Genomic DNA, 72,089 nt, shown 5'->3' with positions numbered 1-72,089 from the left:
GTCAGCATCTGCCTTTAAGGTAGACTTTACCTATTTCATAGTTTCCATGATTCAACTAGCCCTTTTAGCATAAATAGCACAAATTATGATAGTGATTAACCATTCCCATGGCCAATCCTTGTTAAGCATATCCACACCTCTCAATAACCATATCCATACCAAATGATTATAACATTATACTCAAACATATATAAGCCATTTTCGCATGGCTATCCAAAATTATACAAGTCCAAAGGGTCCATGACCCCCAACAAAAAGGGTAGTCCTATACATGCCATTTCGAAGTTCAACCAAAATTGTACCAAAAGGGGGGGGCTTTGATAGTGTGGGTGACTTCGACTTCAAAATCCCGAGTCCGATAGCTGGAGAACCAAAATCTATAAAACAGAGAATCAAGGAGACGGAGTAAGCAATTTATGCTTAGTAAGTTTTGAGCAAGGGATTCCAGCACAACAAAAGTATAGCATTCATGTAGCTAAACGGATAATTTCATATGCACAATTTTTCAATATCATACTTACTTCACATTACCAACCCTTTTATTCATACACAAAGATCAACTTAGCCAAAGGCCGGTAGCTCATTTATCAACTGAGCGAATACTTATTTGTAAGGGCTCAACTAATTCAAAGCACATACGAAACATACCTCAATGTTGGGATGTTTCAAGCGTATTAACTGAAATTTTTACAGCAAGATCATTCATTCCCAAATCACGTACCTTCGGAATTTAACCGGATATAGCTACTCGTTCAAATGCCTTCGGGACATAGCCCGGTTATAGTAACTCGCACAAATGCCTTCGGGACTTAACCCGGATTTAGTAACTCGCACAAATGCCTTCGGGCTTAGCCCGGAATTAGTATCTCTCACAAATGCCTTCGGATCTTAGTCTGGATATGGTCACTTAGCACAAAGCCTTCGGGACTTAGCCCGGACATCATTCAAATAACCATGCACATTTAACAATAAATCATGGCACATTCGTATTTCATTTTCGTTAGCAAAACTCAAACACAAGACACTTATCATTCTTGCAATTTCGGCTCAATAGCCACACACAAAGAGCATGATTTTGATTTGCTTAAAACATGATCTAATCAAATCATAATTTAAGCTCTTTTACTCAATAACTTACCTCGGATGTTGTCGAACGATTCCGATAGCTATTCGACCACTTTTTCCTTCCCTTTATCGGATTTAGTTCCCCTTTGCTCTTGAGCTTAATTAAACAAATAAATTGATTTAATCATTTGAGCATCGAAAAGAGGAACACAAGGCACTTAGCCCATATTTATACATTAGACATTAAAGTCACATATGTACGGAATCATGAATCAAACTCAACATTTTAGCTAATTTTCCCCCTTGGCCGAATTTTCTAAGCCAAGACAAAAGCATCAATATGCTTGCCTCTAACCGAATACATGCAACACCAATCTCCTTCCTATGGCCGAATATGCATGTCTATGTTGGGGCCGATTGCAACACTTAATACATTCTACAAGTATGGTCACTTGTATTGACTAAACACCATTTTGTTTCAAGTTCAAAACTTGGCTAATACACACATATATACACTAGTAAAGCATCCTCTCCCTTTCCATCAATTTAACACATGCATTACTCATTAATATACAAAAATTATATTCGGCCTTAGCACACAACTTGCTAGCCGATTCTTCTCCATCTAGGAACCAATGCACATATGTGCTTACTCAAAAATGCTAAAAAGAAGATTCAAGAATCATCAATCCACCATCACATGCATCATTAACAAGCTTCATATTTAGCATGCAATGGTATTAACACAAAATCCACCTAGGCCGAATATCATCCCCATGACATAGCAAAGATTTGAACCATGGGCTAATTAGAACTCAAGCTAGCAACTAAAAAACATGCATGAATCTCATGGCACAACCTCAAACATACCTTGATCTAGATACAAGTATGGCCAAACCTCCTCCTAATCCTCTTCCAAACCAAACATGAAGCAAGAACTCCTTCCTCCTTCCTTAGAATTTTCGGCCAAAAGAAGATGAAAAAAGATGAACAAAATTTTTCTTTTCTTTTCTTTTACTCACGGCAATGGGGGGGCATGGATGAGACCATTCTTTTTTTTTTTCATCACTCCTCCTTTCATTATTTAATTACCATGCTCATTATTTTATTGTTTCCATCCATGATGCACCAACACAACATGTCTATGACATGTCTTGCCCATCACACTTGGTCTACCATACTTGTCATGGCCGGGCACTACTAATAGAGGGGGGAAATTGACATGCAAGTCCCCCCTTTTTCAACATGCACTAATAGGTCCTTATGCTTTGACCTATCACATTTCAAAATTTTCTCACATAAGTCCTATTTACTAAAACTCACATGCAATCGACTAAATCGAAGCTTGAAATTTTCACACATTCATAATTACATATTCTAGACAATAAATATCACATTCGAACATTTCGGTGACTCGGTTTAGCGGTCCCGAAACCACTTCCCGACTAGTGTCAATTTTGGGCTGTCACAACTCTCCCCCACTTAAGAAATTTTCGTCCCCGAAAATCTTACCGGTAAAGAGGTTTGGGTATCGTTCTTTCATCGAGCTCTCGGTTTCCCAAGTAGCTTCCTCGATCCCGTGTTTGAGCCATAACACCTTAACTAACGGAACCCTTTTGTTTCGCAACTCTTTCACTTCACGAGCTAGGATACGAATCGGTTCTTCTTCATAACTCAAGTCAGATTGAATTTCAACTTCTGAGGGATTAATCACATGTGACGGATCGGATCTATAACGTCGAAGCATCGAAACATGAAAGACATCGTGAATCTTTTCAAGTTCAGGGGGCAAAATCAATCTATACGCAACTGGACCAACTCGTTCGGAGATTTCGTACGGCCCAATGAATCTCGGGCTCAACTTGCCCTTACGGCCAAATCTGAGTACCTTTTTCCAAGGCGAAACTTTAATAAACACTTTATCTCCCACCTGATATTCAATGTCTTTTCGTTTCAAATCCGCATACGATTTTTGACGATCTGTGGCTGCCTTCAGACTTTCACGGATTACCTTTACTTTCTGTTCGGCATCTTTAATCAAATCAACTCCGAAAATTTTACTTTCATCGAGCTCGGTCCAAAACAATGGTGTACGGCATTTACGACCGTACAAAGCCTCGTAAGGTGCCATCTTAATACTTGATTGAAAACTATTGTTGTAAGCGAATTCAATCAAAGGTAAATACCGTTCCCATGAACTACTGAACTCGAGGATGCAACATCTCAACATATCCTCAAGTATCTGAATTATCCGCTCAGATTGACCATCGGTTTGGGGGTGAAAAGCAGTGCTAAAATGCAGCTTGGTACCCAAAGCTTCTTGCAATTTCCTCCAAAATCGTGAGGTGAATCTCGGATCTCTATCCGACACGATAGAAATAGGTACCCCGTGTAATCTCACAATCTGAGAAACGTACAATTCAGCTAGTTTATCCAATGAAAAATCCGTACGCACGGGGATAAAGTGAGCCGACTTAGTCAGTCTATCGACAACAACGCAAATCGCATCTTTCTTACTTGCTGACAATGGCAGTCCGGACACAAAGTCCATTGTGACTCGATCCCATTTCCACTCGGGTATCATGATCGGCTGAAGTAATCCTGAAGGCACTTGATGTTCTGCTTTCACTTGTTGACATATTAAACATCTCGAAACAAAGTTGGAGATGTCTCGTTTCATACCATGCCACCAAAACCGACGTTTCAAATCGTTGTACATTTTCATACTCCCCGGGTGAATTGACATTCGGCTACAATGGGCTTCGTTCAGAATCATCGAAATGAGTTCCGAATTCCTTGGAACACACAAACGACTTCTGAACCTCAAATAATCATCATCATCAATTTGAAACTCCGATTCCTTGTTCGGAACACACTCAGCCCGTTTTGCAACCAATTCATCATCAACTTTCTGGGCTTCACGAATTTGATGAATCAATAATGGTTTGACTTTTAATTCAGCTACTAACACATTGTCGGGTAGAACAGACAAGTGCACATTCATCGCTCGTAAAGCAAACAATGATTTCTGGCTTAAGGCGTCCGCAACCACATTAGCCTTTCCCGGGTGGTAATCAATGACAAGCTCGTAATCTTTCAACAACTCAAGCCAACGTCTTTGTCGCAAATTTAAGTCTCTTTGAGTCATCAAATATTTGAGACTTTTGTGATCCGAAAATACATGGCACTTTTCACCAAATAAGTAATGTCGCCATATTTTTAAAGCAAATACGATGGCAGCTAGTTCAAGATCATGGGTCGGATAATTTTTCTCATGTGGCTTTAATTGTCTCGACGCATAGGCCACCACTCGACCTTCTTGCATCAATACGCAACCCAACCCAAGTAGGGATGCGTCACTATAAATGACAAACTCTTTGCCTGATTTGGGTTGCACTAAAATTGGAGCTTCAGTCAAATAAGTTTTCAGTTGATCAAAACTTTTCTGACATTTCTCCGTCCATTCGAACTTAACATCCTTTTGAAGTAGCTTCGTCATTGGTGTGGCTATCATCGAGAAACCTTTGACAAATCGTCGGTAATAACCGGCGAGTCCCAAAAAGCTCCGAACCTCAGTAATATTTCTCGGAGGTTTCCAGTTAAGTATGGCTGAAATTTTGTTCGGGTCAACTCGAATACCCGATGCGGATACCACATGACCCAAGAAGCTAACATCTCTTAACCAGAACTCACACTTACTGAACTTAGCATATAACTACTTATCCCGTAAAATTTGCAACACTAGTCTCAGGTGCTCAGCATGTTCGGTCTCATCTCTTGAATAGACCAAGATGTCATCAATGAACACAACTACGAACCGATCCAAATATGGTCTGAAGATCCGATTCATCAAATCCATAAATACCGCAGGGGCATTAGTGAGCCCAAACGGCATCACTAAGAATTTATAGTGACCATATCTCGTTCTGAAGGCAGTTTTGGGTATGTCCGAATCTCGAATTCGTAACTGATAATAGCTCGATCTCAAATCTATTTTTGAGAACACTGAGGCTCCTTTTAGTTGATCAAACAAATCATCAATACGCGGTAACGGATATTTATTCTTTATCGTCACTTTATTCAGTTGACGATAGTCAATGCACAACCTCATGGTTCCGTCCTTCTTTTTCACGAACAATACTGGTGCACCCCAAGGTGAGAAACTTGGTCGAGTAAAACCTCTATCCATCAATTCTTGCAACTGAGCTTTCAACTTTTTTAACTCGGTTGGTGCCATACGATACGGAGCTATCGAAATCGGCGTGGTCCCAGGTACAAGCTCAATCCATACTCTATCTCCCGAACAGGTGGTAAACCCGGTAATTCTTCAGGAAAAACATCCGGGTATTCACAAACCACCGGCACAGATTCGGGTTTATTTTCTAATTCTTTGTCATCAAGTACATACGCAAGGTATGCTTCGCACCCTTTTCTTACATATTTCTGGGCCAACATTGAGGATATTACAGCTGACAACCCCTTTAAGTCCGTAAACTCAACTCGGATCATCTCGTTATTTGCGCACCTCAAATCAATAGTCTTGCTTTTGCAATTCACAACCGCATCATGCACGGTCAACCAATCCAAACCAAGAATAACATCAAATTCATCAAACGGCAAAAGCATCAAGTCCGCCGGAAAACAGGAACCTCGAATTACTAGGGGACATTTCTTACACACTTTGTCGACAAGCACGTAACGACCCAAGGGATTTGACACCCGAATTACGAACTCAGTAGACTCAATAGGTAAAGTCTTACTGGATGCTAAGGTTTCACATATGTAAGAATGAGTAGAACTGGGGTCAATCAAAGCAATTACATTAGTATCAAAGAGAGTAAAAGTACCAGTAATAACATCAGGCGAAGAAGCATCCTCGCGGGCACGTATAGCATAAGCTCTAGTAGGCGCACGAGCCTCGGATCTGGTCGTAGCATCTCGAGATCCTCTCTGACCACCACTAGCATTGCCCGTATTTCCAGATGGTCTACCTCGAGCAGTGGTAGCACCCGGTTTCCCACTCTGATTTACATTCTGTTCAGACAACCTCGGGCAATCTTTAATAAAGTGGTCAACTGATCCGCACTTGTAACAGGAGCGGTCAGGGAATCTACAACTCCCCGAATGCCATTTACCGCAATATCAACATTTCGTTCTGTCTCGACGTTCATTCCCAACACTGGCGACCGAAGTGCTTCGTGTACCCATAGGGGGTCGATCACGATCTCGTCTAAAAAGGCCCGAAGTGCCTCTAGACCGGCCCACATCATCTCGAAATTTCTTCGATGCTGTTGAAGAGACTTTCCCGAGGATCTTTTACGAAACTCTCCAGTTCCCACATCAACTTTTTGTTTTTCTTTTCTAAGCTCTTTGGCTTTACAAGCTCGCTCGACAAGTACTACGAACTCTCGTATTTCAAGAATGCCCATCCTCGAAGCGTTTACACATGATAGCCTCGGACGAAACACATTCCCGAGCATACCTACTAAGTCTAACAAATTTTCGCTCGTAATCAGTAACTGACATAGAACCTTGCTGAAGCTCAAGAAATTCCTTCTGTTTTTGATCAACAAATCTCTGACTGATATACTTTTTCCGAAACTCAGTTTGGAAAAACTCCCAAGTTACTTGCTCTCAGGGCACAACAGAAGTCAGAGTACTCCACCAATAGTAGGCAGAATCGCGTAGCAAGGAGATAGTACACTTTAGGCATTCATCGGGTGTACAAGATAGCTCATCGAGTACCCGGATAGTGTTGTCCAACCAAAATTCAGCTTGCTCGGCATCGTCGCTATCCGTAGATTTAAATTCAATAGCCCCATGTTTTCGGATTCTGTCAACTGGGGGCTTATTTGACCTTATTTGGTCAGTTTCCAAAGGTATTGTAGGTGCGGGGGTGGTGTTAGTCGGGAATGGAGGTTGTGGAACAGCCGTATTAGTTCGAATGTATTGGTTGAACCAATCATTCATCACGCTATAGAAAGCTTGTCTAGCTTCATCATTCGGGTTACTAGCATTAGGTTGAGAGTCCGCCGGCGCTGTCCCTTGTGCGGGAGCAGGCGCTACACTCTCAAGATCATCAGCTACCGCTCGGTCGGGATCGGGATCCATTACTATAAATAAACACATTTACAATTGTCAGAAATCACCACACTATCAAATAATCACATAAAATGGCATGTATAGCTAGACCCAACGCATTACGGTAGTCCTAGAATCGACTAAACCGTAGCTCTGATACCAATCAAATTGTAACACCCCGAACCCGAGACCGTCACTGGAGTCGAACACGAGGTGTTAACAGACTTTAAACCACTCATATTCCCATCTACATATTTTTTTCTAGAATTTTTGGTTAGGCCAATTAGTACAGTTTATTAGTCAAAGTCTCCCATGTTACAGGGATCGACTACACTGACCTTTGCGCATTACGACTTGGATATCTCCCTGTACAGGGATTCAATACTGATTTTGTTTGTTTCTATAGAAACTAGACTCAAGGAGGAATCTATACATATATGTTATGACTCCTAATTATCTCCGGTTAATTTATAATGAATTTCCAAAGTCGAAACAGGGAATCCAGAAACCGTTCTGGCCCTGTCTTACGAGAACCTGAATATCTCTTAACATACTATCCATATGATCGTTTCGTTACTTTCCTATGAAAATAGATTCATCAAGGTTCGTTTACATAATTTATTCACTATTTAATTCCCTTCCTACTATTTTTAGTGATTTTCCAAATCTACATCACTGCTGCTGTCAGCATCTGCCTTTAAGGTAAACTTTACCTATTTCATAGTTTCCATGATTCAACTAGCCCTTTTAGCATAAATAGCACAAATTATGATAGTGATTAACCATTCCCATGGCCAATCCTTGTTAAGCATATCCACACCTCTCAATAACCATATCCATACCAAATGATTATAACATTATACTCAAACATATATAAGCCATTTTCGCATGGCTATCCAAAATTATACAAGTCCAAAGGGTCCATGACCCCCAACAAAAAGGGTAGTCCTATACATGCCATTTCGAAGTTCAACCAAAATTGTACCAAAAGGGGGGGTTTTGATAGTGTGGGCGACTTCGACTTCAAAATCTCGAGTCCGATAGCTGGAGAACCAAAATCTATAAAACAGAGAATCAAGGAGACGGAGTAAGCAATTTATGCTTAGTAAGTTTTGAGCAAGGGATTCCAGCACAACAAAAGTATAGCATTCATGTAGCTAAACGGATAATTTCATATGCACAATTTTTCAATATCATACTTACTTCACATTACCAACCCTTTTATTCATACACAAAGATCAACTTAGCCAAAGGCCGGTAGCTCATTTATCAACTGAGCGAATACTTATTTGTAAGGGCTCAACTAATTCAAAGCACATACGAAACATACCTCAATGTTGGGATGTTTCAAGCGTATTAACTGAAATTTTTACAGCAAGATCATTCATTCCCAAATCACGTACCTTCGGAATTTAACCGGATATAGCTACTCGTTCAAATGCCTTCGGGACATAGCCCGGTTATAGTAACTCGCACAAATGCCTTCGGGACTTAACCCGGATTTAGTAACTCGCACAAATGCCTTCGGGCTTAGCCCGGAATTAGTATCTCGCACAAATGCCTTCGGATCTTAGTCCAGATATGGTCACTTAGCACAAAGCCTTCGAGACTTAGCCCGGACATCATTCAAATAACAATGCACATTTAACAATAAATCATGGCACATTCGTATTTCGTTTTCGTTAGCAAAACTCAAACACAAGACACTTATCATTCTTGCAATTTCGGCTCAATAGCCACACACAAAGAGCATGATTTTGATTTGCTTAAAACATGATCTAATCAAATCATAATTTAAGCTCTTTTACTCAATAACTTACCTCGGATGTTGTCGAACGATTCCGATAGCTATTCGACCACTTTTTCCTTCCCTTTATCGGATTTAGTTCCCCTTTGCTCTTGAGCTTAATTAAACAAATAAATTGATTTAATCATTTGAGCATCGAAAAGAGGAACACAAGGCACTTAGCCCATATTTATACATTAGACATTAAAGTCACATATGTACGGAATCATGAATCAAACTCAACATTTTAGCTAATTTTCCCCCTTGGCCGAATTTTCTAAGCCAAGACAAAAGCATCAATATGCTTGCCTCTAACCGAATACATGCAACACCAATCTCCTTCCTATGGCCGAATATGCATGTCTATGTTGGGGCCGATTGCAACACTTAATACATTCTACAAGTATGGTCACTTGTATTGACTAAACACCATTTTGTTTCAAGTTCAAAACTTGGCTAATACACACATATATACACTAGTAAAGCATCCTCTCCCGTTCCATCAATTTAACACATGCATTACTCATTAATATACAAAAATTATATTCGGCCTTAGCACACAACTTGCTAGCCGATTCTTCTCCATCTAGCAACCAATGCACATATGTGCTCACTCAAAAATGCTAAAAAGAAGATTCAAGAATCATCAATCCACCATCACATGTATCATTAACAAGCTTCATATTTAGCATGCAATGGCATTAACACAAAATCCACCTAGGCCGAATATCATCCCCATGACATAGCAAAGATTTGAACCATGGGCTAATTAGAACTCAAGCTAGCAACTAAAAAACATGCATGAATCTCATGGCACAACCTCAAACATACCTTGATTTAGATACAAGTATGGCCAAACCTCCTCCTAATCCTCTTCCGAACCAAACATGAAGCAAGAACTCCTTCCTCCTTCCTTAGAATTTTCGGCCAAAAGATGATGAAAAAGGATGAACAAAATTTTTCTTTTCTTTTCTTTTACTCACGGCAATGGGGGGCATGGATGAGACCATTCTTTTTTTTTCATCACTCCTCCCTTTTATTATTTAATTACCATGCTCATTATTTTATTGTTTCCACCCATGATGCACCAACACAACATGTCTATGACATGTCTTGCCCATCACACTTAGTCTACCATACTTGTCATGGCCAGCCACTACTAATAGAGGGGGGAAATTGACATGCAAGTCCCCCCTTTTTCAACATGCACTAATAGGTCCTTATGCTTTGACCTATCACATTTCAAAATTTTCTCATATAAGTCCTATTTACTAAAACTCACATGCAATCGACTAAATCGAAGCTTCAAATTTTCACACATTCATAATTACATATTCTAGACAATAAATATCACATTCGAACATTTCGGTGACTCGGTTTAGCGGTCCCGAAACCACTTCCCGACTAGGGTCAATTTTGGGCTGTCACATGTGCAATCAGTTGGAAAGCCACTTTGCAAACTACAGTCACTTTGTCTACCACTGAAGCTAAGTATATGGCGATTACTGAGGCTTGTAAAGAAGTTATTTGGTTGAAGGGTCTCTTTAGTGAACTCAATGTAATCCTTCAAATCAATACAGTATTTTGTGATAGTTAGAGTGCAATCTTCCTTACAAAAGATCAAATGTTTCATGAGAGAACAAAATAGATTGATGTTCGATATCATTTTGTTCGTGATATTATTACTTGTGGTGATATTGTTGTGAGAAAAATTAGTACTCATGAAAATCCTGCAGATATAATGACTAAGTCACTTCCTATAACAAAGTTTGAGCATTGCTTAGACTTGGTTGATGTTCATTGTTGAAGTTAAACCCATAAAGGGTTTTATGGAAGATGTGGAGAACTTGTTCGTTGAGAGTTCGCAATGAAGAACTTGTTCATTGAGAATTCGTGTCAAGGTGGAGATTGTTAGAATTAAATGACTCAAATCCTTATTTAAATAAAATACAGTGGTAAAATAAAATAAAAGTAAAATCCATATAGAACTACACTTCTTTTATTTTACTTTAGAATAGGGTTTTTTAAACCTTATTGAACTCCATTTATTTTATATTGATTAGAATAAGGTGTTTCAATCTTACTAGAATATGGCTTTACAAGCCTATAAATATACATAGTCTATTCCTGTTGTATTTCATTCGAATTCGACATAGTGAAATTTCTTCTCCTCTGCCCGTGGTTTTTTTCCCGAAAGGGTTTCCACGTAAAATCTGTATGTTCTTTATTTTATTTTCACATATATAATCAATCGAAAATATTAACACCGTGATCACTTGTCCTTTGTTGCTCACTTTTAAAATTGACAAGAATTAAATTGCTCTGATATTTTTAGAGGGACCAATTTGCTCAATTTCAAAACTGAGAAGGACTGGAGTGGCCTTTTTTCCAAATTTTTTAATGAAAAGTTAATTTAGGCAGAACAAAAGAAATTTCTTTTTAGACTGTGAGTACAGAGTAACCATGGTAATTGGTTGTCCCACTTCGCGTAGCTATATAGTACGATCATTTTACCTTTATATATAATTATTAAAAGAATAAAATGTGTTTGAATTCCAATAAAGTTTCATGTTTAGACATAGAAAGGTTTTATATTTAAATATATATTTTTGAAGAATAGTGTTGAAGTATTTGCTTACCTTTAGAAAGATTGAAAATATTAAAAATAACTAGCACAAATCAAATTGAAGTATAGCAAAGCAGAACAGAATGAAAGTATCACACGTCCATCAAATAGTAGTTTTTTTTTTCAAAATTACACATCTATAATGGAACAGGGTAAGTGGTGGGATAGAGTGTGCCAATTATCAAAAGGTAATGAATTTGATAACATTCGTTTCCACCTCGCTTTATTTGCAAGTAGGGAAAATTAGAGAGTTCCAAGTAGTGATTTATATTAATATAAAGTATTAAACTTCATTTCGTGATCCATCATTCATGGCAGCCAAGCCAGCCTATTTTATTCAATGGTTGGTTATTTGACCAATTTCGTGGACCTGCCCCGTATGATAACATTGTTATGTATATATCAAAAGATCAATGAGAGAAAATTTATTTTCTTGGTTCTATATGTTGACGGTATTTTTCTTGTTGCAAAGGATTTTAATATATTGCGTGGGATGAATGTTTTTCTCTCTAATAACTATGAAATGAAATATATGAAAAAGGCATCCTATGTGATATAAATTGAAATATTTTGTGATAGATCATAAAAATTGTTAGTACCGTCTCATAAAAACTATATTGAAAGAGTTCTAAAGAGATTTAATATGCATAATTGTTCGGTAGAAATTGTTCATATACAAAAAGGGACAAATTTAGTCTTATGTAGTGTTCAAAGAATGATGTGGAATAAAAAGGAATAGAATCATTTTTTATGCTTCTGTTGTGGGTAGTTCAATGTATGTCCAAACTTGCACAAGCATTGATATTAGCTTTGCAGTTGGGATGCTTGGTAGATATCAAAATAATTTTGGAATTGATCATGGGAAGGGTGCAAAGAAAGTTTTATAGTACCTACAAGAAACAAATAATTACATGCTCATGTATAGGAGATTTAATGGTGATTGAATATTTGAATTCAAATTTAACTAGATGTCTTGACAATAAAAAACCCCACTTTTGGCTATTTATTTTCACTTGTTGAATGAGTCATATCATGGAAAAGTGTTAAACAGTTTGCCATTGCATCATCTACAATGGAAGCAAAATTTATGACATGTTTTGAAGCCACTATTCATGCATTATTATTGCAAAATTTTATTTCAAGACTTGGGGTAGCAAACATCATTACCAAGCCACTATAAATTTAATGTGATAATTATGTTGTAGTATTTTACTCCAAGAATGATAGATTCCAAAGTGCAAAATATATGGAATTAAAATATTTTGTTGTTACAAAAGAAGTTCAAAAACAAAAAGGATCTATAGAGAATATTAGAATCAATCTCAGAATTGCAGATTCATTAATTAAAAACATATTGTAACACCCCTCACTCGATCTGATCATCAAACTCGAGCTATAGGGTGCTACAATAGTTAACAGAGTAACTCACACACAATTCAGGCTTTAAAATTCAATTAAAAACACATTTCATAATCCATACATAACATGATTTACAAACTAATCTGAGTCTCAATTGAGCTTAGAAAGCTTTCAAGTAGACTCAAATGCAAATGAGGACCAAATTGAAAACTTTTTAAAAGTATGACAATTTTTTGAATTAGGGGTTACACGGCCATGTGTCTAGGCTGTGTAACAAGCTGTAACTGTGTAAAACTAGAGTCACACAACTGTGTGTCAAAACCGTGTAACTCCTATGGCTGTGTGGGTCAAATTGTAAATATTCATCAAAAGTCACACGGCTATTTGACCGGGCCGTGTAACAAACTGAGACCGTGTGAAAAACTAAATGACCAAATCTATAGTACATAAACGGGGGTGTGGCCAGCCTGTATGACAATCGAAAATCGTGTGGTACAAATACTTATTATTTTCCAGTGAGCACACAGCCGTGACACTAGCCCGTGTGTGAAACATGGTCATGTGTCAGTACGTGTGGTGCAAAAATAGGTTATTTGATGCTTGTTACAAGTCTAATTCTTAAAAGTGACCTATAATGCATTTTTTTCCATTAAAAATTTGTTCAGAACATGCCATTTCCATACCAATACCTATCATTTAATCACCCAATGAATTCATAAAACCAATATGCCATATTTGGCACCTAAACACAACAATATTATGTGAACTACTTCAACCATTCCAACTATTGAATATCTTTCATGCCATACATTCAATCCATAGTACAAGTAAAATATATGCAATACCTATTGAACATGTTTTTCCATATTTGTATACCCCAAATACCAAAATATTGAACATAAACATTTTATCACATCCAAAAGTTGCCGCAAGTTTTCAACATCGATTATACCACATACATACTTAATTATAGCCACTTGACACTCCTATGTACATGCCATATATAACCAAGTTCAAAACAATAAAAAGTCTACTGAATCGGGAAAAGGATAGTGTGAGCTTCTCGCTGATCCAATCGACACATTTCGAATATCCAAAATCTACAGAGAAAGTAGTAATGACGGGTAAGTATTACGAATACTTAGTAAACTCATACAATATAAACAATTAACTTAATCATTTAACATATACAAATCATTATACAAAACAATTTCACCATCATGGCATAACACAACAACATCAACAAGGTGAGATTTGATATATAATCACACTCATAATTCTCAAATAAGAATATTCCAAGTTCAAACCAATATACTTCACATACTAAATTTCAGTTCATCATTTACCATTATCAATGTCATAGTTTCTCATTTAATATCTTTTATATTTGTAACACCATTTACCCATATTCAATGCCAAAATAGGACTCGAGGCATTACCAAACTTTTATCACAAATAAACATACAAATCGAGTCATAAATTTTGCATCCAAATTAAAATCATTTGCATTTAATCATAAAGTCCCTAATACGAGCCTACGAGGCCCCAAACATGTTTAGAAGTGGTGTGGGACAAAACCGACAACTCGAGAAATTTTTACAAAACTTAGAAATTCTTGCTATGAACAGGGGTCACACACCCGTGTGGTTTGGGACACGCTCGTGTAGGCAGGCCAAGTGGTCATACACGCTCGTGTCTCTAACCCATGTAACTCTCTATTTTGCAATGCATGAACAAATTGAAGTTACACGGCCAAGTCACACGCCCGTGTGCTAGGCCGTGTAATTAATTAAATTTTCATAAAATAGGTGCACACTTCTCACGCCCGGGACACACGCCCGTGCCTAAGGCTGTATCCCTCACACGGCTGAGACACACGTCCGAGTCTCTGCCCTGTGCTCAATTCTGAGCATTCTGTTCCTCAAAATTAAGGTGTAGGGGACACACGGCCAAAACACATGCCCATGGGATAGGCCGTGTGTCACATATGGCCTAGACACAAGCCCGTGTGTCTACCCGTGTAGACAAAATAAAGGCTATTTACCAAGCCATTTGCCACCCTCATTTACACCTACACTTTTACAATTTCAATGGCACAAACCATAGCATACTTAGACAACAAAACATTCACATATCATAGCTAAAACATGTTAATGCAATACCATCATCTACAATGTTCATGACATTTCATTATGCCAAATCAAACATACCAATTTCACATTTAAGGCATCCACACACATACTTTCATCATGTATAATATTCTACTTAAATTTTCTAAAATACCAATGAATTATACTTAACCATTCATCAACAACCTATTAAGCCATACTCAACCATTTGCCAAGCATTAGTATACCACATCACCAACAAGGCATTGGCACATGCATAAATATAGATATAATATATAAGTTTACAACCAATTCCAACTAAAATGAGCCAAGTTACATGGCCAAATACCACATCAAACCTTTGACAATTACAAGCCAATACATTTGACCAAATTTACAATGACACATATAACAAAATGACCAAGTCCCTATACATGCCATATACTCAAAATGCTAAATTTCATCACTACCCAAATTGATAGTTTTGATAGTGTGAGGTGAATCTTCGACTATCCCCAATCCAAGCTAACTTGGCAGCACTATAAAACATGGAAAATAAACGGAGTAAGCTATATAGCTTAATAAGTCCGTATGCAAGAAATAAGCACGCTATACCATACAATCAACGTTCAAGAGATAAAATATAAGATGATATAATTTACCATAAGTTTCACTATTATAATTTATTCCTTCACAAACTTACCTTGAATTTATCATTTCTCGAGATTCAAATAAACATAAGCTTTATGTACATACATGTACCATCTCGAAATGAACTTACATGTATTCTCATCTTTGGCATACCCATGAACCATTTGGAATAATAATGTCGGATACTCGAGAATTTTGCACACTAAGTGCCACATATGTAGCCAATGCTACCTAAGTCTCATATATCATAATTGCTCGCTCTCAAGCTATTGACGGGACTGCTCACACAAGCTGTTAGTCCAGACGTAGCTATACGGTGCTGCTCACACAAGCTGTCAAGTAATCGCAACATATGCCGGTATACTCAGCCACCGGTAGGACGTATAGGACTAGCACCTGAATCACATAATCACATAACACATGGTAACCCTAGTGACATGTCACTTGTATCCTAATCTATTCCTAAGGTTCAAACGGGATTTCTTACTTGTCGAATCATCGTCGAACTCGTTCATAGAATTAAACTTGTCGACATAGTAAATCATGCAGTTCATGCAATATTAAAGCATTTAAATACAATTATATTAAAACTTATTTAACATACGAACTTACCTCGGTTACAAAAACGACTATTAGTTTAATTTAGTCCACAACCTTGTTCTTTCTTCGATCTAAACTCGAACTTTATTTTTATTGATCTATATTATCAAATTTAACTTATTTAATCATCACATTATTCAATTCAACCTAAAAACACACTATGGAAAAATTAAATTTTTACCCCTAAACATTTGACATTTTATATTTTAATCACTAGGCTTGCAAAATGATTTTCATTCAATTTTTTCATTACCCAAGCCTAGCCGAACCTTTTTCATACTCATGACAGCCCACATTTTCCATTTATTCACATTTTACCACACATTTTACAACCTTTTACAAATAGGTCCCGTTTTGACATTTTCATCAAAAGTCACTTTATAAATGTTGTTTAACTAACAATAAACATGCATTTTCTACCATTAAATATCAAAATACAAGTTTATTCAACATGGGTAAAAATTTTAGACTTAGATTTTCTTTCAAATTAGTCCTTAGAATAGCTAGATCAAGTTACAACATTCACAAAAACGTAAAAATCATTAAAAACGAGACAAAGATAGACTTACAATCGAGCTTGGAAGCTTGGCCAAACCCTAGGTATGGTTTCCTCTTCAAATTTGACTAAGGGGGGACTAAATTGAGAAGATGGACACTTTTATTTAGTTATTTTTGTCTTTATTTACTAGATTACCAAAATGCCATTCACTTAAACTTTGAAATTTTTCCCTAACCATGTCCATTTTTGTCCATACTGAAGTATAATGGTCTAATTACCATTTAAAGACCTTTAATTTAGAATTTCATAACAATTTACTACCTTTAGCCTATAGAACTCAAAATTTGCACCTATTGCAATTTAGTCTTTCTAGTCAAATTGAGTACTCAATCGATAAAATTTCTTAACGAAATTTTCACACAATTATTCTATCATACTGTAGACCTTAATGAAATAGTAAAACAAATATTTCGACTTTGGATTTGTGGTCCTGAAACCACTATTCTGATTTGAACCAAAAAAGGGTTGTTACAATATTACTCGATGAAACATTGTAAAAGAACTCAATACATAGGTTGAGATCATATTTGATGCTTGACCACCTCTCGGTGTACTAATGTCAGAAGTGAGAATACTGCAACTAAAGATAAGAACTAAGGTGGTGTCCGCAAGTAAACGGGTGAGGTTGTAATATAGAAGTTACGACGGACACAGAAGTATTCCGAGGATCGTACCCAAAGGAGGATTGATTACATTAATACTAACTTCTATGCTAATAGGTTTAAATAGTACTTAATCTAAATTATATTATGATTATTCATAAAATAAGTAAAAACAAAAATAATGCAAAGAATATAAAATATCGGGAGAAACATATTATAGATTTCTCATATTCTAAAAGCAAAAGACTAACTTACTTCAGTGTTCATAGTTAATTCCTATTTCGGGTTCTACTCAAGCAGCTAGTCATTAACCAAGTAGGGCCTCTTAGCCTTCTAATAACCTAATGAGTCGGCAAGCACTACTTATCTCTCGATGTCACAGGTCAAATCGGGTCAGGCTAAAGGGTGCCCAGTTAACTTCTCCTCTCAGATTCCTTTCTACTTAGATAACTTCCTAGGGTTGACAAGCCTAGGGTTTAAGTCATCTTTTCCCAAAACAACTGATCTACTAAGAAGCCCTAATTAATTGTAAACTAATCCCACATCCGCTTGTTAATTTCCCTAAGGGTTTAGTTATTCATAGATCTATCAAACATCATCATAGATTTGAATTGAAACATGTAAATATTGAAAAACAATTAAGGAGAAATAGAAAGATTTTGAAGATTGTATTGAAAACTTGAAGTGTAATCCTTAACAAAGTCTAAGTGATCCATAGTTTGAATCAACCGAATGAATGGAATAAGAACAAGAATAAATTGAAAGTAAAAACTTATAAAATAAAAACCTAAAAACTAAAAGTATGAAAAAATAATAGAGGGGGAAAAATCCTTTAAACAGTTCTGAGTAATTAGATTTATACGTCAAATCAAGTAATAAAGTGATGATTGAGTATCGTCTTTACAGGGATCAGAATTGACTAAAATAATTGGTTATGCTATTACTATAAAACTAACTAATTAAACTAAACGAAAGGAATAGGTGATTAATTGATAAATAAATGTAATGAATGATTAAGAAAATCAATTATGACTAAAAATATGCTAGGGCAATTAAAATGTTGTTGCAATTCTCAAATAATAAGTGGGAAAGAGTTTGTACTATTGAATGATAAAGGTTGGCATTACTTGGGTTTATTTCTATAACATAATAATGCGATGGAAAAATCTTGACCATTTTACTGCTCAGGGAATCACTACTGCAGCCTAATTTTTTTGAAAGCCAAGCTTTAAGCTATCATTCTGAGTTTTTGTATGTCTACAGAACTCAAGAATGATATCCAGATTTTTCTCCCTTTCCCTGTACAAATTGCAACTTCTATGTCTAGAGTGCTACAAATATTCTTTCAAATACTTGCTTGTATCAACCAATTATAATAAAATCTAATTAATCTTTTCAGAATTAAATCAGATCTAATAACATGCTACATAGTCATCTATGTCTAGAGCTTGCATGCATGCATTAAAAATAATCACAAATCGAATGAAACAATATTCTGCTCAAAATCAAACCATGGTCATTACAGATAATAAAAATTCACCCAAAATAATTCCAACCCAAAGAGAATTAACTCATGGGTTGAACATTTGAATCCACAATAAAACCATTCAACAACATTGTTTAAATCCATAATATTAAGGCTATTATTGTTAATTTTTCATAAGTCTACCTGTTAAGATTTTTAAACTAGAAATTTATAGTTTTATTTTCATTTAGCAGGTCAACTAATTAAACATGTTAAGATGTTACCGATAATATGTGAGCTAAGTTAAGTATGATTAAAGAAGACATATTTGGTTGTTTTAGTCATGTTAATCGTACAATTTAATTATAAATTGTTCATAGTTTTTTTAGATATGACGTGACATTTTGTAGTCAGACCCATTGATCAGGTCGGGTATAAGGTGTTACATTAAAGCTTTCGACCAAATATTGGTTAGTACAATTTAGTTATGTTCTTGTAATTTTATAGATTTGAGGTCATGAGAGCATGATTTAGCTAGCCCATGTATCAATTTGTAAAATTGTTGATTTCTTGAAGTTTTTTTTGTGTTAAATTGATACATTTTAAGCTTAGATATGAAAAGGATTAAATTGTAAAGCTTAATTGATAATTCCGTACATTAGGGACCAAAGTGAATAAAATGTAAAATTGATTTTATAAATAAGAAATAGGAAGTCCCTAATGGATATTAGTGAAATTTGATTTCTATTTGGAGCTTTAAATTGAAATTTAAGTTAGTCTCGGTTTTAGGAATTAAATTGAATAAATTGCAAAGTTTGTGTAAATTGAAGATTGATTGGGAATTGATTGATTATTGATATTTTTATATGTTTTATGTTAATCTGTAGCTAACGTCGACCTGGATTCGTTGAGAAGGAAAGGAAAATCCAAAATCGTCGAAAAATAGCTTAGAATTTTTTGTTTGTATTTGTATGATTCAAGACCAATTTAATTGTTGCATTTTCATGTCACTTTAAACAGTTATTTAAGGTGATTTATTTAGGCTTACTTGAACTAATTTGATGTGTTTGAGATTAATTTCCGAGACAGAGACCAAATTGAATAAAGTAAAAAACTTAGAATTTACTTGATATTTGATAATTGACATGAAATTGTGTTGAAATATGTTATATAAGTTATTGAATTGTGATATTTTGATTGATTTGTGATTATTGAATTATAAATTGAACTATATATAATTAATCGAAAATGGAATACCTTATTAGTTGTTCGAACTGAGTAGGATATAGTTGGTATGCTATAGGGTTAGAGTACTGAGTAAAAACATCGTTGTCAGGCAATTCGAGGTGATAGATATTATGTTTTGAGTCATCATTTTCAGGTAACCCGAGGTGACAGATTGATTGAGTTGACAAAACCATTATTGTCAGGCAATTCGAGATGATATTATATATCGTTATAGTACCATCATTGTCAAGCAACCCGAAGTGATGGATCCATATATCCATACCGAGTCCATATTTGGTTAATAGAGTTAAAAATTCAAGAATTGGTTAAATGGTAACGAATGAAATGTATTGGAAATGTGAAATACGATATTATGCGAATTAAGTTGAAAATGAGCCCCAAGGGTTATTTGAATAATACTAATGCTTATGGACTCGGAAAATGTGGAAAGGATACATGAAATTGAGCATATATGAATGTGTAGTGTATGCTAAATTATTTAATACATATTTTTCAAATGAATATGAATAGGCTATATGGTAAACTAAGCTAATATGAATACACACTTGAATAGGTAAATAAAATTGGTGTAAGAATGATTACTTGGAATTGAAGTGTTTGATATAAATGGCATGAGAATGAATACGAATTGAGCATGATTTAGATTTGTGCATTGTATAACCTTTTTTTATGTTATCTTGATTCATAAATTTACCATTAAGCATTTTTCTCATCGTATAGTTTGTTTTTTGTGTACAAGTTAGGTTCAATTCGAGATTTCGAGCATCGACTTTAGCATCTAATCAACGATCTTGGACTCAACAATGTTTGTTCATTTTCTATTTTGTTTTTAACTTGGCATGTACCTAATAGGTTGAGTCATGTTGAATTTCATGTCTTAAACATGTTATATATATTTAGCTTGTTTGACATGTTAATATATCTATGCAACTTAGAATTGCCATAGTTTAATTAAGGTATGAAAGATGAGATGATGCCTTGAATGCAATGTATAATTGAACTAATCAAATGACTTGACATATGCTTAAATATGGTAGTATAAATATTATGAAAGAATGAGTATGTATATACATATACGTGAACATGTTTAAGGTGAAAGACATTAGGTAAAACTGATAATCTTAGTTTATAGGTTTGAAAGTATAAGTTTTGAATGAATTTCATTGATTATTAGGTTTACGATTAATAATATATTTGAGTGCATAAATTAATGTTAGTATGTTGCCTATATTATTGTTGATGAATGGAATATGTCTAGAATTGAATTGGTAACATTTCAGGTTAGTAATTCATTAGAATTGCAAAAATAATATGTGACGTCGCGACGAGTAATGACCTACAATGTCATGGCGAGACGAGGAACCTCGTCGTCCCAACGAGACCAAAACAATATGTCACGTCACGACGAGGAACTTCCTCGTGTCGCGATGAGGAACTCCCTCATGTCGCGATATCAATCCTATAATTTGAATTTTTAACAGTTCAGTCCTAAATCGATCTCGGGTTAACTTTAAAGCTTTCGTAAGCTCGTATAAGACTCAAGAATGATTATTTATTATATTGCCTACTTATAATTTGTAATCCATAATTTCATCATAGTAGCTTTGGCAACAAATGTGGCACCTTATAACTCGAACCCGATGACCGAGTTGGGTATAGGGTGTTACATGAATAGTCCACCCACCGATTCTTGAAGCAATTAGTGCAATCGATTCGATCACCAGACTAAAAATTATTAAATAAATAATTAAAATTTCATTAAAATTTTAAAAAATAAAAATATTTAACTAGTTCAACTGTTGATTTTTGTCTCAATTTTCAATTTTTACAAATTTCAAGCAACTTTTGAGTCAATCGATTCAACCCTTTTGTTCAGGCTGTTATATCAATAAGTTTTTGGCCCGTTTGATCCGGTCATGTTCCAGTAACATTGGTTACATCATCAAATTTTGACAGATTCCAATTGCAGGCACCAAAACGGATTTAGTTGTTAAGTTCAACAATCAAAGTAGAAAAAAAAAAGTAGAGTACTAAAATGGACCTAGCTACCAAATTCAAGGAATATGTAAAACTACTTCCTTTTATATCTCTTTGTATAAGTATACTTGAAGTTGTTAATATAAAATATGATAATTGAATTTTTTACAAATCCAAAAAGGTGTAAACTAAAACACCAGTGTAAATAGATCATCGCCTAAGGGTGTTCAATTGGTTAACCTACTCGAACTACCATTAACTGAATTAAACAACCCTTTTAAACCTTTAACCCTTAACCGAACTGAACTTTTTTCAAAAAGAATCAACCAAACCGAACTTTTTCGGTTAATTCGGTCGGTTAACTGAATTAATCGAAATTTATATATTTTTTTTATTTTTGATTAAAACAAGTATAAAACATATCAAAAATTAACCAACTTAACCGACCGATTAATTTATATTTTCAAAAAATTAACCAGACCGACTGAATACTTATATATTATAATATTATTTATTAAATTCGGTTAATTCGATTATCTGACAAATTTCGAACCGAATTAATTGTTAACTAAACTTTCAAAAAATTATTAATTGATCCCGACCAAATTAATTTAATTAATTGACGGATTAATCAAATTCGATCAATTAACTAAATTAATTCAATTTTAACTTAAATTTGCACACTTGTATCCTTGTATCCTCACCTAGTGATATTCGATGATGATATAATTTCTTACTATTTTTATAATAATGCAGATTTTTTTTGTTATATTTTAATGGGGAGCTGTAGCAAAGAACTACCCTTTTTTTTCTTCTCTGTGACAAAGGAAAGCTTCCAGGAGACTTTCAATTCATGGAAAACTGACCATTTTTATTACAAATACAACAAACGACAAGGAAACAAGACATAGAAGGAAGCGAACCAGAAACAATGGCCACTCAATCCTTTCTTTCCAGGTAACCCACCTTTTCCTTTCATTCAATGTTCCAGAAATTTCATAGAAATCCCACTTTACATAGAAAGTGAACCCTTTCTTTCTTTTCTTACATGCAAAATTTTCCTTCCTCGGCTGTTTCTAGTTGGCGTTTTCAATGAATTTCATTAGGCTGGCAATCACCATTGTTGATAAACTTATAATTGCAAAGACTTGTGTGGTTTGCCCTCTGTTTGTTTCTCCTTGTTTTTCTTTATTTCTAAAATTCCCATTTCTTGGCCATTAAAACTTGACTTAATGCCAACTAAATGGCATATACATTTTTTGTGAGGCTATGTTTTTTTTTTCCTTCTATTTTTTCTGGAACCCACAATTTTTTATTTTCTTATATTATCGTAAAAGCAAAAGGAAAAATGGAATTTTTGTTTCTGACTACTCTTGCTGAATTATTTCCCACCACTATTTTTGGATTGGTTGAATTTGCAGTACTTTATGTAGGAAATGTTATGAGGAAAAAAGAAAAAAAAAAGTAGACTGGTTCACGTTTGTTTGTAGATTTCTGGTTGTCTGCTGTTAGATGATGTGTTTTGCCTCAAGGTAAGGTGTCCAAGAATATTCTGTTGGAGGCGCCGCCAAGAAATTTATATCAGGAACCGGAATAAAATAGGATCAAATTGTAAAATTTTGGGATAAGTAAGAAAATTACTAAGATCCTAGTGAGTTTAGAGGAGCCAAGTTGCTTCAAAGGTATCCGGTTTATCTTATATAATACAGAGAATTCGTAGTAACTTAACTTCAATAGTAATTGAGATATTGTTTGGAAGGAAAATGATAAATGTCTTACAATTTTACATTAAGCATTCTCACATATAGGTTGCTGGTCAAGCTGTTTTGTAAAATAGCCACGCGGAAACACCAGTTCAATAATTACTACTACTAATAATAGAAAATCTGACAAACACAGGGAAACTCCATTCATTTTCATTCTTAGTAACTGGGAATGATAATTGGGAAACCGCATTATGAAGTTTGCTTCTGCCTTTTAGAGCTCCAACACCAGATCTGCGAACACAAACCATTTTACGAATTAGGAATCTATTTTGATAACTCGAAATAGTCCCACACTGGTATATATGTGCAACAGTTGCAAACAATCGACTTAAGCATATGCCTTTTTGGTATTCAATTCCACCATGTGCAAAAAATGTCATGACTCATCGACTGACACTATGCTCACTGTAGGGTCATTATGCTAGAAGGATAAAAAGACATTAGAACTATAAGTCGCCACTAGGTTTTATTGCATGGCTATAGGCATCCATATTAGGATCTCTATAATGGAAAGTAATTATCAGAAAAAAAAAAACCAAATATTCTTAGAAAGAAATCAAGAAACAAACAACAAAATTAGACAAGTATGAGATTTCAACAATGAATTATAGGCAGTCCATGAACAGGGTTTCTTATGGATACTGAAAATGTTAAATGCTTGTATACTTACAGTCGGCATCTGTTTTGATCCAGCACTCCCTGTTCCCATTCGAATCATTGCAGCTAAGTGTGAATTGAGATGGATTTGCTTGGCTATTGTAACGTCGCATGTCCTTTGAAAGGGCTCTTTGAGGAAATATCACTATGTCTTCCTCCTCAAGGATCGGAACTCCATTCTCTTGACCTCCATTATAACCAATGCTTTTCTTGTTCTCATTCTTTTGGGGCTTGCCATGCTTATATGTGGCTGCTGAGCTTTCAGGATGAACTTTTCTGTGGAACTTGTGTAAAATCTACATGCCACAGTTCTGGGAATTAGGGAACTTGACCTTGTCTATAATATTAATCTTAAGCACATTGATTAAAACTCAAACCAACGGTCATTTTTTAATTATTTGTAAATCATGAAATAAAGAAGATATAGAGAAAAAAGCAACAGAAGAAAGAAAAAAGAATAGGAGCTATCATGAATGCATACTTGATATGCAGACCATTCAAATTGGTCCTTATCTTGGTTGAGTTCTTTTTTTTTTCTTTTTTCTTTTTGGTTTCAGCATACCTTGTGCAGTTTTGTTTCTGCTGAGGCAGAATCGATATTTCCGCTAGTAGCTGCAGCAGAGCTCTTGGATGCATTGAGCATTTTTTTCTTCAAGATTTTTTTCATAATGTGCACTGCAGATTTATCTCCTTCCTTCTCCATTCGCTTCTCCTCCTTGTCATATTTACTCCCAAAACTCTCCTCTGTTAGTTTAGTCCTCTGAAACAGCTCTCCAAGTGAGGTCCTGTGTTCCTTTTTCGCTACTGTAGTTGTTTCTGACAATTCAATTGCTGAGCCAAAAAGATAACCTTGGAGTGGACAAACTGTATTGCCATTCCCATTGGAATCTAAACCTTCGATTGACTTTCTACTAAGTGTAATTGTGCTGCCATGGCTGCTTCTTCCAGTGCTTACGTGACTGCTTCTTCCAGTGCTGACATGACTGTTTCTTCCAGATGAGTCGTTGCAGCCTTCTTCTTTTGCTTCAGCTCCTAGAACCCTCTCCAACTCATAATTAATGAGCTTCAGCTCATTCTCTGTCACATCTGTTTCTTTTTCAGTTATGTTTTCTACAGAAATAGTAAATGTTGGTGTTGATGGGTCGGGAATGTTTGGGTCCGAACCAAGGGTACCAATTGCAAGAAAGCCATGGAATAGCTCAGATATTGCTGATGATGATTCTTCTTCATAGTCTTCTTCTTCTACCTGTGCTGATTCTATACCAGCAAAAGACTTCCGAAGATGACTCTGGGGTTGCCTGAAAGGCGTGGTGCCATAGTATGGCTTTGAGTAGAATTGTTGGTCGTCCAATGATGGCTGCCCTGTAAGACAATTACAAGAATATGTTAAAATAGAAAATTTTGGATGATGGTGAGGTTAGATGGAAAATAAGTGATGGTGAGGTTAGATAGAAAATAAGTTCTAGCTTAACATTTCAGCAATGACAACATTGAGTTAGAAGGGAAAAAAAGCTTTATATTTATTCCATTTCTACGTATTTATCATTATAGAGTTTGCTTTAGTTCATCTTAAGTCCTATCCAGTATCAAAGTGAGCAACATGAAGACTATGATGTTCAGATTTCTTTAGGATTCATGTTTTAAAGGCTCTTGTGGACATGTAAAATCAGTCATTAAAGAATGCCCCTTGAGTTACATCTCTCATATAAATGTCTTCGTAAAAAAGTTACATTGCAAGATGACACTTACCAATGGCAAAATCCTTGAGCGGTTCACTGCTATTCTGGCGGAACTTACGGTGCATCCAACCTAGTAACTGCATCCAAGAGAAAAAAAATCAACCCATAGAATTGAACATCACTTTGACCTGCCATAAGTGAAAAGTGTAGACCTTCATCTCTGCTCTCTTCAGGATACCAAATTCGGTCACTTGTTGTAGATGGTGAGTGGAGTTTGATCTACTTAACAATTTGATGTTGAACTGTTTATGAATGTGAGATAAATTAGGTCGTTGGTGCCTCCTATCGTCTGAGATAAAGATGGCTGGAGAGAAACACAGAGATCATTACAAGATTTGGGTTGGCTATTATTTGTCAAGATCACATCAGGTAGCCTAATGGAGAGGTGGGTCCTTTAGTCCTAGAGCTCGAAATTCTTTATGAGCAGGGGCGAAGCCAGAAAAATATTTTTTTTTGAGGGGGGGGTCAGAATTAAATTGTATAGTTTTACAATAGTAAAAATGCAATTTCACTGTTTAATAGCCTATATCTTTATAATTTTTAAAGGATTAAATCAAATTTTTATTATTTAGGAGGGCAAAGTGCAAATTTACCATCACTAATTTAAAATTTTATAAATTATAAAGGGGCCTAAATGGAAAATTTTAGGGGGGGGCGAGACCCCTGCCAGCCCCCCTGGCTTCTCCACTGTTTATGAGCCATCCGCTATTGTTTATGTGCATGGTGGGTATTAGGAGTTTTGACTTTTTTCCTTTCTTTATTTTGATTGTCACTTTTTTTTATAGTTATTTTTGCATGATTTGTCACAGATTGCTACACTTGAAAATCTTTCTTATGGTGGCACATATGAATCACTCACATGTCCATTAAATCTGTATGCTAAGATGCAATTAATCACCACATTCAACTATTTCAGATCATTGTTTTGAAGTGTGCCATGTTATATGTTACCGCCCTTTCCAACATGTAAATCTGCATTCAACTTTTTGCTTAGGATGTTGATGATTGACTATTATTATTACACTAAATGATTTACTTTGTATTTGGTGAAATAAACTGGTTTTACTAGTGGGGGCTTTGGAGACTATTTTGTCAGATTTCAGTTGGTTCAAAGGATATGACAATAGAAGATCTTTTCTCATTATGGACACAAAAGTTAAGTCTGCCGATGCTCCTTGGTTGGTCTGCTTTTGTGTGGGGTATTCCAACTGAATAGCCATTGTGTGATGGATGAGAATAAATGATAATTTACTCAAATAAACATCTTAATACTCAAAACATAACAATAATGTTGAAGTTGAATTTAAAGAATTTTAATTTTTCAACCAATGTTCTATTTAATTTTGCCAGTTTGGAACATGGAAAGCATTGAGTTAGCTTATAACCACAGTTGTGACTAAAATCTAACTCTTCACATACACGTTTCTTCCCATGTTATGTTTCGTAAATCTAGTTGCATTTAGTATGTTGTCAATTTGCCACTGTATTTGAATAAACCCTCAATCAGATTTTACATCTTTACAGTGACTGCTAAGAAATTGTCTGCTGTCTACTTGACTGCTGCCAATTAATGAACATTAGCAAAAGTTCATGGCTTGTGATCTCAGTACTTCGTAGTATTGCTTCCATGGAATCTTGAAGTTATTTGCATTCTTAGCCAGTCTCAGACATTATTCATTGACATTAGCATTTCTCTATAATATGTATTTTCTGCATTTGTTACTGTTGTCCATGAAAATGTCTTGCTAGCAACTTGGTGAATATGACTGAGCTGAAAAAGCGGCACAAAGGTAATAAAGCCATATTTCATGAATGGCTACAAATATGATAGACTATGTTGCTTGGACTCGATTTTTCTTGAAGTAAAACTGCCTGAGACTTATGTTTGACACATGGATATAGGGATATGGGCTCCACAGATTCTCCAAATATATGGAAAAGCTTAGAAAAATCTAATTATACCTGTTTTAGATACATACCCATATTCGACACTCACACTTGAGTCTGAGTAACATAGATCATAATAGATGTTGCTGGTGGATCTTTGCTAAAGCTTTAATTAACAACTGTGAAAACAATATATTTGAATTCCTTTCTAGTATAAGTTCCAAATCTAAAGTCTCTAATTTAGCAAAGCTCGTCTATGGATAGATATTCTTGTTTTTGTTGTACAAAAGGGAGTATGTGATGAAGCATTTAAATTTCTGCTAGATCTATTGCAAACTTGGGATAGTAAATAAATTGATTGCTATGTAGTAGCAATGGATGTAACCGTTATCATGATGGAAAAAATATCTAATTAACTTTTCAAGAAATGTAGAAATTGTGAGTTTAATGAAGCTCCTCTTTATTATGCTATTATAGCAACTATTTAATCACTGAGATGTTAAGTTGAAGATATTAACTAGTCGAATGTGGCTGATAAGAACAATAGAGGGCAGTCAATGTTGAATACTTTTACATGCTCTGATTATTCATTTTTCTTGAAGTACCTGCATCCGAGATGTCCTATACATTTTAGGACATTGGTATGTAGATGACCCTCTCAATAAAAGTACATTTCAAAAAGTTGAACATATACATGTTGAACACATTCCCATATTTGAGACTCGCACCTGAGTTTGAGTAACATAAGAATTACAAAATGACTTGGTTCTAGTTGGTGATGGAAATTCCTGCATGGTTATCTACATATCCATCTTTGTAAGACTATAAAGTTACTGTGTGTGTTACTGCAGCTTTAGTGATTCTAGGTTTTAAACCAAATTTGAAAGTTTTCAGCCACTAGTTCAGTAGGTTAACTAATTCATAATTTTCCTTCTTTTTAGTTTTCCTTTTCGTCCTTCTTACTGAGAGTCTTATGTCGTGTGTGATATGGTCATGCATAAGAACAATTACATACAGACAAAATAAAATGCTTGGGAAATGAAAAATGGGTCTGACAGAAACAAAATGGCATGTTAGGCATCCGTGTTGAAAAATGATAATATACTACAAGTGTAGGGTCAGGTGAAATTTCATGCTTTCCTGTTTCACTTATCCAACATGAAGCTAGAATACGAACTGTTGTGATAATTTACGGTCTCAAACATGGTAAAACTGACAGCTTGGAAGACACTAAAAGGTTCATTTATTCCTTGTTGACTTATTATATTTTATCATTGAGACCGAGTGCATATACCCTACTGCAATGTGAATTCATGGTGGATATATTGTTATGGTCATATTTTTACTGAACCTTACCAAAGGTGGGTCTGTAGGTTCTCTCTTTGCTAAACAAAGGATTCTTGCAACCAAAACAGAGGAGAATCAGTCAAATAGATAGTGTCAAGCAGGCGGCGCAGTGGTGAATCAGTATAAATCAATGCTGTTGGATCTGTGGTCAGTGATGTTGATTCTGCGCAATGATTGGCCCTCAACTAATTGAACTGTGGTATGTCCTTATGATCCTTTTGCTTCTTCTGTAGATTGTAGAACTCGTGAATTGCTGCCACACACTTGTAATGTCATTGATCGAGCAAATGTAGATAAACAGTAAGTGTGCCATCGATTCTGGCTTTCTATTTGGTAAGCGATCAAGAGACAACCCATGTTTTTGATCAATTGAGAGCATAATGACTTTCTATTTGGTTTTTCATGCTCGGTTTGTGCTGGACTTCTAAAAATCATGAATAGGCTAATTGCCCCAAATCCAGATACATGGCTTAAAAGCTCAAAAGAATCTAAGGTTGAGACATGCCTTCAAGCCTTTGTGGTCAAATTTTGTTATAGTACAAGGAGAACAATTAGGTTTCGTTTGGCTGGTTAGTGTAATAACGTGAAGAAAAGTTTATTCAACTCATAAGTACTAAAATAGTTGTAATGACATCAGTACTAAAATAGTTCACTGTTTGATAGAGAAAAATGTTGAACAAGTGTATGAAATATCACTTTTATCCTTAATGAAGGGAAAAAACCTAATAACTTAATTTTTTTTCCCGACTTGATAAAAATTTAAATTGTACTTCTATAAATAGTCTTAATTTTTATTTTTCAGAAATGATATACCAAATATATTATTTTTAAAAAACTACATGCTAAAGTTTTATAATTTTTTTATGTGCCTATGAAAAAATTTTAATTCAAAAAATATTGTTAAATGATTTTATAAAATATTTATAAAATAAAATTCAAACAAAATTTGGCATGTAATTTTATAGGAATAATATATTTGGAAAAAAATTGAAAGTTATTGTTACTTCTTTTAAATACTTTATAAAATTTTTTAAATTATATAATTTTTAAAAAAAATTAAAGAAGAAAAAAACATATTAGTTGAAAATAATGCTAGGAGTAAAGAGGGAAAAAATATAGTTGTAGTTTTATTTTTTGGAGGAAGAACAATCTTGGAAACATAAAAATTAGAGGGAGGAAAATTTTTTGTATTAGAATTTACCATTTCAATAAGTTAAGGAAAAACATAAAATTCCCGAGTTAAGGAAAAAAGTCCTAAGTGGTGTGATAAGTAGTTGGTTCAAACAAGTGGATATCATTAACTAGCATACTTAAAAGGTGTATTACAATGTTACTACTCCTCCAAACGAGGGCTTTTAATTGTTCGGGTTTCTAGTTTCCTTCGTTAGGTTTTTTTTTTTTTTTTCTCCTTCTTCTTCTAATTTCTCACTTTTACATAACTTTTAGGAGCTAGAGCTGCCTGTTTTGACTAGCCATGTACCAAATACTGCTAATTTATGTTGTTTGACTCTTCATTTTGCTTGAAGTACTTGTTTCTGACTTATATCTGAACATAGGTATGGAGATAAGACCCTGCAATGACCTGTATATCCATGTTGCTCCAGCCCTTCATTTTGCTTCGAGTTCATGTTTCCAACTTATATTTGAACTCAGATATGGAGATAAATCCTTCAATGACCCACAAACTATGGTACTTCAACTTTCAGCTTTCTTAAAGTATCTGTTTCCGACTTATATTCAGACATGGATAAGGAGAAAAGACCCTCTAATGACCCTTCAAATACATTGAAAAGCTTAGAAAAAATTGAACATACTCATGTAGGAAAACAACCCAATTCCAACACTTACACCTGAGTCCAAGTAACGCAACTGCCAACATCATGCATTCAATGTATCTAATTTCAATTAAACTCTTCATGTTAAAAACATTAAAAGAGACAAAGAGCTAAAGACTAGAAATAAAATTGCTCATGATATTTTAATTCTATCATTTGATTTACTAGTGCCAAAAGCTAGCTGATGATTTCTCTTTGGAAATTTATGTTCACTGGAAACTATTAGCAAATTTGTCCCCTGTTCCTGCTTGCCACAAACAAGCACTTGAGCCAACTACTTTGGCTCTCTTTTTTGATCTTTGTAACCATTATTTGCTCAGCATCTCATGAATCAAAATTGGTTGTGCAGTCAGTTTCATTGCCGTTCATCTCAATGGACCCGCTTCTTTTTTCACTTTCAGTCGGATGATAATATTTTGATTACTAATGATATTCTTTTGTCATGTCTAATCTGGAGCCAGTTGCATTAGCAACAATATAGGGTAAGTTCTGATATCAAGCTCAGGGCCTGCCAAGCGAGGGTATGACCTAGTTGGTAAGGCAATGGGAAATTATGTTAGTCAGACTGGGTATAAGTGCTAGATACATGATGTTTTTTCATATATTTGGAGGGTCATATCCCTATACCCATATTATGATGTTAAGCTCAAGTAGTTAAAAAGAAAAATGAAAGAGTCATAGTAATTGTGGAACTAATGCATTTCAATCCTTATTTTAGTTAAGAAAGTAAAAACAAAAAATCCCAGCAGTGTTGTTTGATGTGAGATGACTTCAATCCTGGCGAGGAGTTGTTTGTTATTGAAGTGAATGTGAGACATCATTGTTTTGTTGGTGATAGATTTAATATAATTTCAGTAGTTGAAATATGCTAATTTATTGCTCAACTTGTAGTAGTCTGTTGAGCATTTGTATTTCAAGGATTCTTCAAATATAGATAAAAGCACATATATGTATCCGATATATAGAAGTGAGTTGGGAGTAGCATCGTCAAGTTTACTTGTTGCACCCAAAAGGAAACTGTTAGTATGGTTGAATTACATTTTTGGACACATTTTCCTCATATTTGTACTAAATTAAGCATATTCTGTTAGATTTGGACTTGGATTGAGCTCTTAACTTAAAATCACTAACCTGAATTTGTTGTCATATCCTAATGATTGTCAACTCACTAAACAATCATTACTCAACTTTATTGGGTGCATTCAATCAAGGATTTTAATAATATAAAGGTTAATTCTATTTTATTTATCTCAAGTTACATTTTAATTATTTTTATTTAAAATGTTATGTTTTGGTCATTTACGTTATTATTTTGTTATATTTTACCATTAAGCTTTATTATTTTTTTAACGACAATTTTATGTAATAATTCAAATTAAATTTATTTAATTAAAAATTTATTTTTATCCGAACAACTAAATATCTAAGTTGGCTTCATAACTAAAATATAAAATATAAATAAAAATGACTATTTTTTATAGTTTATTTAAAATAAAACAAGCCATTAGTGCATCAAATTAATAAAACGAAAATATTAAACTCGTGGAAGAAAAATAAAAAATAAAAAATATGTATTTTAGTGCCATATTCATATTTAAAACAGCTTATACTCATTTAAATTTAAAAATTTTATTATGTTTAGGTTTATATAAATAGAAAAATAAAGTAAGATTACAATAATAATGATAGTTGAATTAAATGTGAATTAAAATACAAAAATCTAATGCAATCGTAAAAGACCTAATCTTATCCGATACCTTTTATGAAAAGTACCTAATCTTATAACTTAGTTCCTAAGACAAATAAAAAGCCATTAAAACAAGAATTAAATAATAAATAATAATTTCTGAATTTTAAGGTCTCGAAAAGTTCCCCCAAAAATATTTATACATTTGGATTCCAAAGACGCCATAAACGAGAATTAAATAATCCTAATACGTCCGGCAACATTTTCCTAGCCAAACCTTTGTGGTTACTCGTCGCCGTCGCCGTCGCCGTCGCCGTCGCCGCCGCCGCCCGCCGCACTTCCCCGTCAGCATCCTTCGCTACTTCCGTCACTTCTTCCACTTCATCTACCTCTTCTTTCTCCATTGAAATGACGTCATCAGAAAAAAGGGTTGCTTCCATGGTAGGATTCTCCAAGCCGGAAACCTCGTTGTCGGGCTGAACCGGGCTACCGGATACCGGTGTAGCGGTTCTGCTGCTACAGTCCCTTCGTTTGGGGCGGGCGTTTTTCTTGGAAAGCTTCTGGGATTCCCCTTTGGTTAAATGATCTTCGAAAGCTTCAATAATTTGATGGATAAGCTCAAGGTTAGGGGAAGAATCCCAACGAAACCAGTAGCTCGTGTAGCAGTCGAAACAATCGCAGTCGAAAACAGGTGGTTTGTGGGTGGAAGCGCCACGGTTTTGGGTCAGTTTGGAGACGGTTGGCGGTGGCGGCTTCTTGGGAGATGCTTTCTTAGAAGAGGGGAAATCTTGAGAGGTCAAAGAAGGGTTGTTGGAGGCGGAGATGGCGCCAGCGGCGACGGTGGTGGTCGTTTTGAGGGACCTGGTTATCATGTAAGCTAAAACTTCTTTGTCTTCGACGGAAAGGAGTGAAGCTAGAGCTAAAATGGCGGCTGGGAGAAGCTTGAGAATCGAAAGATAGTCATCGCCAGACGAAGACGGCAGAGGCGATGGAGACGGAGACGGAGACGACGACGGCGGAGAAGGGGAGGGGTAAACTTTACCTTTGTTTTTGTGCTTCATGGTTGCTTTTGTTTTGTTCCAAGGTTGGTTTGTTTTGATTTAAAGGAGAAAAAATGGGAAAGGGATTTTTGTGGAATAAGGGAAAGAATCGGACAATGGTCTTTGTATTTGTATATGTATTTGTATTGAAAAGGTTTACGCATAATTTTCAACTACATTATCTTAACCAATAGCGTTTTATAACCGGCTGACGTCGTCTCCATTGCCCACTTCCATCTAATTTTTATTATTTATTTAAACATTTTTCAAATTTATTATTAAATTTCACCCACGTTTGAGTTGTTGATGATATTTTTAAATATTTTAATAGATCTTTTAGTTTCTCTAGCCCTATTTTTCCTTATTCAAACTTAAAACATTTATTCGAAATTTTAGAGGTTCTGATAAAAATATTAAGCTCGAAAATAGACTTGGGCTTGGGCAAAAATGTTAGGCTCATTTAAAATATGAGATAAGCTCAAACTCAAATATTCAAGGTCCAAGTTTGGCTTGACTCGAGTGGTTTTCTAAATTTATAATATATTATATTATTTTTTATATATTATATAATTTATAACACATAAAAAATTAAATCGATAGTGATATATAATACAAAAATATAAACATTAAAAAAATATAAATTTCAAAAATAAAAAAAAATATTAAGCTAATAATAATTTTAATATTTTAAAAATAATATGGGCAACCTTAAAATGAGTATGAGTTTGCCATTTATCGAAAATTAAACATTTTAAAAAATTATTGTTAAGTTTGACCATCATTGATCAACATTGACTGACGTTTGAGTTTGACCAATGCTGATCAACCGTTGATTGATGATGATTAAATTTTTATTTCAAAATTTTTAATAGTTTAATAAATCTTTTAGAATATTTTTTTTGCATTTTTTTAGAAAAGTTATTAATTTTTTTTTGTAAATCTATTTAAAGGTCGGGTTAACTGCTCAAATTTGAAAATTTATTTGAAATTTTAGAGGGTTTTAATCAAAATATTAGGTCCGAAAATGGGTTTGAGCAAAAAAGTTAATTTAGAATATGGGATAAGCTCAAGCTCAAATATTCAAGGTCTGTGCTTGGCCTGACCCGAGTAGTTTTCTAAGTTTGTAATATATTATATTATTTTTATATATCATGTAATTTATAACACATAAAAAATTAAATCTATAGTGATATATAATACAAAAATGTAAACATTAAAATTGTTAAGTTACCTATATATAAATTTCAAAAATAAAAAATATTAAACTAATAATAATTTTAATATTTTAAAAATAATATGCGCAAGCTTAAAATGAGTATGGGTTTGCCATTTATAAATATCGACGGGCTTGAGCAAAATTTTAGGTCCATTTTCGGGTCAAGTCGGACTTGGACAAAACATAAAATGTGTTAATATTATGCTTGAGCTTAGCCCAGATTAGCCCATAAATACATCTATTTTGTTAGTATTTATATATAGGGCGAACTACCCGGTTGGTAATCCAACTTTTATAACGCTTTCGGTAAAAAAAACTTTACAATTTTGTCAATCAACTTTTAGAACACTTTCATTTTAGTCATTCAAGCCTTAAGTCCTTAAGGTGACTGGCTGTACACGCCAAATCATGTCTATACTGGCACACCATGTTTACACTTTCATTTTGGTCACTAAATTTCTAGGTCACTTTCATTTTGATCACTGATTTTAAAGTATTGGTTTGGGTAAAAAAAATAAGGATTAAAGTGAAAAAATGGTAGAATCTAAATGTAACAGCTTGTTTTTAGTGAAATCGAAACAATGGTTTCGAGACCACAAATCCGATGAGTAAATATTTATTTATTTTAATTTCTACAACATGTTAGTGGTATCATACAAAATTTTCGTTAAGAAATTTTACCGTTTGCATGCTTAATTCGATAAAAAGAATTAAATTGCAAAAAGGCGTAAAATTTGAGTTCTCTAGGCTAAAGTGACCTAATGGCTATGCATTAAATGGTTGAAGGTTTTATGTTGTAAATAAACCATTAATATCATGAGTGGAAAATTATGGACATTATATATGTGTTTTTAAAAGGTTAAGTAAAAGGTTAAATTTGTAATTTAGAAATTTAAAGTAAATTAAAATAAATAAAATGGTTGTATCATCTTCAACCTTGGGTGATACCACTGAAATTGAAGAAAAAAAAAGAACATTTAGGGCTTGAAAGCATTCGGTCATCTCTCCCTCTTGCATGTAAGCATTTTTCATCCTGTTATTAATGATTTTTATGTTTTTGGAGTCGTAGCTTAATCTAGCTAGCCCAGGGACTAATTTGCAAGACTGTTAAAATACTAGGGTTTTGCCATGGATGTATACATGTTGTTTGTGATGTTTGATGGAAGAAAATGAACCTTTGTTGTTAGATAAACAACTTTTGTAAAGTGAATTTTGTTGAAAATGTCAATTAGGGATTAAACTGAAAAATGTGAAATATTCATGGTGAAAATTGAGAAATAATGAAACATATGAGTTGATATGGATGCATATGAAATTTGGCTAGACTTGGATAGGGATGAAATCGCATGAATTTTATTTTACGAGCTTAAGGATTGAATTGTAAAGAAATCAAAACATTAGGGGTAAAAGCATAATTTTGAAAAAAATGAATTTGGATTGAATTGAATAGAATGGTTATTAAATGAATTGAATTTATTCGTCTAGATCAAGATAGACCTCGTACAGCTTTAGATCGAGGGAAAGAAAAATCTTTGGATTAGTTGATTCCGTTTCTACGTTTCTATCGTCGAGGTAAGTTCGTTATACGTTTATTATTAATTGTATTGACTGTTTTATATTATTTCATTATTGGCTAAAATTTGAATGTCATTTAGCTATGTTTTAAGAAATAGAAACATAACATTATTCGAGCTCCGTGCCTAGCAGGCTTTGTGCTAGTGATATTTGGGCTCAGTGCCTAACAGGCTTTGTGCCGATGATATTTGAGCTTCGTGCCTAGTAGGCTTTGTGCCTATGTTATTTGGGCTTTGTATCTAGCATGCTTTGTGCAGATATTATTAGGGCTCCGTGCCTAGCAGGCTTTATGTCGGTATATTAAAAATTAATATCAATTTGAACATTTTTGGTTAATAATAAAAATGAAGCTATTATCGAACTTACTAAGCCTTCTTATGCTTATTAGTTTGATTTAATTTTTGTAGGACTTTTGGAACCGTTGCCTTGATTGGATCGACTCGGAAGTTTCACACTATCATCAACATCTCGGTAGTCATTTTAGTTCTTGCTAGTTGGTTTAAGGGGCATGTATTAGGAAAGGTTTTTAGTATTTCAATATTTTGTAAGTAAATATTGAATGTTGATACTTTTATGCTTGTTGCTAGTGAAAGACATTTTGAACTTGTGTGCACAATTAGGTAAATCTTTTGGAACACGTGTAATTAAAAGATGTACAAATCTCTTTGGTGCCAAATGGTGATACTTGAATACTTCAAATATGTAATGTGTATTAGCTTAGCTATAATGAGCTATGATGCTTAATTATGTTAAGTTTTTAGCATGTTTGGATGATTTTGTTGGTTACTTGAAATTGAGGTGCCTTGTGGGTATATTGGTTGTATGAATAGATACCATCTTGACCTAGCTTTATTATGCATAATTTAGGTACATCTTGAATGCTTGAATATACGTACAAATGGCTTGTAGGTGTGACCATGGTTTGGGTGAAATAAATGGCTTGAACATGGCTTATTTCTTGTCCACACGGCTTAATACATGGGCGTGTGTCTCAGACTGTATGACACATGGCACGCCCATGCGACACGGCCGTGTGTCCCCTGTATGTTTCAAAGGGTTGCAAGTTAGGCAATTACACGGCCTAGCACATAACCTGGCACACGTACGTATGAGGCTATTTTGAGAGCTACACGGCCTGACACACGGGCGTGTGGCTTGGCCATATGACCCAAGTCAGAGAGTTACATGGGCACAGACACGGGCTAGGACTAGACCTGATTATGGGTTGGGTCACCCGGCCCAGCCCGAAGGCCCGCCCGAAATGTGGGATGGTTTGAGCAAAAATATAGGCCAAAAAATAGGTTTGGACAAAAAATAAGGCCCGTCTAAAAAACAGGTCGGGCCTCGAGTAAGGTATTTTTGGCCCGAGCCTGGCTCGGTCCAGCCCAAATTCACTAAAAGACAAAAGAAATCTGCTCTCTTTTTTTTTGGAATGTTATTTTCTTGTTGTTTTCTCCCTATTTTGCTACCATTTTACTATTATGTTGCTACTATTTTATTGTTATTGTTTAGATATTGTATAAAACTTATTTTATTGTTAATTTTGTTATAATTTTAAAGGCATTTGTTAATTTTATTATTATTTTAGAGGCATTTGCTTGTTAAGTTGTATTTATTTTAGTGTTATTTAAGTCTACATATTTTTTAAAATTTATTTTCAATTTGTTGGGAAATATTTATTTTGATGTTTTTAGTATTTTTGATGTATTATATATATTTAAAAATTATATAAAAATAATATAAAAAATTAATACGGGCGGGTCGGGTCAGGCTTGGGTTTTAGCATTTTTATCTGGGTCGGGCTTGGGAAAAATTTTAGGCCTATTTTTCGGGCTGGGCCCGAGCCTAGTAAATGGGCCTAAATTTTTAGTTGAGCCCGACTTGAACCCGGCTCATGAGCACCTCTAGCTGGGACACGGCCATGTGTCCCTACTTCGAATGTCCACATGGCCTGAGACACGGGCGTGTCTCAACTGTGTGAATCACTCGGCCTGGCCACACAGCCGTGTGACCCCTACAGTGTGAAAATTTTTATATTTTTCCTTAAGGTTTCAAATGTTCCTGAATTAGTCCCGAAACGTTTTTAAAGTATTTCTAGGACCTCGATGACTCAAATAAGAGATATTAGGAATGTGTTTGAATGAAATTATTATGAATTATGAAATGTTTAGAATGGAAGGTTTTAAGTTATGATTTATTTATTAATGCTCCGTAACCTTATTCCACGACGGATATGGATTAGGGGTGTTACACTAAAATTAATGCATTAATTTTTTTTCAAATTATACTTGTTTATCTCATCAGCAAAAATTCTAAATTAATTTTTTTTCCAATCTTGAAATTATAATAACATCAAAGTCAATTAAATAAATTCTTGCAATTTTTTATCTCTTGCTAATTTCAGTCGATCTACTATAATATTGAAATTAATTAAATTAATCTCCTTCAAAATTTTAAAATTTTATTTTATGTTTTTAAATTATCCTTAACGAAATCAACTCAAATAACTCATATTTAAAAATTGTATATGAAACATAAATTTATTATTATTTAATTAATTGTAAGGATTTTTTCTTTGTTTTTAGTTATTTGATTTGATTTTAGTTTGGAAACATAAAATAAAATTTAAAATTTAGAAGGAGATTAAATTAATTAAATTAATTAATTTCAATATTATATTTTTGGCACAACTATGATTTGAAAGAGGAAAGTGAACACCCGACCAATAGGCCACAACTTAAAGTTCATTAATTTCAATATTATAATAACAAATCACTTGACTAAGGGATAAATTTTTTTCAACATTTTATTTATTTGATTTTGTTTTTTTGAACTTTAAAATTTTAATATTGAAAAAAAAGAAAATTTAGTACTTTTTGTGATGCGGTAAATAGATACAATATAATAATTTTTTAATGTATTATTTTAGTTTCTACTGCTTCTTTACTTTAATCCTTAATGTTTTTTTTACCCTTGTTAATACTTAAAAAACTATTTTTTTAAACAAAATGAATGCGACCTAGAAATTGGGTGATCAAAATAAAAGTGTAAGTATAATGTGGCGTGTACAATCAATCATCGTTATAGATTTAGTATTTGGGTGACTAAAATGGAAGTATCCTAAAAGTTGGATAGTTAAACATATATATTTTCTAAATTTAACTTTTTTTTTCAATTTTTTATTTTTTTCCTTATATTTTTCGGGTTTTTTTTCCTTTAAATCATTGCAATTTGTTTGGAGTAATTATATATGTTAATTTTGACTTCTTTTCTAATTTTTTAAAGTTTAACTTTTTCTTTTTCAGATTTTGTTAGTTTTTTGTATTTTGAATTTATATATTTTAAAAGTTTGTAAGTTTTTTTAGAATTTTGAACTCTTTTTTTTTTTGTAAATTCCTAAAATGTTAACTAAAATTTTTCATTTTTTAATATATAATTATATATTTACAGTTTTCTGAAATTTTATTTTAAAAAAATTCACTGTTTTAGATTTTTTTAAAAAAAATAAAAATTAAATTTTATTCACATGAATGCCACATGTGACATTTTGATCGGATTGAAATGTGACAATGGGACTTTTCAAATACGTGAAATGTGTTGGTCGTTCTTTTAATATTGTTAATGTCACATGTCCAAATCAGTTAATGGAATGTAATGTTAACTACCAAAATCTAGGCGGTTTATTTATAAATTGAAAAAGAAAAATCGATATAATTTAGGGGTTAAGTCATGCATTATTAACGAAAAAAATAAAAATATACACAATTAGCAAAAAGTAAAATATAGTTATGAGTTTTAATTCGATGGGTATGGGCATTATTGTCCGTGCAGAAGGACGTAAATTAGAGTGTGATAAGATAAATTATCCTTTTATTTATGAGTTAAAAATAGATTATAGTTAATTCTAGATATTATGTCAAAAAGAAGAGATATAATAAAATGTTAAAAGTTTTAATATAAATTAAAAAATTTTAATAAAAAAAAATGTGTGTAGATAGCACAACCGCACCTTTTTCTTATTTGGAGTTGAGTTAGTAAAAGGAATAAAAGTGGGAAAAAGTCAAAATAATGAATAAATTAGTAAAAAGGTTTCAAAGCTGTGAACTTGGGGAGACTAATGCTAAAAGTTCAAAGTCAAAGGAAAGAGCAAAGAGGCTACCGGTCAATTTAACGAGTGGTGCATGTCTGCATGATGTTTAGGCCGCACCGCTTTCTGACATGACAACTTACTCTGATATTATCTATTTATTATTTATCAAAATATTTATGTTTTTCTTTTTATTATTTTTAAAAAATATATTTAATTATCTCAACATTCTAAATATTTTTTTTTAGCATTTGGATATTAAGAGATGGATTCTCGCTAGTTAAATAGACATTGAAATCTACGAGTATTGTGACTTTAAATGCTTAAATTCTCTTTTCCAATTTCAAAGGATCCAAGTTATAGTAAAAAATTAAATAGAATGTGTCAAGTTTCTATTTGAATACCTTAACAGAATTTTAATCCTAATTTCTTTTTCCATTTAAAAAAAAATGGATTTCAACCCCCTCAACGCCATTAGTGATGAGGCCTGTTTAACAACTATAACAAAACTCTAATCTTGAACAAATATATTAAAAATTAAATAAAAATTTAAACATACCCCGACAGAGGTTGATCTAAACATGGTAACCAAATCCTAACCCTAAACTCTATAAATAGCCCATCTTAGATATTTTTCCTAGAAAACTCAGAATTTATTATCTTTAAGCTATCCTATGTACTTATCTCATAAACAAATTTCTTTAAGATGGTATGCAATTCAATTTACAACTACAACATATAAAAAGCAAAAGTTTCAAGGTTGAGAACATAAGAAGGTAGGACTATTAGATATGTGAATCCATGAGCATTAACAAGATGATGATCACCTTTCCATTAGTCAAATGGACCATTTTCAACTAGTGCCAAAGTTTATTTCTTCTCTTTTTTTAATGCTAAAGGCTTGAAACTCTTACCTTTCATTCTCTATGTGCTAAAGCCACAATAACTGTAACACCTCTTGCTCGGTTAGGTCGCTAAACCTGAGTTACAAGATGTTACCACACAAGGCTCACATAACATATGCATACTTCAACATACATGGTGGACCATGCCGCGGACTAATATGTGGCGAACTGATCCCATGAGTTGTCTAACTGTGTAATGAATTGCAGATGGGTAAAATGCTAATTATCCCACCGACACAAATATTGCAGAAAATAAGGCAAATATCTCTTTTTGTAATTTCCTGCATATACCTAAATGGCAAATTGTTCCGCGAATACTCTATACTACAATAGGTCCCTCAAAACTTATAATGCGAAACATAACAGAGCCTGAGTTCATTTTATTTACATACATCAAGAGAGTCCAAAGCAATCACTTTCAAAATTTAACATATTTGTTTACAAATAACCCAACGTCTATATACATGCCACTTAGATCGATCCAAACAAAATCAAAAGTCTACCACAACTTTGGACGGATAGCGTGAGCTTTTTGCTAATCCAATTGACACGCTTTGAATGTTCAAAATCTACAAGATAAAAACAACCTAAGCTTAAGTATTAAGAATACTTAGTAAGCTCATACAAATTCAATAATCAACTTACCTCACATAATAATTATGTGATAATTTAATATGCAAACATAGTTTACCTATCAATCAACACTATTTGTCAATAAGGTAAGTGTGTATATTTTATCAACATACGGTATATTGAGTACAAAAAATGATATAGTAACACTTTCATAATTTTTTTTCCTTTCACTGGTGCGAACTAAAAATTTAACAATTAAATCTTCCATTTTCTCTTATTCCACAAGTCATCAATTTCACATCTCGCATGTTTTATGATACCAATGAAACATTGTAAAAGAACTTAAAACACAAGTATGCTTTATATCAGAGGCTCGTCTGAGCTAATAATGTATAGAGGTGTCAGGTTACCCGTCCAGGCTAAACCTTTATCAACACAATAAAAGCCTGGCCAGGGCTGTATATACATGTAAGGTTACCACTCTAGGCTAAATCTATGTCACATGTATCTTCGAGTCTAAAACAAATGTTGGATCTCATGATGATCAGGAAATAACTTGTAACCATGTGTATGAGTCTTTTTCTAAGTTCATCGGGACACATTCACTTTATAACCTCTTACCTATTCATTTATATCGACAGACTGTCATATTTATGTATAAGCAGATTCATATACGCAAATTGTTCTGTGGACTACCGTATGGAGAATTTCAATGAGGAACCTTGTCACGAAGCTTAGAGAACAATTCTAGCGGATTGTCTTATTTTGCATATACCCATGGCCTTGGAACTTGCTTACATACACGAGGCTTAAGACCTTAGACTTCACATACCAATCATAATTTGATATCTCCTTATTATACTCATCAACCAAATTTGACTTACCAATTTTCCAATTATACAATGAAAAAACAAAGACAAAGAAGATTTAAACAATATTGATAGCATATGAACTTACTTGGTAAAATAGAAATAAACTCAACAACAAAGGTCAATCATACAATATTTCATTTTCCACGGTTGTCTTCTGGTTGGTTTAACGCTTGATCTATAACATATATCCCTCGCCCGCAAAAGCAAACTCGGATTGTGCTAATCCTCCAGTGGCGGGTATGAATTGTCGCGAAGAAAATTGCCTTTGGACTAATAGCGGGGCATATCCAACTCCTCCCCATAATCCGAGTAGTGGCACCCAGTCTTGATCTTCGACTTTGTATAGCAGAACCAAAGGGCGTATCCACGGTGCTCTCCACGTTATATCCTCAGCGTGAAGGTTCTGGAAAACTGAGACCCAATGTTGTTCAGTGACTTCCTTTAGCCATTCTTTCTTGAGATAAGCTTCCAACGGGGCAAATGTTTTTGAAAACATATGAAACGGTGTGCGCTCTACTTTCCAAAAGTGACTCAAGATCCAAACATTGAGCAACTGCACGCATCCAATAAATCGTCCTTCCCTTTTCCTCCGACAACTACTCAGGGATCTGAAGGTCTTGGCTAAGATAGTCGGGACAGGGTTGATTCCTTGTTTTAATCTTTCGAAGAAATCCACCACCGCAACTTCTATGTGTCCAAGGACTTTCGAGAAGATGATCAAACCGTAAATGGCCAAAGCGAATAGATTTACCCTTTTCAACATGTCAGGATGGTTCAGAACCAAATCTCGTAGGGAAGACCATGGAATGCAAATGGTTTCATTCTTCTTCTTTATCTGTTTTTCGGCCCATGCGTCAATCATGTCTGTCAATCTCACTAACTTTTTCTTGAAGGTCATCGGCTTAGGCTCCTTCACATATACTTCATAGAATTGCGCATTTTCAACACGAAGCAAAGCAACGTACTCCTCTATAGTCGGAGTCATATCTTCTCGATTGAAGGTAAAACATTGGTAAGCCGGATCCCAAAATCTAACCATGGCTTGGATCAATCGTTCGTCTACGTTGACAGCAATCAAGTTGGCTATGTCCCCATATCTTTTAGTGAAGATACCCCTAGTGTCTGAGTCCCATTGATTCCAAACCCGAACCAAATTTTCAAGGTAATTCTGGTGAACATTCACAGTTACGTGCTTGGGCAGATTGGCAATATATCCCTCCACTAGACTATCCCCTTTTTCTTTCTGAGTTTTTAGAGACCAGTCCCGAACCACGGTATTCTTCTCGGTTGTTTGTATAATTGACTCTTCCATTAGAAACCTGTTTTTTGGCAATCAATCTCTAGTCAACACCTTCTTAATATGATGCCTATAATGCATGATGCAAAATAAGAACACAGACAAATATCTTGGTTAGTTAACAAATATGAATTACGGAAAATCAAAATAGAAAGTGTAAATGTCAAAGAAATAAAAGGGAAGAGGCGTTTCTCCCATGTACTTATTTTGGTGACTATTAACGGACGGAGGTTCGGCATAACTCTAATTAGGTGGCTCGTACGGTTCACTATATGCGGTTTCGGTTCTACACAGGTACTCAAATTGTCCGTACTGTCATCTACTAAGATTAGTACGAAGCCTCGGTCATAGCCTATCACAGGCTCACGAGTTCAATTCGAGGGATTACATTTACTTATGCCTATGTGGAGGGACAAGTTAACTTACGAAAGCATAAGTCATATGTAATCCGAAAGTATTCACTAGCCTGTGCGGAGGGATGAGTTAACTCACGAAGGCATAGCGTTTACTTTCACTTAAACGGACGAAGCCCGGGTATAGAGCTCATGTTATGCAAAGATGCACGTGCACGATGTGTGGGGAGAAACTCACAAACCTTTCATTTTATTTAAAAAACTACTAAACTAAAACCATAAAACTTAAAGCTGAAAAACAAAAGGACAAAACGAGTTAGAAGAACATTTACAACATAACGCGAATGCGTGACTTTTTGAAAACAAAAATTTGAGGATCACGACTAAATGTTAATTTGAACAAGGAACTTTGAAAATTTTGACAACGCGAGTTTAATTCCAGACAGGACTCTCAAAAAAGGGGTCCTCAGTGGAGTCGCCAGCTGTAGCGATGTAAAAATTTGGCTTTCGGTCGCTAATTGTGGCGATTTAGTAAAAACTTGAAAACTGAAGTTTAATTTTGAAATAAAGTGGGAGTCGCCACCGATCTTTTTCTAGGTGTGATCGGACACCTAATAAATCGTCTTTTTTGAAAAGAAAACTTATTCTTGAAAAAGTGAAGGCCAAATTTGGGGTCTACGTGAAAATTCAGAGAAAAATAGGGTTCAAGAGTCGGTTACGCGCGAGAAAGGTATTAGCACCCTCGCGACGTCCAAAATTGGTATCTTGTTAAACACGCGTTGTCTTGATTTGCAAAAATACGAGTTCAATGTAAGATTTAATCGTGATCCGTTGAAAATACAAGAAATTTTAGTTTTTTTCGATTTTTTAGAAGGGGGTTCCGTCTTTAACACGAGCCGAAAAATTCCATCCAACATAGCGATGAAATCTATGGCTTAATGTTAAATCGATAGATTGCCTTACTTATTAAAAACAAGAATAAGATTTTCGAAATAATGCAAAGCAAATTAATAACTAAAAATAAATAGAAGACAGATCTAGAAGTATATTGAAGCAAATATAAATGTGTCAATAATATTACAAACAATAAAGATGTATGCGATATTAAACGTAATACGAGAATTAAACATGAAATGGAAACGGTGAATGTATATACGTAATAATGATATTAAGAATATGTACGTAATATATATATATAAATAGCAATAGTATTAGAAATATACTATATATAATATTCGCAATATACACATGATATATGAAAAAAACGCTATTAAAAGGTATATACATATACATAATATATAAAAATGCATATACAATATAATGTTAAAATATTTACATAATATATACATACATAATAATAATGTTGAAAACATCTACTAATAATAAACATATACCTAGATGTATTAAAGATGTATACATAAATAAAACACATACTCATATTCATGATAGTAAGGATAAAATATATACATTAGATAGTACCAAATAATATAAAAATTATGGTATTTAAAAGCATATACATGAAATAGTAAAAGAAATATATACAATTAATTAAAAAGATATACATACGCGTGTTACAATACGTACATAGCAATAAAAATACATCATTAAAAGATTTATATACGTACATTTGATAAAGGTGTATACCTAGTGATACTAAAATACATACATAATGTATACCTATATAATATATGAGATGAATATAGAAATATGTACATGGAATAGTATAATAAAAATATAACTAATAATATTGAAAATATATATACATAATACATATAACACATATATGATATATACATATACATAATATATGATAACAATACAAAATGAATTTATTAATATGCTACATAGATACATACGTATATGTGTGTAAATAATAAGGATATTAGAAATACTTAATATATAATATTTGAAATATATGCATAATATAAAAATATATATAATGTAGTATTAAAATATATACACAATATATACATATTAAAAATAATAATAATAAAGAAAACTATTGATAATGCTTCACAAATATATATATATATACTAAAAATATGCATAATAATAGATAAGATATAATATTTAAAGTATACACAATGTATAAAAAATATATATACATAATATAATACATAATATAGACACATTAGAACTAAAAATAATTATTAATAATATTACCTAAATATATTCATATATGTATTAAAGATAATAATAATAATAATAATAATAATAATATTAAGTAGAATAACGAGAAAAAGGTAAAAAAGGGACTAAATTGAATTGGGGAACTAAATTTTGGGTCTAATTTAAAAGAAAATAAGGAGGAAAGGACTTATTAGAACGCGCATGAAACTGTGGGGGGCCAAAAGGGCAATTTGCCTGAAGCATTCAAAACGATGCGCATGGCCAGGGACTAAATTGAAAAGCTCGATAGCATTCAGGGCCGAATTAAAAGCAAGAAAAACCTAATTGAAAATGCATGAAAAATCGGAAGGGCTAAATGCGGAAATTGCCCTTCCGTTTTAAAAAAACACGCAGATCCTAATTGGAGCGGGTCGGTAACCAAAACGACGTCGTTTTTCATTTTAACCAAGGGGGACCAAAACGCACCGTTTTGGTCCCTTAAAAGCCAAAAAAAATTTATATTTCATTTGAAACCGGGGTAAGAAAAAAAAAGAAAAAAAAGGAGAGAAGAGGGGAAGGGGGAGGGAATCTGACCATGGGCCGGTCACCGGTCAAATCGCCGGACCGTCGCCGGCGCCGGCACCGGCACCGGCCACCGTAAAAACTTCTATTTTTTTATTTTCTTAGTATTTTATCTTTTATATTTGTTATATTTGTAATATTTTTCTTTGATTTATATGTTCGAGAATATGAATCCGAAACAGAAGCTAAAATGAAAAAGAATCACCTTATGTTTTCTGCGCTTTTGGGTCTCCGATCTTTGATATTTTTGCTTTTATTTGATGCTATTCTTGCATGTGAATATTGATAGAATCAAAAATTGAATACTTTCTTTTTTTATCTCTGTTTTAATTGCTGAGCGAGAGAGTTACAAAGCTTTTTCCATCGACTTTTATAGCCACTGTATTGTTTTTCTATTAGTTTTTGTCTCTTCCTTCTAATTTCTTGCAGGTGCAGAGGGCGGTGGACGTGACCCTGGGGCAGGTGGCAGAGGCAAGTGGCCGAAAGGTAGGTGGCTGGTGTCCAGTGGAGTGGTTGGGGGCAGAAGGCAAGTGGGGAGCCGAAAATGGGCTAGGGTTTCAGTTGGGCTAGCTTAGGTGGGCTCGGTAGGTTTAGTTTGGGTTTTGGGTCTGGTTGTAAAAGGGTTAGTTTAATGATTGGGGTTTGGGTTATAGAAATGGATTGTAATGGGTTGTTGGGCTAATTTGGGCTCCTACATTCCTCTTTTAAATTTGTGCATTACTAGGGATGAGCAATAAATTAAGTTTAGGTGTGTGGAAACACAAAAATATATGGACTTTTTCAGCACATTTTGAGCTCTAATTCATGCAATTTCCTAGTAAATTTTGTCGAAATTCATACTTTAATTATAAAATAATTAATTTGCACTTAAATTATGAACATATTGAATTTTAATTATTTTATAATAAATTTTCACAAAATTGGTTTATTTTCGACAGTTCTGCACAAAAGATGAAAATTGGCTCGACAGACACCTCGAAAGGCTTGAACCTTGGAGAAACTTTTACATAAAGTGAACCAAGAGCAAGACTGAATATTTTTCCAGCCAAGAATGGCCCAAATGATGATCATTTTATATACTTTATATTTAATTTTTATCCAACTTAATTTAGGTTAAAAATTAATATAAAGCCTAAAGGAGAAAGTGGCCCAGTGTGCTAAGCATTGAAGACTAATCCAACAATCAAATTGACAGCCCAAAACTGTCCCAACAAGCTGACCCAATCAACTTATTTAGCTTATTTGATTACTTGCAAAACAGCCCTCAAAGCTTCCTTAAACTCCACTCAAACCCTCAATTTTTTGTGCTTTTGAATATTTGCCCCAAACTAAATTTAACAAAGTTTGAATTATTCAAACTTGCTCCTGGCCCGCCAAGAGAAAGTGCATGGTTGCTAATTATTTTCTATTGTTAGCAGCCACTCTTACCTATAAATACCCCTTTTTCTACTTCATTCATCACACCTTCATTTCCCACACATCTCTTCTTTCCTCTCTTCCATTTTCCTTTGTTTTCCCATTTCCCTAGTCCATTTGATTGCTGATTTCCCGTCTTGAAAAAGAGCCGCCATCCACCTTTGTTTAGTAACATTTGAAGTGTTCATATATACCTCGGTCAACAGAACGAACAAAGAAGAAAGGGAGCGTATTAGTTTGGCTAAAGAGAAACAGCAGGATTACTTTCTAGTTCCCTTCTCTTTAGATTTTCTTGTTTATGTTATGAGCATGATGATGAATATTTATTGTGTTGTTATTCTTGATTTAATTAAAATGACTTAAATTTTGTTACTTCACTTAAACTTTTATATGCTTATGAAGATTGATTAATTGTTTGAGTTGGCATTGGAAAATGTTCAAGAGATTGGTTAATTTAATAAGTATATATGTGCATTAGCTAACAAATTACCAAATTGTCATGAAATTATTTGTAACAATATGAGCATGAGTTTAGTCATTCTAAGCTAAAGAATGTGATTGATCCAACACAATTATGCCATCTTGATTTAAACCCATCTTTTGAAATCGTGTTTTGAAAGTTTTATTTTTATTTTATTTTATTTTACTTAGTTAAATTTGAAGTTTTAATCAATTCCTCAAAATCAAATATTTTCATTCACCAAATTGTCTTAAATTGCATTTCATAAATATTTTCTTTCACAGTCCTATGGATACAATAACTCGAAATTTACTTGTCACTTTATTACTTGTTGCAATTATATACACGTGCACATTTTCATCTTTTCATTTATCTTATAGTGGGACCATGTATATTAAATAAAATAAAATTATAAGGAACTTTGAAAAGAAAAAAAAAACTCTTCAGGTGGAATTTGAAAAGGGAAATTAAGGCACTAAAATCCCTTTTGAAATTACTCACAAAATTTGAAATTCTCCAAATTTTTTACCAAAATAAGTAAATAAGTAGCTACTTATAGCCATTATAAGGCTAGGTCTTGAAACTTATAGGCCAACTCTTAAGACTTACAAACTAAGTCCCAGTACTTGGTCTTCCAGGTGAGTTTTGAGGACTTACAATCCGAGTCTCAAGACTTGGTTACTAAATTGTCTTGTAAACCTTAAAAACACTTGGAAATACTTGACGAACAACTCAAACATTTGATTAAGAAACACATTAAGTATTTTGTATGCCTTGGTCACTAAATGAATTAGAAAATAAACAACTAAAATTTATTTTAAATATTGTTATATTTACATGAAATTTTTAAAATTCAAATTAATATACAGGTGTGTTTTTTGAGTTAATATATATTTTGATAGTAATTAATGAAGCAAAAAAAGAAAAATAGTGAACACTTGGGGCAATTTGCTAAGTTTTGAACATAGATGGTAAAGAAATAATGATGCATTTAAGAGCAATTTTCATTGTGATCTCGTAACGCATATATAAAGTAATTAAGCCGTAATTGACATCCATCCATCCATTCCTTCTTTCTATTTTGTTCTATTATTCCTAAAATACAAATGTTATTGTTCACATATAGATATCAGATTGAGTAAAAAAAAAAGTATCCAAATATTAAACATCGATACAAATTGTGAATTAAACATATTATTTTTATATTTATTAAAAGTTTCATATTAAAGCAAACAATATCCTATTCATACCTCACTCTACTATATACCTTTAACTCATGTAGTCAAAGTTTATGAGGATTACTCCATCAAGCATTAGTATTAGTTTTTTTTTTTTAACTTTTTTTCTCTTTAATTAAGGGGGAAATGAACAAAACATGGGAAATAAAGAGCAAATTGTAGAAGAAGAAATTGTGTTGAAAATTTACATGCATTGTGAAGGATGTGTTTCAAAGGTTATCAATTGCTTGAAAGGTTTTGAAGGTTAGAAAAATTTCACTACAAAAATTTTAAGGTTTTTTTTCCCTTTTTTTTTTGTAATTAAACATGGTTTGAATTTACAGTCAAATTTAATGTTTGGGGTTTTGTTAATTTGATTAGGGATTGAAGAAGTGAAGACAGATATGAAAAGTAATAGAGTGGTAGTGAAGGGACAAAAGGCTGATCCATTGAAGGCCTTGGAAAGAATTAAGAAGAAATACAGTACAAATGTTGAGCTTATTTCTCCCAAACCAAAAATTATACCTAATGATCACAAAGTACAAGAGCTACCAAGGAAACAAGAGGTAATCATCCCTTTATTTACTTTTCTATTTGATAATTTCTTCTAATTTCATGTTGAATTGGATGAAATGAGTTTTAATAATTTAAATTTTGTTATCAAATCGAGTTTAATTTATCGAATCAAATGAGGTTTTAGGTGTTTAAGAAATTACTTTTATTTATACAAACATATACACATATCTATATTTAATTATTAGCTTAATATATAATTTGGTATTTGAATTTGACATTTTTTTATGTAGTATGCGTGTTATTTTTTGGTTTAATTTAGTACATATATTTGACAAAAATTTATATATTTTGATATTTGATGAAAATTTATAATTAGCTAATAATATGAGCAATTAACTTTTATCAAATTAACCTTAAAACCCAAATTAAATCATATTTATGGGACTGTATTTAGTAAATTAAATATAAAATTAATCAAATTCATAATTACACTAAATTTACTCTATTAATAAAATTGTAAAAAATTCAAACCTAGTAATATTAGTAATTATATTTGTTAACTCATTTGAAAAATTATAAAAAAAATATTATAATGAGGGTGTTTTTGTTCATATTTTCATATAAAAATCAATAAAATCTCATATTTAATACATTATAATTTTAAACTTCAACATTTATCATTTTAGTAGGAAAATATATATACTTTTTTAATAATTACTAAATCATGGTACATTTACGATGTGCGTGAAATATATATAAAAATTAGATATGAGTTAAAATTAAAGTATTAAAGATGTCGAGATTTTTAGTTCAATTCTGATTATGTATACACATTTTCCCCTAAATTATATATAAACTGATAAAAATATTCTCAAAATTATATTGACCGCACTTTTAGAATTTTAACAACTTACTTGATATTTAAAAGAATGCGTGATAATGTAGTATATTTTAAAAAGAATTGAATACTTTATTTTTGTACAGATTAGCTTCAAATCAACATACACTGTGAAGGTTGCGCAAATGATATTAAGAAATGTATAGAGAAAATGAAAGGTAAACTCTTTTTCTCTTTTAATTTACAATTTTAATTATCCAAAAATGTACTTTTTTTTAAAAATTCAAACATTGTGAAAATTTGAGTGTTTAATCATCAACCCTAAATATTAAGTTATTATTTTTTTATTTAAGTTCAACCATCCATTGTATTTAGATTTGTCTATGATCTTACCCGCCAAAAAAGTGAAAGGGTTTTTGTAAAATATATATCTAAAAAATGAGCTTGGGAAAAATATAAGGCTCATTTAGAAAATAGGCTGGGTTTCGAGTAAGGTTTTTTCGGCCATGCCTTTGGCCCGACTAGAATATGAAAAAGAAATCATGCTATTTTTTTTCACTATTATGTTGTTATTATTTTGTTGTTATTGTTTGAATATTGTATAATTTTTATTTTAGAGGCATTTGCTTGTTACTATTTTAGAGGCATTTGCTTGTTAAGTTGCATCTATCTTAGTATTATTTAGGTATACATATTTTTTTAATTTATTTTCAATTTGTTGTGAAACATTTATTTTAATGTTTTTAGTATTTTTGATGTATTATATTTTTTAAAAAAATTATATAAAAAATATAAAAAAATAATACGGGTAGGCCAGAGCTAGGTTTTAGTATTTGTATCCGAACCAAACTTGGACAAAATTTTAGGCCTATTTTTCAGACCGAACCTAGCAAATGGGCCTAACATTTAATTGGGTCTGGCCAAGCCCATAAACACCTCTAATTGATAATTAATTTAATTAAAAAATTCCTTATTATTAAATAGTAATTTGAGTCAAATAAAGTCAAACCGTATTTGAAAGACTCATACTCTTACGAGTCGAGCCTACTAAAACAAGTAAATAGTCGGAACCTGAATAAATCTTACATAAAAAAAAATATATATATATATATAAAGTATTATTTAGATTTGTGTCTATGAATATATAATAAGAGGAAGTCAATAAATAAGAAAATATAATTAATGTTGATGATTATTAGGGATTTTAAACGTGGAAGCAGATATGAAGAAGTCGATGGTGAGGATTACAGGAAGTTTGGATGCATCAAATATTGCTGAAACCATAAGGCGACGACTGGGAAAACATGTTGAAGTTGTGGCAGTGGAATCCAAGGATAAAAAGACAAACAGCAACAAAAAGGGGGAGGAAGAAAAGATTGTAGTGTTAAATTACCCTCCACAATATTCCGCACAAAATATTTGTCCCAATCAAATTTTTAGCAACGAAAATATCTTTTCATGCTCCATAATGTAAATCAACTTGTTGAATTCCGTACTACATTTTTCTCATTAGTTCAAAATAAGGGAGGACTGGATTGTAACCATGGAACATGTTCCCAATAATTTCTTTTCTTTACCTTTCTAGGCATCCGAATGTAGCATTGCTTTCAAGTAATTGTTTCCAAAAGGATTTGGGGGATCCCAATCCATTGCTATGAACATAGGCACTTTGTACTATAATGGGAATTCATTTGCATGTTATTGCACCTCTTCTTTCCGTGGCAGTGAGCAAGTGTGCTAGAGATCCACCTTTTTATGTTAGAAATTGTGCAGCCAATGCTCTTCCCAAATTGATGCACTCATTAGTTTTGGAGAGGATGGTATTTTTCAGCCATTTTCATCCTATTTTGGAAATTTTCCTCTTGTTACTGGATTTAATGTGATGCTATATCATTTAAATTATATTTTATTGCAAGGTATATTGAACAAATTTTATTTAATCTTGTTTACAATTTGATTCATGATTGTTTGAAGTGCTTGAATACTTGGTGTTGTACCCAACTAACTTGTTTGTATATCTTTGAAAAAAGGATTGTATGAAATTATGATTCCACGTCATCCCTATAACTTTTCTTTAGGAGGATAACAAATCAAATTTTTCCTACAGAAAAATATTCAAATCCAACTAATTATAATAAAAATCAGAAGAAAAAATTTAATTTATCATTCTCTTATTGAAAAAGGGAAAATGATAACGTGAATCCTTTCTAGTATATCTTAAGTGATCGGTCAACTTTGAGCCTAGGAAATAATAGCATTTTTGGCTCATATAATGCCATGTTTTAATAAATATTAGTACAACCTAATTTTATATGGGGCATTGATTATCTTGCAAATTCAAGGAGTGGTATGTAACTATTACTTCATAGATTCTACCTCTATTGTTATTAAAAAGAGCTATATTCACAATCAAAATTTTTTTAGAAGAAAAATATTTGTTTCCATAGAAAAAAGCTTTTCAAACTAATGTTATTTGTTGATTTATATTTAATACTTAAATTTATTATTTAAATTAACTAATAAAATAATATTTTTCTGTCATTAAAATATTTATATTGTATTTGTTTCATTAAATTAAATTTTCAGAAAATGAGTTCAGGAAAATTTATCAAACAGTGAAATATTTTACGTAAAATCAACCAAACACTTTAAAATCATATCGTTTTCCAAAAAATCTTACAATTTTTTGGAAATCATTTTCCGGAAACAGTTTTTAGTGAATCAAAAAGACCCTAAATAAAAACTTATGTATTATTATTATTTAGACCACTAACTAGGTTGAAAAATTACTAAACTAATCTTACATATTTGAAATAAGTATATTCTTGTAAGGGTATTTTAATCTTTATACAATTTAAAGAACACCAATATAAAATTTGCCTATTTTAAGATTCAAACACATATCACCATCGTCTATAAATTCTTTTCTTTAATATTTCAACCAAAATTTTATTTTATGGCTTAATGATATATTTGGCCCACCAAATTTACGAAAAAAAAAGTCATTTGATCCATTCAGTTAATTTTTTTACCTTTTTTAGTTCTTAAACTTCCACTATTTATCAAATCACTCCAAAATAGTTAAAAAGTTAATATTGGTTAACTTTGCTGACGTGACATAAATGTGGATTGCCACATTAGCAATTAATTAATTTTTTAAATATAAAAAAACATAAAAAAATTAAATTATTTAAAAAGTATAAACATTAAAAAATATTTTTAAATTTTTAAAAATTAATTAATTGCTTACTCTAACAAATGTTATCTTTTCCATCTATTTTGGGGTGATTTGACAAACAATGCAGGTTTAAATACTAAAAGAGATGAAAAATTAAATGGGGAGATAAAATGACTTTATTGTAAAGTTGGAGGGTCAAGTAAGACATTATTTTATTTTAATATTTTGTACATTTCAATGTTATTACACAAATTGGTTCATCCACATTGTTTGTACACATATAATGTTTATAATCTATGTAACACCCTGATATTTAGGGTCAGAAGTTTTGGAGTTTGTAGTTAGGGTCAGTGAGTAGGTTGAGCAATTGGGTTTGTTTTCGCGTTTTAATGTTAAAATGAGCTTGTTGGTTTGGTAGTAGAGAGTATGTTATAATTAGTGTAGCGACCTAAAAATTGGGCACGGGCGCTAGTCGAAGTAATTATTGAAAATTTGAAAACTGAATCTCGATTTTATTTGAAAAAGGGAGTTGCCACCGATCCTTTTTTATAGGTGTGATCGGATACCTAATAAAATTATTTTAAAACAAAAAGAAGGCCGAATTTAGGTCTACGTGAAAGTCCAGAGAAAAATTGGGGTTCGGGAGTCAGTTACCGCGAGGAAGGTATTAGCACCCTCGCGACGTCCAAAATTGGTATCTCATAAACATGTGTTGACTTGATTTTCAAAATACGAGTTCAATATAATATTTAATCGTGATCCGATTGAAAAATGAGAATTTTTAGTTTTCGATTTTTTAGAAAGGGTGTCCCGTTTTTTAACACAAGCCGACAAATTTCACCCAACATAGCGATGAAATCGATGACTTAATGTTAAAATCGGTACATTGCCTTATTCTTAAAATTAAAATGTAAAAAGTTTCTAAAATGATAGTAAAAATGTAAGAATATTATTGTAAAAAATGCGAATAGTGATGTGAATAATATAAAATATTAAAATATCAAAATATTAGAATAATAATAATTAATATTGACAAATAAAAAAACAAAATAGAAATAAAAAATGTACATAATATATATTAGAAATAACAATGATGTTTAAAAATAATACTATTAATAATACTTCATAAATATGTACATATTATAACCCTTTTTTAGAATAATAATTAAATATACGAAAATAATATTATATACACAAAAAGGTATATATACACTTATGGTGAAATATACGTACTAACATTAATAATAAGTATAATCGGAATAAAAATAAATACAATAATATATACTCAATATGGTATTAAAAATACGTATATGTATAATAGTATTTCGGAGTATGTACATGAGACAATATAAAGTATATACATAGAAATATACAAGAAGTATACAACTAATACCATTAAGAATATATATAATATAAATATAATATATACAATATATACATATGATAAAAACTATTAATATGTACATGTATATCTACATACACATTAAGTAAAAGTACTAGTGCTAACAATATTAATAATAAATATAATAATAGATATATATGCATATAATAGTAAGAAACGGAACATAAAGAAAATATATATATAGCTAAATATAATATAATAATAACAATATATAAAAATAATAGTGATAACAATATTTCATATATAACATGATTAATATTTAAAGCTAAATTAAATAGCAAAATAATATGAAATCCAAGGTAAATACGAAAAATAAATGAAAAAGAAGAGAGAGGGAAGAGAGAAGGGAGGGGGAAGGTAAATCCGGCCAGGGGTCGGTCCCCGGCCGACCGTCGGCCGCCGTCCGTCACCGGCGCCGGCCACCGCACATGGTGGCCGGAAAAGGTAATTTTTTTTAATATTTGTTTTGTATATATATTTTTATTATATCTTTTATTATGATGTATATATATAGATTAATAGATCCAAAAAGGAAAAAAATAAAAAATAAAATAAAAAAGAGTAAAATAAAGAAGATAAAATCACCTTTAGGTATTTTTGAAGATAAATTCTTTGTATTGATCAAAATTCCCTCCTCCCTTACATGATTTTTGAATGGCTTTTTATAGCCATCTTTTACATGATTTTCCATTATTTCTTTTTCTATTTTGTAGGTGGTGGTGGTAGACAATGGATATCAAAAATGGGAGGAAAAATGGGGCAAGTGGGAAAGTGGCTAGGTGGCTAAAGTTTCTTGGTTTTTTTTTGGGGTTAGGTTTTCTTTTTTTTTGGGGGGTTAGGTTTTTTCTTTTTTTGGGGGTTAGGTTTTTTTTTTGGGAGGGCTTAATGGGCTTTTGAATTGGGTTTAATATTTGGGTTTTGTAATGGGTTTGGATAGATGTAAATGGGTCATGGGTTAAGGGTTTTAGTGAGTTTAGAGGTTTGGTTGGGTTTTGATATAATCGGGCCCGGGCAATTTGGGCTTCTACAGCTGCCCCTCTTTGCTCATTGTCGTGCAACGATAATAGAGCAAAGACTTTCAAGGAAGACCAAACTTGCCCGGTCTTGCTAGGTCTTGACTTGCTTTGGAACTCTTCTTGTTTAGTTAGTCCCTTTTCAGTCCACCGCATCTTGTAGCTTTGGTTCAATCCACTGCAAATTCGGAGATATGCCTTGTAGCTTCAATCTGTTCCAATGTAACTTCAAGGATATGAGATTTGTGGCTTCGATCCGCTTCACTGTAACTTCAGAAAGATAAGATCTACAACTTCAATAAGCTCTTCTATCGCTTCAATGAGATAAGGTTTTGGTTGTCTCTTCTGCCACTTTAGAAAGGCAAGATCTGATATCCTCGATCAGCTCCACTGTAACTTCAATTAGCTTCACTGTAACTTCAGGGATATAAAATCTGTGTCTTCGATTAATTCCAGTCTTTATTCTTTACTCGGCATGTGATCCTGAGCTCAATTCATTTTTCGCAATATGAATTGACTCTCTAAAAACAGACATTAAAAACAGAAATTGAAAATAGCTCAGCGTGTGAGCCAAGGCTCAACTCACCTCTCGCAATATGAGTTGATTTTTGAAACTTATCTTGAAAAGCAGATTTTGAAAATACCTCGACATGTGACTCGAGGCTTAACTCACCTTTCGCAATATAAATTGAAAAAATACCACATGTGTGATTTGAAGCTCAACTCACCTCTCGCAATATAAGTTGATTTTTGAAAACAGAAATTGAAATTACCTCAGCGTCTCCCGAGGCTCAACTCACCTCTCGCAATATGAGTTGATTTTTTGAAAAACAAAAAATTGAAAATACCTCAGCATGTCTTGAGGCTCAACTCATTTCTCGCAATATGAGTTGAATTTTGAAAACAGAAATTGAAATTACCTCAGCGTGTCCTGAGGCTCAACTCATTTCTCGCAATATGAGTTGATTTTTTAACAACAGAAATTGAAATTACCTCAGCGTGTCCTGAGGCTCAACTCAACTCTCGCAGTATGAGTTGATTTTTTTAAAGACAAAAATTAAAAATACCTCAACGTGTCTTGAGGCTCAACTCATTTCTCGCAATATGAGTTGAATTTTGAAAACAGAAATTGAAATTACCTCAGCGTGTCCCGAGGCTCAACTCACCTCTCGCAATATGAGTTGATTTTTGAAAACAGAAATTGAAATTACCTCAGCGTCTCCCGAGGCTCAACTCACCTCTCGCAATATGAGTTGATTTTTTTGACAACAGAAATTGAAATTACCTCAGCGCGTCCTGAGGCTCAACTCACCTCTCGCAGTATGAGTTGATTTTTTTGAAACAGAAATAAAAACATCAAAATACCAAAAGATGTCAACTGGTGGAACTCAGATGTCTTTTCCTTTGATTCAGTGCGACTCTTATTCAAGATTTCTTGCTCTACTGGAGTACCTGTATATGCCATGTATGATGTTATCATGATATGCACATGTTTGTCTTAAATGCTTTTATGCCTACATGATTATGCAGTGCTCCTTAAGCATGTTTGTCGTATGTCTATTTAGCCACGATTGTTGAGGATCTGTGTTCATTGCTTTGATTCTCGACTTTCTCTTCAGTCCTTATACCTGTCTTCAAGCTTCACGAGTAATCGACGTTTCTCAGATATCACTCTTCTGCCCCCGATTGAACTTTGTTCTTACTTTGAGACTCTTGTGCTTATCAAATTTTCATCCAGGTAATGCTTAACATTTCTTTTGTTTAGAGTATGTCATTTCACCATTTATCATGTAAATAAACACATAATGAGATGCATGAAAAAGGTCAGATAGGGACAAAAATGATATTTCATATTCATCTATTTCAAATGTGGCAAACAAAGCAAGTTAAACAATGAGAGTAAAAATGTCAAAAGGAAAGAAAGGATCGTATTCAACGGATACAAATGCTCTAGATATTCAACACATGAACTCTTCCTCGTTCCTCAATCAAAATCTTTTCGAGCGCGGCTTCTTGCGTAGAAGATTTCGAGCTTTCAGAAATGCTTCAAATACTGTAGTTTCACTACTTGACCTATCGTTCGACCGCCAGGTTTGTTTCACTAGGACGCCCTCTCGGGTTTTCATCCTAATCTTTTGTACTAATCAAGACGCCCTTTTCGGGTTTTCGCCCTTTTTTTTAGATGCCCTTTTCGGGTTTTCATCTTAAGCATAATATTTCTTCACCGCATCCGAATTCACCGGATTCGGTAACTCCTTCCCATCCATCTCGGTAAGGATTAAAGCTCCTCTTAAGAATGCCTTTTTTACAACGTATGGTCCTTCCCAATTTGGTGCCCATTTTCCTCGCAGGTCTTTTTGTATTGGGAGAATCTTTCTCAGAACGAGTTCTCCTTCATGGAACTCTCTTGGTCGTACCTTCTTGTCATGGGCTGCGATCATTCTCTTTTGGTACATTTGCCCATGACAAATTGCCCTTAGACGTTTTTCTTCAATGAGGTTCAACTGATCATATCGAGCTCGAACCCATTCTGCTTCTTCTAACTTTGATTCCATCAATACTCGCAGAGAGGGGATCTCAACCTCGATAGGTAGCACAACTTCCATTCCATAGACTAGAGAGAAATGAATTGCTCCCGTAGATGTTCGCACAGATGTGCGATATGCAAACAAAGCAAATGGAAGTTTCTCGTGCCAATCTTTATATGTCTCAGTCATTTTCCCAATGATCCTCTTAATGTTCTTGTTAGCTGCTTCAACAGCCCCGTTCATCTTTGGGCGATAGGGCGAGGAATTATGATGCTTTATTTGGAACTGCTCGCACACTTCTTTCATCATCTTATTGTTCAGATTCGTGGCATTATCTGAGATGATTCTTTCAGGCAAACCATATCGGCAAATGATTTCCTTTTTCAAAAACTTACACACTGCAGTCTTCGTCACATTGGCAAATGAAGCGGCTTCAATCCATTTTGTGAAGTAATCGATAACCACAAAAATGAATCGATGTCCATTTAAAGCTTTTGGAGAAATTGGCCCTATGACATCCATGCCCCACATAGAAAAAGGCCACGGAGAAGTCATGACATGAAGGGGTGAAGGGGCTACATGAATTTTATCGCCGTAGATTTGACATTTGTGGCATTTTCTGGCAAAATTGATACAGTCAATTTCCACTGTCAGCCAATAATAACCGAGTCTCATGATCTTTCTGGCCATATTGAAACCATTGGCATGCGTTCCGCAAATTCCCTCATGGACCTCTTCAAGTATTTTTCTGGTTTCAACATCATCCACACATCTCAAAAGCATCTGATCCTTTCCTCTTTTATACAGGATATCCCCATCAAGAACAAATCCCGCTGCCATTCTTCTAATTGTTCTTTTATCGTTCTCATTCACTTGTTCGGGATACCTTTGATTCTTGATATATTCTAAGATATCATGGAACCAAGGCCGTCCGTCTACTTCTTTCTCAATGCTACAACAGTGTGCAGGGACCTCGTATATGCTCATTTTGAGGGGCATTATTTCTGCTTCTCTACTTGCTTTGAACATTGAAGCCAAAGTGGCTAGGGCATCAGCCAGTTGGTTCTCTTCTCGTGGGAAGTAATGAAAAGTTATTTCTTTGAATTCCTTGATCAATCCAGCCACTAAATCGCTGTACTTAATCAATTTTGAGTCCCTCACTTCCCATTCTCCACGGATTTGGTAAATCACTAGGCCTGAGTCCCCGTACACCTCCAAGATCTCGATGTTTCGTTCGATAGCTGCACGAAGCCCCATGATACAGGCCTCATATTCTGCGATATTATTGGTACAGAAGAAGTTCAGTCTTGCAGTGAACGGATAATGATTCCCGTCTGGTGATACCAGGATTGCTCCAATTCCATGCCCTAAAGCATTTGACGCACCATCAAAGCACATCTTCCATGACTTCTCTTTTGATGACTCGGATTCTATTTCTGTGATGCACATTAAGTCTTCGTCTAGGAAATCGAATCTTAAAGGCTCATATTCCTCTGTCGTTCGAGTTGCTAAGAAGTCAGCTATTGCGCTCCCTTTTATTGACTTCTGACTTACATAGGCAATGTCATATTCCGAAAGGAGGAGCTGCCATCGTGCCATTCTTCCTGATAGTGCCGGCGATTCCATCATGTATTTTATTGGGTCCAGCTTTGAAATTAGTCATGTCGTGTGATACAACATATATTGTCTGAGTCTCCGAGCTACCCAAACCAGAGTGCAACAATATTTCTCAACGGACGAATATTTTGCCTCATATTCAGTGAACTTTTTGCTGAGGTAGTAGATCGCCTTTTCTTTCTTTCCTGACTCGTCATGTTGTCCCAGTACGCAACCCATTGAACATTCGAACACTGTCAGATACAAAATTAATGGTCTTCCCGGAGTTGGCGGTACTAGCACTGGAGGACTGGACAAATATTGTTTTATCTTATCAAAGGTCACTTGGCATTCCTCGTTCCATTCTCCCGGGTTATGTTTTCGAAGAAGCCGAAAGATTGGGTCGCATTGGTTGGTAAGTTGAGCGATAAATCGGCGATGTAATTTAATCTCCTTAAAAATCCTCTAACTTCCTTTTGCGTGCGCGGAGGTGGTAATTCTTGGATGGCTTTTATTTTATCTGGATCAACTTCGATACCTCTTTCACTGACAATGAAGCCTAGCAACTTTCCCGATGTAGCCCCGAATGTACATTTGGCTGGATTAAGTTTTAGCTGAAACTTTCTCAGCCTTTCGAACAACTTCTTGAGGTTCATTACATGCTCTTCTTCTCCTCGAGATTTAGCAATCATATCGTCGACGTAGACCTCTATTTCTTTATGCATCATGTCATGGAATAACGTCACCATAGCCCTCTGATATGTTGCCCCAGCATTCTTTAACCCGAATGGCATCACCTTGTAGTAGAACGTTCCCCACATTGTTATGAAGGTAGTTTTCTCCATATCCTCAGAAGCCATCTTGATCTGATTATACCCCGAGAATCCATCCATGAAAGAAAACAATGAATGTTTTGCTGTGTTGTCCACCAACGTGTCAATATGTGGCAAGGGAAAATTATCTTTTGGGCTTGCTCGATTCAGGTCACGATAATCCACGCACATTCGTACTTTTCCATCTTTCTTTGGTACCGGGACTATGTTAGCTACCTATTCTGGATATTTGGAGGCTTGTAGGAAGCCAGCGTCAAATTGCTTCTTGACTTCCTCTTTTATTTTCAACAGCATTTCGGGCTTCATCCGTCTTAATTTTTGCTGGATGGGCTTGCATTCTGGCTTTAATGGGAGCTTATGGACCACTAAATCTTCATCTAGCCCTGGCATGTCCTGGTATGACCACGCGAAAACATCTTTGTATTCGCGGAGTAAAGTGATCAAACTACGCCTGGTACTTTCTGAAATAGAAGTCCCAATCTTCACTTCTTGTTTCCTTTCTTCAGTGCTCAAATTTATTGTTTCTACAGATTCTTCATGAGGCAGAACCTGTTTATCCTCTTGTTCCACCATTCTTAACAATTCAGGAGACGAGACATAATCTTCAGCATTTTCTTCGGCTTCAAATTCTCCTAAGCAAACAGCCTTCTCAACATCAATTTCAAGATTCGTAACGGGCTTATTCATGTCGTCAATATCTGAGCACCTGAAAGTTGAATGGAAAAGGAAGCTATCGGGGGACATCCAAGTATTGGAAACAACAAACAAAATGTTATGTCATGGCAATGAGGCAAATGTAAGGATAGGCTATGAAATGAGAAAACGATTATGAAATTAGTGATAATGCAGAAAATCATGACAAAATACATCTTCATTGAAATTCATTTAAATGATAAAGAGCGAATGCAAACTCTTACAAAAGAACTCTATTATATCTAAGGACACAATAGAAGGTTGATGTTTGGCATTACTCTGAAGGCTTATAAACTACAAGAAGCTCCTCAGCAATCTAATTGTTCAACATGAAACCAGGAGGGCAAGGGCGTATCCTCGAGACATCTTTACTTGCACCAGCTTCTTTGTCAATGACATTTATACTAGCATTCTGAAAATCCTTTTCAATTAATCCCAGCATGTTTCGTGGATCCTCTTGTCCAGGGTACATCATTCCCGCAGATGTAAATGTTTTTGACAAAGGAGGGTACTCTATTGGTTCCCATTCTGGTTCTCGACCCAAAGTTCTTGCAATTCTTCTCTCTTGATCCTTCTTCCACTGTCTTCTTCTTTGGCGCATGTCAGGCTGGAACCCCAAACCGTATCGGGCCTTGTGGTGCACTGGCTTTAAAGCCCTCACTATTCCTTGCAGATGTCTCCCTAAACCTCTTCTCGCATGAGCTCCCCTTCCTATGGTCAACTTGACACCCATTCTGGTATTTCTCGACAGTTTTGGCATCGGAATTCTATTTCCCTCAGCGACGAAAGTGGCATTGATAAATTCAAGGGATCGAAAGGAACATTCTACTGCATCCTTGCTTACTTCCAGGTATGGCGCATCAGCAGAGATAGATGCGATGATGTCTTCTTCGCCTTCGACTGTGACCAAACAGCCATCCATGATGAATTTCACTTTTTGATGGTGGGATGATGGGACTGCTCCAGCAGAATGAATCCAAGGTCTTCCCAAAGGCAGTTATAAGAGGGTGTAATGTCCATGACTTGGAATTCGACCTCATATATGTAGGGGCCCACTTCTAAAGGGATTTCGATCTTTCCCATGACTTCACGCCTCGTCCCGTCGAAGGCCCTTACCGTGGAATGACAGGGCTTTAAGTAGGACAAATCTATCGGTATTCTGGAAAGTGTAGCCAATGGCATAACATTTAATGCTGACCCATTATCGATGAGTACGTTCGGTATTATGTAGCCCTTGCAGCGGGTCGTGATATGCAGCGCTTTCACCGAACCTCTACCATTTAGCGGTATCTCATCATCACTAAAAGAGATGAAGTTGTCCGCATTCAGATTGTTTACCCACCTATCAAGCTTTTCGACAGATATGTTGTTGGCCACGTAAGCTTGATTTAACACCTTCAATAAAGCGTTTCGGTGTGGCTCTGAATTTAACAGTAGAGATAGAACTGAGATTCGTGCTGGCTGCTTGCTCAGTTGTTCCACCACACTATATTCACTGTGCTTAATAAATTTCAAGAATTCTTGAGCTTCTTCCTCATTCACAGGCTTTTTAGTTTCTTGCACGGGTGGAATTTCTTGCTCGACTTCGACCTCGTGCATCACTGCTTTCCCTTTTTGCTTCGAGTCACTACTTTTCTTTACCGGTTCAACTTCTTTAGAATAGCATCGTCCACTTCGAGTAAAATGACCTACCTCCCCAACATCTTCAACTATGGCTTTGGACTTTTCAACTTCCGGTGTAACGATATTAACATCATATCTCCACGGTACTGTTTTGTTGTCCTTATACGGGAAAGGAGATGGTACTTCAATTACCATCTGTGGTTTCAATGGCTCTCTCATCGCATCGTAATAAATTACCAACGGTCGATCAGCACTATAAGGGGGCCCTGATGATTGGCTATCAGAGACGCATACTTCTCTTTCGTTGGCATCTTCACTCTTGTTAAGGACCTTGATCTCCTTATTATTCATCCGGTCTTGAAGTAACCTTTTAAAGTCCTCGCACGACTGAATGTCGTGCCCAACAATCCCATGAAAATTGCAAAAACTTTGACCTTCTTCTCCAAAAACTCTATCAGAGTGACAGAGCAATCCTTTCTTAACTAATACCTCCCAGATTTTCTGCAGAGGCGTCCTTATTTCTGCCACACATCTTCTGACCTTCCATTCATCCTCTTTCCCCACTGTGCTCACATTCCCTTCGGTATGGTTAGGGAACGGGTTCCCCGTGGCGTTACTAGCACTATCGAATCGTAGGATACCCGCGTCAATGAGTCCTTGAACTCTCCTTTTGAAAGCGAGACAGTTCTCAGTAGAGTGCCCTTGGTTCCCTGCGTGGTATGCACAACTAGCGTTTGGATCGTACCACTTTGGGTATGGAGGTTTAAGGGGTGCCATGTAATGGGGAGAAATTAGCTGTTTTTCTAAATTTTTGGGTACAATTTCCCATACGACATAGGGATGGGGGTAAATTGCGGTCTCTCGGGATTAGGCCTTGATGGTCTTGGTTCATTTCTGGGTTGGCTTTGGGCGGGTGCCGTGTTTTGTGGGAAAGTGGTGACGGGTCTTTGGTTGTTCGTGGCGTATACGGGGCAGGACGGATGTGGTGCTTGGTAGTAAGGGGTTTGGGGGATAATGGAAATTCGAGGGTGGATAATCTCGAGGTCGGGGTTGATTAGGATACGAATTGGGAATGTAACGACTCCCAGTTCCCACCATGAGGGCTTCTGGCTCTTTCTTCCTTAAGGGTGCTGCTTTTCTTGAGCCTTCTAATCCTTCCATTCTACCGCTCTTGACGGCATTCTCTATGAGTTCACCGGATATTACAATATCCGTGAAATCTTTCGTGGCACTTCCCACTAATTTGTCATAAAACGGTGCCTTTAAAGTATTGATAAAGAGAACGGTTATCTCCGTTTTTATTAGTGGGGGTTCCACTTGAGTTGAGACTTCTCTCCATCTCTGCGCATACTGTCTAAAGGTCTCTGATGGCTTTTTCTCCATCATTTGCAAGGTCATACGGTCTGGCACCATATCCGATACATGCTTGTACTGCTCGCAAAATGCTGACGCCAAGTCCTTCCAGGATCGAATCTTTTCTCTACTAAGTTGATTGTACCACCGAAGAGCTGACCCTGTTAGACTATCTTGAAAGCAATGTATGAGTAATTTATCCTCGTTCACATAACCGGTCATCTTTCGACAGAACATAATGAGATGTGCTTTTGGGCACCTTGTCCATCATACTTCTCAAAGTCAGGCACTTCGAACTTCGGAGGCAAAATTAGATCAGGTACCAAACTGAGTTCCTTGGCACCTAGTGCGGAGAAGACTTCAGTGCCTTCTATTGCTTTGAGTCTTTCCTCTAGACTCCTATATTTTGCGTCATGGTTATCCAATTTCAACTTGGCTACCTCTGCTGGGTCATCCAGATCTGGAACTAGTGGATTAGCAGGACTAGCCCCTGGGTTCGATGCTAACATTCCTTGCCCCAATTAGTGGGTGGAACAGGTGGCATAGGTTGATGTTCCAAGCCAGTGGGTTCCTCTTGAGTATACCCTCTTTGTATTGTATATGCGGGCGGTGGAGTGAATCCCGGGGATAGAATGGATCCTGATCATGGTGAATTCTTGACCGAGGTTCCATAACATCGGAGTTCTGCATGGGTCCCTTTCCTTTGACCAAAGTTGTCATCATCTCCATTATTTTAGCCATCTGATCTCTTTGCTCGAGTGATTCCTCTCGAGATCTCACCATTAGGTCTCTCGTCTCTTGTTGCGATTTGGCCAGTTGCTCTTGTAATTCCTTTTGAGCCCTTTCCATCCTTTCAATTCTCTCATTGAATTCATTCTCCATTACTCTAGCTTGTCGGCGCGTTATATACGGATGACGTGGTTCCAGTCTTGAAGTCTGGCAACTGCGAATTGTACGCTTTAATCTCAGCGAACGAGTATGGGATATGCAATGAATGAATTGATGCATGAATGAATGCATGAATGTCAAATGAATGTAAGTTATGAATGAAATGCAAGAAATTGGTGTTGATTTCAAGATAGCCCCATATTTAGGCATTTCATTTATCAACATAGTCTATTACACAAAGTTCTCATTTTTCCAACAGTTACACAAATTTCCTAGCCACATTGTCTTGTTTCTTCACTTGCTCTAAAAACTCTGATATGCTCGATCTTTGGCTCGGAGGGAATTGGCAACTGAGAACTTCGGCTTCATCTGATAATTGAACAACTTGCATAGCCGCTTTACGAATTTCATTGATCAAGAAGTCAAGTTGCATTTCTTTTTCTTTGAGAGTTCCTTCATACGCGTGAATGTCCCTATCGTACTGCTCACTCTTTTCTTCTAGAGCCTTCAAGAGGTTATCTAATTGTTGTTGACGAGATTGCAGCATATTTTCTAGATCTCGTGTTTTCCTTTTAATTCTTGATGTTCAGACTGACTATTCGCCAATTTTGCAGTCACTATTTCATACTTGGCGTTCTTCCTTCTTAACTCTATCACAGCGCGCGCAGCCTTTTCCTCCTCTTTCTTTGCTTTTCCCTTCCAAACTCCATTCCTCCCTTGATATTGCTAATTTCTTCCTTCCATTCTGCTATCGACTTGCCCAACCCGCTATTCTTTATAGTGTTTCTTAATTTCTTGCTTTCCAAATGAAGGTCCCTTAAGTCGTTTCTCACAATCTCGGCTTCTCTTTGTACTTTTTCAGTCCTGGACCTTTCAACCTGAACTTCAATCTTCAGTTGATAGTTTTCTTCTTGAAGGGCACTAAGGTCCCGAGACATCTTGGCCTTTTCTCGTTCGAATTCTTGTCTTGCCATTTCTAGCTCAGACGGCGTTTCCTCCGAGAAAGGATTCTGGATGGTGTAGTTTGTTGATGAGATTTGCTGACTATTTACCCGTTGTTTCCTCCATATGTCGTAATCTTGGGTAAGGGTATCAACATACAAAGCTAATTCCATGAAATGAATTTCCTTCCAATACTTTGCAGTGTCTCGGACTCTCTTCATATATCCTTCACCCGCGAAAGCGAACTCGAACTGTGCTAATCCTCCAGTTGCGGGGAGGAATTGTCGCGAAGAAAATTGCCTTTGGACTAATAGCGGAGCATATCCAACTCCTCCCCATAACCCGAGTAAAGGTACCCAATCTTGGCTTCCACATTTGTATAGCAGAACTGAAGGACGGATCCAGGGTGCTCTCCATGTTATATTCTCGGCGCGAAGATTCTGAAAAACTGATACCCAATGTTGCTCGGTGACTTCCTTCGGCCATTCTTTATTGAGGTAAGCTTCTAGCGGGAGAATGTTTAGAAAACATATGGAACAGAGTGCGCTCTACCTTCCAGAAGTGACTCAAAATCCAAACATTGAGCAACTGCGCGCATCCGATAAATCGTCCTTCCCTTTTCTTCGACAACTACTCAGGGACCTGAAGGTCTCGGCTAGGATGGTCGGGACAGGGTTGATTCCTTGTTTTAACCTTTCGAAGAAATCAACTACTGCAACTTCGAGATGTCCGAGAACTTTTGGGAAAATGACCAAACCGTAAATGGCCAAAGCGAATAGATTTACCCTTTCAGCATGTTGGGATGGTTCAGAGCCAAATCTCGTAGGGAGGACCATGGAATGCAAATGGTTTCATTCTTCTTCTTTATCTGTTTTTCGGCCCATGCATCAGTCATGTCTGTCAGTCTCACTAACTTTTCTTGAAGGTCATCGGCTTAGGCTCCTTCACATATATTTTGCCGAATTGTACATTGTCGATGCGGATTAAAGCAGCATACTCTTCTATGGTTGGAGTCATGTCTTCTTGATTGAAGGTGAAACACTGATAAGCTGGGTCCCAGAACCGAACCATGGCTTGAATCACTGTTCGTCTACACGGATGGTGATCAGGTGAGCTATATCTCCATACCTCTCAGTGAAAATGTCTCTAGTGTCTGATCCCACTGATTCCAAATTCGACCCAAATCCTCAAGTTATTTTGGCGAACATTTACAGTTATATGTTCGGGCAATTAGCGACACACCCTTCCACTAGACTATCCCCTTTTCTCTCTGAATTTTTAGAACCAGTCCCGACCACGGCATTCTTCTCGGTTATTTGTGTAATTGACTCCTCCATCAGAAACCCGTTTTTTTGGCAACCAACTTTAAATCAACACCTTCCTAATATGATGCCTATGATGCATGATGAAAATAAAAGTAAAAACAAACAAACTTGGTTAGTAAACACAACAAATATAATTTGAAAAACAAATTAAACTACCTAATCCAATTATTTTGCATAAACAGTGTAAATGAAAGGCAAAAGGCATTTTCCCCGTGTACTTATTTGATGACTATAAGCGGACAGAGGTTCGGCATGGCTCTAATTGGATAGCTCGTATGGTTCACTATATGCGATTTTGGTTCTAGGTGGGTACTCGAATCGTCTGCACTGTCATCTACTAAGATTAGTACAGAGCCTCGGTCATGGCCCATCATAGGCTTACGAGATCAATTCGAGGGATTACATTTACTTATGCCTATGCGGAGGGACAAGTTAACTCACGAAAGCATAAGTCATATGTAACCCGAAAGTATTCACTAGCCTGTGCGGAGGAACGAGTTAACTCACAAAGGCGTAGCGTTTACTTTCTCTTAACAGGGACGAAGCCCGGGTATAGAGCTCATGTTATGCAACATAAATGCACGTGCACGGTGTGTGGGGATAAACTTGTAAACCTTTACGTTTTATTTAGAAAAACTAAACCAAAACTAAAATCACAAAAATTTAAAGCTAAAAAACAACGGATAAAACAAGTTAAATATATACAACACGATGCAAATGCATGATTTTTTGAAAACAAAAAATTGAGGATCACGACTAAATGTTAATTTGAACAAGGAACTTTGAAAATTTGACAACGCGAGTTAATTCGACTCGACTCTCAAAAAGCGTCCCCAGTGGAGTCGCCAGCTGTAGCGACCTAAAATTGGGCACGGGGCTAGTCGAAGTAATTATTGAAAATTTGAAACTGAATCTCGATTTATTTGAAAAGGGAGTCGCCACCGATCCTTTATAGTGTGATCGATACCTAATAAAATTATTTTAAAACAAAAAGAAGGCCGAATTTAGGTCTACGTGAAAGTCCAGAGAAAAATTGGGTTCGGGAGTCAGTTACGCGCGAGGAAGGTATTAGCACCCTCGCGACGTCCAAAATTGGTATCTCATAAACATGTGTTGACTTGATTTTCAAAAATACGATTCAATATAATATTAATCGTGATCCGATTGAAAAATGAGAATTTTTAGTTTTCGATTTTTTTAGAAAGGGTGTCCCGTTTTTTAACACAAGCCGACGAATTTCACCCAACATAGCGATGAAATCGATGACTTAATGCTAAATCGGTACATTGCCTTATTCTTAAAATAAAATGTAAAAAGTTTCTAAAATGATAGTAAAAATGTAAGAATATTATTGTAAAAAACGCGAATAGTGATTGTGAATAATATAAAATATTAAAATATCAAAATATTAGAATAATAATAATTAATATTGACAAATAAAAAACAAAATAGAAATAAAAAATGTACATAATATATATTAGAAATAACAATGATGTTTAAAAATAATACTATTAATAATACTTCATAAATATGTACATATATAACCCTTTTTTAGAAAATAATTAAATATACGAAAATAATATATATACACAAAAAGGTAATATACACTTATGGTGAAATATATGTACTAACATTAATAATAAGTATAAATCGGAATAAAATAAATACAATAATATATACTCAATATGGTATTAAAAATACGTATATGTATAATAGTATTTCGGAGTATGTACATGAGACAATATAAAGTATATACATAGAAATATACAAGAGTATACAACTAATAACATTAAGAATATATATAATATAAATATAATATATACAATATATACATATGATAAAAACTATAATATGTACATGTACATCTACATACACATTAAGTAAAAGACTAGTGCTAACAATATTAATAATAAATATAATAATAGATATATATGCATATAATAGTAAGAAACGGAACATAAAGAAAAATATATATAGCTAAATATAATATAATAATAACAATATATAAAAATAATAGTGATAACAATATTACATATATAACATGATTAATTTTAAGCTAAATAAATAGCAAAATAATATGAAATCCAAGGTAAATACGAAAAATAAATGAAAAAGAAGAGAGAGGGAAGAGAGAAGGGAGGGGGAAGGTAAATCCGGCCAGGGCCGGTCCCCGGCCGACCGTCAGCCGCCGTCCGTCACCGGCGCCGGCCACCGCACTGGTGGCCGGAAAAGGTAATTTTTTTTAATATTTGTTTTGTATATATATTTTTTATTATATCTTTATTATGATGTCTATATATAGATTAATAGATTCAAAAAAAGGAAAAAATAAAATAAAAAAAGAGTAAAATAAAGAAGATAAAATCACCTTTAGGTATTTTTTGAAGATAAATTCTTTGTATTGATCAAAATCCCTCCTCCCTTACATATTTTGAATGGCTTTTATAGCCATCTTTTACATGATTTTCATTATTCTTTTTCTATTTTGTAGGTGTGGTGGTAACAATGATATCAAAAATGGGAGAAAAATGGGGCAAGTGGGAAAGTGGCTAGGTGGCTAAGTTTCTTGGTTTTTTTTTTTGGGTGGTTAGGTTTTTCTTTTTTTTGGGGGGGT

General features: G+C 34.4%; 2 protein-coding genes and 3 long non-coding RNA genes across 9 annotated transcripts; 3 read left to right on the top strand and 2 right to left on the bottom strand.

The window, feature by feature from the left end:
- Nucleotides 1-22,890: 22,890 nt before the first annotated feature.
- Nucleotides 22,891-32,448, top strand: LOC121229159 (uncharacterized). Of its 4 annotated transcripts, none has more exons than XR_005926791.1 (3): nucleotides 22,891-23,084; nucleotides 29,550-29,722; nucleotides 31,080-32,448. It is a non-coding gene; the product is annotated as an uncharacterized lncRNA (long non-coding RNA). The 4 variants fall into 4 exon arrangements; XR_005926793.1 differs by having other exon boundaries at nucleotides 29,550-29,823; XR_005926792.1 differs by having other exon boundaries at nucleotides 29,550-29,856.
- LOC107959930 (protein LAZY 1) lies at nucleotides 23,848-26,750 on the bottom strand. 2 transcript variants are annotated; one of them, XM_041112586.1, is made up of 5 exons: nucleotides 26,442-26,749; nucleotides 26,300-26,366; nucleotides 25,113-25,912; nucleotides 24,564-24,846; nucleotides 23,848-24,124 (listed from the first exon to the last, which is right to left on the bottom strand). In XM_041112586.1, the coding sequence occupies exons 1-5, from the start codon at nucleotides 26,445-26,447 to the stop codon at nucleotides 24,105-24,107; spliced, it is 1,176 nt and encodes a 391-aa protein (XP_040968520.1). In that variant the 5' UTR covers nucleotides 26,448-26,749; the 3' UTR covers nucleotides 23,848-24,104. The 2 variants fall into 2 exon arrangements, with proteins under 2 accessions (XP_040968520.1, XP_040968521.1); XM_041112587.1 differs by having other exon boundaries at nucleotides 26,300-26,750.
- A 581-nt stretch (nucleotides 32,449-33,029) lies between the features above and the next one.
- LOC107959931 (uncharacterized) lies at nucleotides 33,030-34,310 on the bottom strand. Its single transcript, XM_016896104.2, has one exon. It carries the CDS (start codon nucleotides 34,104-34,106, stop codon nucleotides 33,243-33,245), a length of 864 nt encoding a protein of 287 aa, XP_016751593.2. The 5' UTR covers nucleotides 34,107-34,310; the 3' UTR covers nucleotides 33,030-33,242.
- Nucleotides 34,311-47,157: 12,847 nt separating this feature from the next.
- Nucleotides 47,158-48,423, top strand: LOC107959932 (uncharacterized). The gene is made up of 2 exons (XR_001701017.2): nucleotides 47,158-47,729; nucleotides 48,084-48,423. It is a non-coding gene; the product is annotated as an uncharacterized lncRNA (long non-coding RNA).
- A 711-nt stretch (nucleotides 48,424-49,134) lies between these two features.
- LOC121229158 (uncharacterized) lies at nucleotides 49,135-53,881 on the top strand. Its single transcript, XR_005926789.1, has 4 exons — nucleotides 49,135-51,011; nucleotides 51,129-51,313; nucleotides 52,248-52,319; nucleotides 53,301-53,881. It is a non-coding gene; the product is annotated as an uncharacterized lncRNA (long non-coding RNA).
- The last annotated feature ends 18,208 nt before the right edge of the window (nucleotides 53,882-72,089 follow it).

This window comes from Gossypium hirsutum, chromosome A05 (genome assembly GCF_007990345.1).
Source record: "Gossypium hirsutum isolate 1008001.06 chromosome A05, Gossypium_hirsutum_v2.1, whole genome shotgun sequence".
Lineage (NCBI taxonomy): Eukaryota > Viridiplantae > Streptophyta > Magnoliopsida > Malvales > Malvaceae > Gossypium > Gossypium hirsutum.
This window is presented reverse-complemented; position numbering and strand designations above follow the sequence as displayed.

What these genes read in the sequence shown, in the direction of transcription:
- LOC107959930 (XM_041112587.1), bottom strand. Translation starts at nt 26,372, where the DNA reads ATGCAGTTACTAGGTTGGATGCACCGTAAGTTCCGCCAGAATAGCAGT. An exon ending in GCTCAAGGATTTTGCCATTG is followed by an intron (nt 25,913 to 26,299) that starts GTAAGTGTCATC and finishes ATTGTCTTACAG; the next exon opens with GGCAGCCATCATTGGACGAC. An exon ending in GATCAAAACAGATGCCGACT is followed by an intron (nt 24,125 to 24,563) that starts GTAAGTATACAA and finishes TTGTGTTCGCAG; the next exon opens with ATCTGGTGTTGGAGCTCTAA.
- LOC107959931 (XM_016896104.2), bottom strand. Translation starts at nt 34,106, where the DNA reads ATGAAGCACAAAAACAAAGGTAAAGTTTACCCCTCCCCTTCTCCGCCG.